General features: G+C 32.8%; 6 protein-coding genes and 1 non-coding gene across 9 annotated transcripts; 6 read left to right on the forward strand and 1 right to left on the reverse strand.

Moving 5' to 3' along the window:
* The first annotated feature begins 6,316 nt into the window (after nucleotides 1–6,316).
* LOC140815007 (proteasome subunit beta type-1) lies at nucleotides 6,317–9,454 on the forward strand. The gene is made up of 7 exons (XM_073174103.1): nucleotides 6,317–6,517; nucleotides 6,601–6,708; nucleotides 7,822–7,903; nucleotides 8,221–8,350; nucleotides 8,444–8,586; nucleotides 8,674–8,760; nucleotides 9,119–9,454. Exons 1-7 carry the CDS (start codon nucleotides 6,471–6,473, stop codon nucleotides 9,191–9,193), a joined length of 672 nt encoding a protein of 223 aa, XP_073030204.1. The 5' UTR covers nucleotides 6,317–6,470; the 3' UTR covers nucleotides 9,194–9,454.
* Nucleotides 9,455–19,161: 9,707 nt separating this feature from the next.
* LOC140814474 (methylsterol monooxygenase 1-1-like) lies at nucleotides 19,162–21,537 on the forward strand. The gene is made up of 5 exons (XM_073173479.1): nucleotides 19,162–19,621; nucleotides 19,819–20,141; nucleotides 20,343–20,490; nucleotides 20,592–20,627; nucleotides 21,231–21,537. Exons 1-5 carry the CDS (start codon nucleotides 19,292–19,294, stop codon nucleotides 21,255–21,257), a joined length of 864 nt encoding a protein of 287 aa, XP_073029580.1. The 5' UTR covers nucleotides 19,162–19,291; the 3' UTR covers nucleotides 21,258–21,537.
* A 164-nt stretch (nucleotides 21,538–21,701) lies between these two features.
* Nucleotides 21,702–21,774, forward strand: TRNAK-CUU (transfer RNA lysine (anticodon CUU)). Its single transcript has one exon. It is a non-coding gene; the product is annotated as a tRNA-Lys (tRNA).
* Nucleotides 21,775–30,438: 8,664 nt separating this feature from the next.
* LOC140815156 (pectinesterase 2-like) lies at nucleotides 30,439–33,163 on the forward strand. Its single transcript, XM_073174272.1, has 2 exons — nucleotides 30,439–31,370; nucleotides 32,230–33,163. Exons 1-2 carry the CDS (start codon nucleotides 30,509–30,511, stop codon nucleotides 32,916–32,918), a joined length of 1,551 nt encoding a protein of 516 aa, XP_073030373.1. The 5' UTR covers nucleotides 30,439–30,508; the 3' UTR covers nucleotides 32,919–33,163.
* Nucleotides 33,164–38,151: 4,988 nt separating this feature from the next.
* Nucleotides 38,152–41,949, forward strand: LOC140815053 (Golgi SNAP receptor complex member 1-2-like). Its single transcript, XM_073174156.1, has 6 exons — nucleotides 38,152–38,474; nucleotides 39,702–39,898; nucleotides 40,445–40,534; nucleotides 40,614–40,685; nucleotides 41,348–41,477; nucleotides 41,556–41,949. Exons 1-6 carry the CDS (start codon nucleotides 38,354–38,356, stop codon nucleotides 41,651–41,653), a joined length of 708 nt encoding a protein of 235 aa, XP_073030257.1. The 5' UTR covers nucleotides 38,152–38,353; the 3' UTR covers nucleotides 41,654–41,949.
* A 21,091-nt stretch (nucleotides 41,950–63,040) lies between these two features.
* Nucleotides 63,041–66,898, forward strand: LOC140814677 (axial regulator YABBY 1-like). Of its 3 annotated transcripts, none has more exons than XM_073173733.1 (7): nucleotides 63,041–63,389; nucleotides 64,130–64,282; nucleotides 64,621–64,738; nucleotides 65,677–65,725; nucleotides 66,073–66,148; nucleotides 66,323–66,397; nucleotides 66,629–66,898. In XM_073173733.1, exons 1-7 carry the CDS (start codon nucleotides 63,291–63,293, stop codon nucleotides 66,698–66,700), a joined length of 642 nt encoding a protein of 213 aa, XP_073029834.1. In that variant the 5' UTR covers nucleotides 63,041–63,290; the 3' UTR covers nucleotides 66,701–66,898. The 3 variants fall into 3 exon arrangements, with proteins under 3 accessions (XP_073029834.1, XP_073029835.1, XP_073029833.1); XM_073173734.1 differs by lacking the exon at nucleotides 63,041–63,389 and adding an exon at nucleotides 63,410–63,593; XM_073173732.1 differs by lacking the exon at nucleotides 63,041–63,389 and adding an exon at nucleotides 63,608–64,028.
* A 3,169-nt stretch (nucleotides 66,899–70,067) lies between these two features.
* On the reverse strand, nucleotides 70,068–72,006 carry LOC140814861 (protein GRAVITROPIC IN THE LIGHT 1). The gene has a single exon (XM_073173961.1). The coding sequence runs from the start codon at nucleotides 71,881–71,883 to the stop codon at nucleotides 70,444–70,446; it is 1,440 nt and encodes a 479-aa protein (XP_073030062.1). The 5' UTR covers nucleotides 71,884–72,006; the 3' UTR covers nucleotides 70,068–70,443.
* Between the last annotated feature and the right edge of the window lie 83 nt (nucleotides 72,007–72,089).

Genomic DNA, 72,089 nt, shown 5'->3' on the forward strand with positions numbered 1-72,089 from the left:
CTCCCGGGTGGTCTGGCCTTTCCTGGTCTGCTCGGGTGCTCTGGCCCGGTCTCTCGGGTGGTATGGCTTGTCCGGTGATCTGACCTGGTCTCCCGAGTGGTGTGGCTTTCCTGGTCTGTCCGGGTGATCTGGCATTTCCTGGTGGGACGACCTCGGGTCAGACAATCTGCACACATTCAACAAGATAATGTCAGCGGGGCGACAGAAGGGTTTTCGGATAGACACTTAGACGCTTAAGTCAGTACAAGGTTCACCAAGTTTTGAGAGAATTTATTGAATGCAGTAGATTGTCCTATCTCTAATGAGAAAACTTGAGTATTTATAGGAGAGAAGATGACATCAATTACAGTGCATGTATATTTTTCCTGATTAGACAGATGCTCATGCCCTTCTTCTGACGAATGCCCATGCCATGTCATCTGTGAGTAAGTATGGTGGCCCATATTGTTCGGGTTTTGTCATGGGAATTGATTGTCATTCTAATGATGCATGGTGACCCATACTGGTCGGGTGACCTAAACCCTGGTTGAGCGATAGGACTCTGACTTGACGAGAGGACCCTGGCCGAGCTGGAAGACCCTGGCCAGGCTGGAGGACCCTTGTCGGGTGAGAGGACCTTAACCAGGTGAGACGACCCTTGTCAAATTTTACACATGCTCTACTCTTTCGAGCAAATTAGAATTTGATTCGGTTAAGTTTTCTCTTTCCGCCCGATTCCAATAATGACCCGAACCTTTTCCAGGGTATTAGCCGTCGTTAACCCTTTTTTTAAATCAACAAATTAGCATTTTGATCCAACAAGGAGCACGCATGTTAAAGGCTTGAAAACGCACAAAGTTACTTGCCCTGCTTGGATTTTTTAAGAGTAAATTTTTTGTCAACCTTACATTTTTTTTTTCTACCATTAAACAAAAGGACTAAAAACCATTTGTCTCGTAATTGAAGTAGGTGTTCAATTTTAAAATAAAAGTCACCAATTCGAACGTAATTTCAAATGTTCTAGAGCATTCAAAAGCATGCAATTCCAAGAGTTAATTGTCTGAATTTGAATTGATATTGGTTTTGAACATTGACTTTAGCGACGCATATGAAGTTACACACATAACGTATGTCTGCTCAGTCGTATATATAAAGCATGACAAACATATATATACTATATTATTAATATTAATTATTTTGCGAGGCGATCGTGTAAATTTCGAAGAGTATGTCTCTTTTGAGACGGTTTTGTGAATCTTTATATGTGAGACGGGTCAACGCTACCGATATTCACAATAAAAAGTAATACTCTTATCCTGAAAAGTAATATTTTTTCATGGAGGACCCAAATAAGATATCAATCTCACAAAATACGACCCGCGAGACTGTTTTACACAAATTCTGCCAATTTTGAAATACAAAAAGTATCTATCTCAATTCTCAAATTACAAAAACACTCTTCTTTTCAACTATTTTCTAATAAAATATTTCTTTGTCTTATCTGTAATTTTGAGTTTTAAAATTATCATATCATCTATATCACAAAAAAATAGTTATAAAATTTTTAATTTTAATATAATCCCTAGATTTTTCACAAACCAATAATTTAACATATATTTTTTAATATGTAGATGTTGATTAATGGTAATTATCCAAATTGTAAGAAGATCATCGTACCAAGTTTGGAGTCATGTATTACACGTTCAATCGACGTGGGATCTTGTAGATTTCGAGATGTAAAGTGGTGATAGTCTTCTCCAAAAAAACAGAAATTAAAATTCTTAGTCTTTTTAAAAAAAAATAAAAATTGAAAATACATTTTATTCAAAATATTCATCAATTTGGCACTTGACTTGGATAGGGACATCACGTTTATGATCAAAGTGTGGGTGGATTATGGTGGCAAGATTTCGTAGGATTGACTTCTGGCGCATGGTGTCCCTCGATTAATTTTGCAAGTGGTGAATTAAAATAGTAAGTTGAATTGATTTGGAGAGATATTTCAACCATTATTTGAAATGAAAATCATCTCGAGTGAATTTCAATTTCATCGTAATTATGATTGCATCTACATATATCAACAAATGATGGATTTGAAATTCATCTAAGAAAATTTCAGTAAAACTAACAAGGCAAAAATTTGTGTGAAACGGTCTCACGAGTTGTATTTTGTGAGACGGATCTCTTACTTGGGTCATCTATGAAAAAGTATTACTTTTTATACTAAGAATATTACTTTTTATTGTGAATATCGGTAGGGTTGACCCGTCTCAAAGATAAAAATTCGTGAGACTGTCTCACATATAAAAATTCGTAAGACCGTCTCACAAGAGACATACTCAACTAACAATAGTATGTCTCTTGTGAGACAATTTCACGGTTTTTTTATCATAAAGACGGATCAGCTATGTCCATTTTTACAATATTAAGTGTACTTTGACATATAAAATAATATTTTTTTTATGAGTGATCTTAATAATAGATTTGTCTACTAAAATTGAATCGTGAGACCATCTCACAATTTCTTTAAATAATCAAATATATAGATTTGAATTTATGAATTAAAATCCTTTCATCAAGCGCAATAAGTTTCATAAAACATGGCAAAAACTTGTGTGAGACGGTTTTACAAGTCGTATTTTGTGATACAAATATCTTATTTGGGTAATCAATGAAAAAATATTACTTTTATGCTAAGAGTATTACTTTTTATTGTGAATATTAGTATGATTGACTCGTCTCACAGATAAAGATTCGTGAGACCGTTTCTCAAAAAACCTACTCTAAAACAATTTCCCTCAAGTCTTAATGTGTGTTTGGATTAAGAAATTTTAAGTCATATATTTCAAATCCACACATTTCTTAATTTATATCAACGTAATGACAGCTATGATGAGTTTGAAATGACAATCATAATCTTTTCTCAAACTACGTGTATCCTTCTTAATCAAATATTTCTATATCCAAGTCGTAATCTTAGATTATTTATTATATCAATGCCATCACCTGTAACTTAATTTTTTTCTCAACAAATTTTAATTTTTGTTTATTTTAACACAATAAAATTAAAAATTCGAATTCATATTAACGTAATTTTAAATAATTTTCCAACAAGACACGATTAAAGCGGGACAATTCTATCCTACTCTGGGAGATTTACTCACTGTCATTAAATAATATATACATGTATAGCATTTAAAAATAGCTACAATAATTTTATTAGTGTTTATAAATGGGTATAACATAGAATTTCTTATAATAATTAAATTTTAAAATATTGATTTTTTATATTTCATATGATTCTACCACAAAAATAAAAATAATAGAAATGAAAATCTCAAACCTCAAACGTAAAAGTTTTACTATCAAAAAAAATTTCACGTAATTTTTAAATATAAAATATTAAGTTTTAAATTTTGAGAATAATAATAATATAATGATATAACACATTTTATATATATTAAACGAAATTAGTTTAATGATTAGTTTAGTTGATTTTGGTTAAAGTAGTGTGAAATGTAATAATAATAATAATAAAAAGACACGCGAAAAAAAAAAAAAGTAGGATAGAATTGCCCATGAAAGCGATTGATGTTTCATCAAAGACCTAGTCAAAAGTAAGTTTCACCAATAACTAAATGACATGTGTAATGAGTTTAGTAGATATATTGTAAGATGATACCACAAATTTTTATATGTGAGATAGGTCAACTTTACGATATTCACAATAAAAAATATTCTTTTAGTATAAAAAGTAATATTTTTTCATGGATGACCCAGATAAAAGATCCGTATCACAAAATACGACCCGTGAAACCGTCTCACACAAATTTGTGTCCATGAATTTTTGATACACAGTTTATTGTAATAAAAATAAAAAACCAATATATTATTATTGATACTATTATTATATTATAGAATAAAAGTTGGAAAAAAAATGTGGGTCGCCATATTTTTTTTAAAAAGCTTGTAATTATTCGATACCCACAGTAAGTTGTGCGTTTTTCCAGTTCATCGTGATCAAGATTCAGTAATTCCCGATTTATTTCCAGTTCACCCTGTTAGATCTACGGAAAATTAGTCTTCAGTCTCCAGTCGTCGATTTTTTTAGTGTTCAGTCCTTGGGTACTTTTTTAATACCACATTTCCACATGAAGTGTACCACATTTCCACATGAAGTATACCACATTTTGTATGACATAGTATCACAATTTTGTGGATAGAGAGTGAACCCAAAGAAATATTTTGATAGAAGATTTTTCACCAACTTCCCCGAAGATCTAACAACAGCTAAAACGAAAAAAACACAATTAAAAAAAAAGACTATTTTCTTGAAACATTATCTAAATTTCTCGATCTTATAAGATTTTTTCGCGTATCGTTATATTCAAACTTCATTAAAATAATGATGTCTTCATGCCATACTGTGGCTACCCACGTGATAATTTCTCAATTGGTCGACATGGAGCTAGGCAGCTAGCTACCCACATCAAATTCATACAACTCCACTCGTCGTAACATTTCTTTATATATATACTTACACACACACACACACACACACATATATATATATATATTCTTATTTGTGTATTTTAAAATTATTCATCATTTCGAGTAAAAAAATAATTAAAAATTAATTAGTGTTAACAGAAAATGTTTTAATGTAAGTTTCTTGTAACATTTAACAAATGATTTGATAATTATCAAGTAAAAAATGACTCAAGGTTCAAAATTTTAAATCAGCAAGTTCCACGTTTTGAAACCATGTTATCAATCATCTTTTCATTTTATTATACTAATGAATAAGCACATAAAATGCGTGCAATAGTGGAGAGAATAATACATGGGAATTTTTAAAGCAAATACGAGCAGTTTTTGGTGGTTTTTATTTTGTAGGAGAACTTTCATTCTATTCTAAGAGATAAATGGAATAAACTACAAACAAGATACCCGAGGGGCGGTGACAGATCTGGTTTAGGTAAGTACTTGTGTCACACATATGTTCGATAAGGCCTGAAGCGGAAATTTTAAAATGTATTGAGTTAACAAATAAAAAATACACAAAAAACAATATATTATATAAAAAACAAGTCAATGAATTTCTTTATCAATTAACAACATAGCTAACTCATTTAGTCTATTTTGTGATATTATTTATCGAAAATAAGTGTTTATTAACTTTAATTTTAATAAACTTCTTTCTATTTATGCAATTGATAGTAGGATACTTAACAAAATCTTAAAGGTAATATAAGTATTTGAGAATAAATCATTCAATTTTATAAAACACAACATCTAAAAAAATTGTTGAAGTTCTATACAATCATTCATCAAGCTAGTTAATGACTAACTCGTTAACTTCTCCAAACTCAACAAATGCCCCAAAGTCTCTTCATATTATTTAAATTGTTTAAACCTAACTTGAAGAAAAGATCGAGGTTGATCAATTATAAACAAAATATAATCAGATTACTCTTTTTTTTATTTAAATATTGGGTCAAACAAATTTATTTCAACAAGTCATCAACTCAAAATATATATGTTGGACCCCCTCAAAAACCGAACCTTGAAGCGGTGGTCTCATTGGCCTCATAAAAGGGCTGGCCCTGTCCGCACCCAAAGTCCAACCCTCACTATTTTTTGGGCACAATTTCATGGAACAGTACAATGAAATGATTTTTTTTGTTAATTTATTATATAAGTTCAAACATACTACTACTCTAATTCTTGGATTTGTTCTGATAGGAGGCATGCACATAAGATTAGGGGTGGGTACGGTACCGTATACTGTACCGAAAATATCGATATGCAATTTTTCCATACCGATGCCGCACATTCGATATGAAAAAAGTTTATACCGTACCGACACCGAAAATTTTGTCGGTATACCGAAAATGTGTTTTCGGTATACCGAACTTAAATTTTTAAAAAAATAATAATAAAAAATTATTTTCGGTATTTAGGTATATATTGAAATACCGAAAAAAAATATTTCGTACCGATATCGATAACGAAAATTTCGGTACGGTATCATACCGTACCGAAATTTTCGGTATACCAATTTTTTCGGTAAGTTCGGTATTTTTTTCGGTATGGTTTTTCGGTATTTCGATATTTTTTCCCACCTTTACACAAGATCCGAGGAGGAAAGAATAAAAACAGTTGTTTAATTGAATAAATATATATATTTCTGCAACAAAAAAAAATTTCTTCATTAAATTGGAAATTATGCACAACCAAAATAATAATAATAAATAATATAAAGTGTCACCAATATTCTGGCAAGTGTGAGAAATTCCCAATTTAAACGCCCAAAGCCCAAAGCTTACTTGCTTTGCGAATAGTCCAGAGCAATAGGAAAATCGGTTTTCTGGAGCCCAACAACCGAGGCCCACTTACTTTTCTGGAGAAAAAAGACATTGCGGCGCCATAGCTCAAAACATCCATCTTCGCGTTCCTTTTCGCGTCTCTCTCACTATTTCGAAATCGACATGACGAAGCAGCGAGCAAATTGGTCTCCGTACGACAACAATGGAGGGTGAGTTAAATCCTTGTTCAATTTATGGAGAAACCCTTTGATTTCAATGCTAATGTTGTGTGTATCTTGACTGCTTTGTACAGGACGTGTGTTGCGATTGCCGGCGCTGATTACTGCGTGATTGCGGCCGATACTCGAATGTCCACTGGCTACAATATTCTTACACGCGATTACTCCAAAATTATCCAGCTGTGAGTATAGTTTACTGTTTATTTAATTGTTTGAGGCTTTGGTTGTTTTTACTGAGAAGTTATGATAGAAGTTCGTAGTAAAAAGATCTGATTTTTACTTTTATATAAGAATTTTGTGCTCTATTGGATCCGTTTGTTAGAAGGTTTTTTTAGTCTTGATTATGAAGCTTATTATTATTATTATTATTATTATTTGACTGCGAAGCTTATTTGGTGAAGTTAATTTTACTGAATTATTTTGTTTACAAGATGTCTTAGGCCGGGTTTGAAGATATATTAATAGCTAAACAGTAAGAAAATGTTAATTCTGTGCTACAAAGAATTCTGATGAAGCACACTGGGCACAGTCTAGTTTTTTTTTGTTTTGTTTAACTAGACTAGATACTAATTATGCACATATGCTTACTGTTTGTTCTTTTTAAAGACATGGAAAATACTCTTCGCGGGGCTTTCTATTTGTTTCCTGTATGAAACCATATTAATTAAGAGCTGAGAGCGTAATGTGGTGCAAGGGACTCAACGCAAGGTGAATGTTGCGATTTACCGAATTGATATCCCTAAGTGTGGATGATTTGCTGTAATCTAAATATTTGAAGAAAATTTTATTGAGTGAATAAATTATTTTTACCTAGCATTATGTCTCGGATTTATAATCTCAACATTTTTGATTCATTTAAATGGCGTCTGAAGCCTTAACAGCGCATCATGTAGACTGGGCTTCATGGTTGAAGCACGTGATTTATTGGAGGACCGGACCTGAGGCTCAGCCCTTTATTGATAGAGCTTGTGGGCTTTTAATGACTGTATAAACATGATGATTTAACATTCAATGTACCAACTAGGCAAGTACTAGCCATTTAATCTCTGTTTAATTCCATTATCATGGAGCCTTCACAAGGAGATTCCATGATGGAATAATTGTTCCTCACCTAAATGAGGAGAGTGTTTCTTTTACTTTATACTTTAGTAGGATATCATATATAACTTTCTCATATTTATCAATACATGGTGATGACAATGCATACATTTCGTTTTTTTTCCTCATTGATGCTCGCAAAGTTGTTTGTATTTTACTTCTCCTGTGAAGTTTTGTTTTGGTTTCTTACCATGTAGGGCAGACAAATCTTTGATGGCCTCTTCTGGCTTTCAAGCAGATGTCAGAGCTCTGCAAAAGGTCTTGGAAGCTAGACACCTGGTGAGTTATTGAATTGTTTTGTATGTTTAACATTTGAATTTATTGTTAATTCCTGGAAAACGTGTTGAGGTACATTTACGAGTAATAAACTGGGTAATGACAAAGCACGACAATCTCTGGCCATCTCCCAAAGAGGGCAAAAGTTTGTGTCTTAACTATGGGGGTATGGTGAGATGTTATGCATGGTTGGAGAAGTAAATTTGAACTTTCTTAAGATGAGTTTGATGTCATTTAACAGAATGTTTGGACAGATATCTTTGAACTAATGTTTGTTTGGATTCATTCACATAATCTGATAATCTTTATTTGACTAATAGATCTATCAGCACCAACATAACAAGCAAATGAGCTGCCCTGCAATGGCTCAGTTGCTCTCTAATACCCTGTACTACAAACGTTTCTTCCCATACTATGCTTTCAATGTCTTGGGTGGCCTTGACCATGAAGGTTAGTCTTAATCTTATTTCAATTTTGGGTCATTATCTCAATCATTATACTGGTTCAATGTCCATTTCTTCTGATCTTCCTGAAACCCTGAAGGTAAGGGCTGTGTCTTTACGTATGATGCTGTTGGATCTTACGAAAGGGTCGGATACAGTTCCCAAGGTTCTGGTTCTACCCTTATAACACCATTTCTGGACAACCAACTGAAGTCTCCCAGTCCTCTTTTGTTACCAGCAAAGGTGTGATTTTGATAACAGTCTCTTTCAGCATTCTTATGTACCTTTTTTTTCTTTATCTTCAAAATAAAAACCACATGGTTACTACAGGATGCGGTTACTCCCCTTTCAGAGTCCGAAGCCATTGACTTGGTGAAAACTTGTTTTGCATCAGCAACAGAGAGGGACATATATACGGTAGGCTTGTTTCCATTGCTCTGTCACTGGTATGCTTTGTAAATAGGATCAATGAGTGAATTTTACTGCACATTCTTTATTCATCAATAATACAAACAGTGAATCAAATTTAGACGACCCAGTAAACAAATTAATTTGTCAGGGATAGAAAGTTACTTCGATGCTTGGAAGGTGGTTGGAAGTGGCTTTTCTGTTATCATGTGAATCTATTTGCCAATTTTAGTAGGGATTATCAATTCTTTTCTGGACTATGAGCTTCATGATAAAGGATTTCCAATGTTCATTTGTTATCAACATACTACAAACGAGGATTAACATTCCCCCCCGCTCTTCTGAACTTGCTAATGTGGTGTTGCAGGGAGACAAGCTGGAAATAGTCATTTTAAATGCTGCAGGCATACGGCGTGAATATTTGGAACTCAGGAAAGATTAAGGCCAGATTTCTGTTACTGGCGTCCAACCTGAAACGGGAGGTTGAAAATGCTTGGGATGCCCTCACTTGAGGAGGGTGGTCATTGCTTACGCTTTCTTGCATTCTGTATGTTCTTCTTGCCTCAATGAATTGGGCCTTTAATGAAACTGTTGCTGTATTTGCATTAGTTTGTGGTTGAACTTTTAATCCGAGGTACATGTGATAACTGCTGATCGGCACCCACATTCTTATTGGAAATTTGTACTGAACTATTTACAACGAGTCCTGCGCAACATGATCTTGACTTATCTGTTATCCTGAAAAAATTTGGTTTGTTGATTTTATTTGCGCCATGAACTTGAAAATCCGTTTCATTTGGCTTTCGCTAGGTCACTTAGGTTCCGTTTGAACAAGTACTTCAAAAACATTTTTAATGTATTATAATTGAAAATTTTAAAGTATGTGTTTGGAAAAGATTTTTGTAAAACGTTTTTGAAAAAATATTTTTAAAAAGTGTTTTCCAAGTATATTAAAAAACAATTGAGATGTATTTTTTGATATTTTTAGAATATAAAAACGTCAGTTACACGAGATTTAAAGGATTTTTTATAGAATATTTTGTTTTTAAAAATATTTATCCAAATACATTTTCAGTTTTCAATCTAAAAACATTTTTATATAGAATAGTTTTCTAAGCTATTTATTTTAAAAAAAAAACTTTTAAAACATTTTATATTTTTTTGTAAAAAATATTTTTATGACTTACAAAGCTTGAATTTTTTTGGAAAAATAGAAAAGTTTATTGGCCAGTGATCGTGGTCCCGATTCTGGATGGAAGGGAACCCAAACATCCATTTAGAGTGACAACTTATGTGTCCATCACAAAGGGCCAATAGTTTCTATAACAATTTTATGGGAAAATCCTTATTTAATCATGTTTTGGCTTATTATAAATTTTTGATTTAGTTCCTAGTGAACTAAAATATTTTTTTTAAGATTTTTACCCAATTTAGTTCAAATTCCCATTTTGTTCATGATTTTGTTTTTTATTTATCTTTTTCAGCTCATCATATTTCCGTAAAATTAATTAAACATCATAATTTTTGACCAAAATGTCGTCAGATCGTGTTTGTCGGATTTTACAGAAAATTTCACACAGCTTAACCACGCAGTCGCAATCGACAGTTTCTGTCATATATTCCTTCAACAATATCTTGCACAATATTGTTTTGTTTCTTATCTTAAAACATAAAATAATATATTTAATTTGAAATAAGCATAACAAGAGGGCAAAAATCTGATGATTTTATTAAGATATATTAAATATAATTACATTAGTAATTTCATGCAGAAGAGGAGATAACTTGTTTAGTTACTAATTGTAGCTGAAAATACAACGTATAAACTTAAAGAAAATAATAAAATATTTATTTGAAATAAAATTGAAGACGATGATCGACGCTCTCAACTTCTTTTTGCCTTGATATTTATAGAAGTCTCTTTCAGATTTGAAATTCGGACTTAAGACTTGTAGATAATTTTTTGCATTATTGGCTGACAATATCTTGTAGTGGGCGGTCATGTCTTCCACTAGTTAGTGGTCTTGACTTTTTTGGTGGTTGAGTCAATTATCACATGTTTATTTTTTTCATTATATTTAACAAGAAAGACCCGAAACTTGACTTTGTCTATATCAGTGATACAAACTCATAATCTTCATGTTCTTTTGGTAGATATGTCATCTTCACTTAGGTTGGCAACAAAGGGTGTTTCATCTGTAAGAGGACTTTTGATAGATTTCTGAGCATTGATCTCTGGCCTCTTGAGCTTTGATAAAATAGAAAGTCTTGTGTGAGCCTTTCCCATCCGATTTTGGCGCTGCATTGAAAAAGTAGATCTATAGAATGTCTCAACTGAACAAATAGACATTACTTTGCCGATGTTTCATATACAACTTCCTAGATCCATCTTGATAGTAAAGATATTTCCAAAAAACTTGGTGATGTGGTATAAGATCGAGATAAGAGCCTCAAAGTCATACTATAGCTTTGACATATTTGGGATGATCATGAGATTTCATCCAAAGTCTTGGATATTTTCATGATACATCCACCATTCCAATAGCCAGATTAATTTTTCTATGATTTTCAACTTCTCCCAAGTTTTCCGATATATTTGAAATGGATAAATTGTAAACTTGTTAGTATCAACCTTACATTTATCCTTATCAGTTTGAGATCTGATGTTGATCTTTTCCTCTTCATTATACGAAGTGGATGATTGACTTGATGACTCGAGATAAGGATACAGAGTCTCAAATTTGTCTCAGGCCGACTCATATAAAAATGATTCCGACTTAACATTTGTGTTATGGGTACTTGAATCTCTTGCTCAAAGTATATAGCCATGTACTCTAAATTCTCCTTTTTGAGAAGCTAAATGGTTTCTTAATAGCCTGGAGAATAGAGTTTTGCAATACAGACAACAACTGAGTGTAAGCCTATAAACAACATGTAATTCGAGCAGAGACAATATTTTTATCAACCTTTTTGTAGCCTACCTGCAACTTCTTGATTTATGGCAAGCTTTTTGAACTCGTTTTGAAATATTTTAAGGTGTTCTCTAAAAATCTTAAATGCCTCTGTATTTTTATGAAGACATCAAATTAGCTCTGACCATCTCTAGTTAGAAAATTTGCAATAAATATTTTCATGAGATTTAATCATAACAACAACAAAAATATAATTTCGATATATAACTTGTCATGTTAATAATCTAGCATTCTCGATTCAATTTTATTTTTCAAAAAAACTTTAACATATGTATTATCAACTTTCAAAGTAAATTTCTTATCAAGTAAAAACAATGTATATTTTTTTTAAAAGATATTTTTTTATGCTGCAGAGCCATATAATAATGATACTGACTTAGAACTTGTGCTAGGATACTTGAATCCCTTGCTCCATATATAGAGTCATGTAGTCTAAACACTTCTTCATGAGAAGCTAATGGTTTCTCAATAGTTAGAGGAAAGACTTTTACAATGCAGACAACAACTGAGTGTAAGCCTGTAAACATCTTGTAATTCGATCAAGGCCAATATTCTTATCAACTTTTTGTAGCCTACCTTCAACTTCTGGATTTAGGGCAAATTTGTTGAACTCGTTTTGCAGTATTTTAAGGTGTTCTCTAAAAATCTTATAAACCTCGGGATTTTCATGAGGACATCATCATCGCTGCCAATCTCTTGTTAGAAAATTTGCAAGAATATTTTCATAAGATTTAATCATAACAATATCATAAATATAATTTTGATATAAAGCTTGCCATCTTAATAAGATAGCCTTATCATATTTAGATTCAATTTTATTTTTCAAGAAAGTTTTAACCCGTGAATTATCAACTTTCAAAGTTAATTTTCTTAGCAAGTAAAAATAATGGATATTTTTCAAAAGATATTTTTACAGCATATAATTCATTTTCGTTGATTTGTCATCATATGACCTCTGCGTTTGATAATAGTCCACTCCACTATCTGTGTGGTTATTCTCTTTTTGGTATGAGCTTCGTAAGAACTGATGTACACCAATGATCAATGGACTCTGTATATAATATCATATTATCTTCATCTTGAGAAATAACTATTTTTTGAAGATTTTTTCAAATATGTTTCAATTGGCTAAGTCCATGAGTGTGTTATTCTATTCACATGAATATTGCATCTTTATTCAATAATGGACTGCACACTTTTTTTGGTTTGCTAGATTTTGATGAATATTTTAGATAAGTAAACTACTCATAAGAAACTTTGAAATTGTCTTGTCTTCGAGTATTTTTTTAGAAATTCTGGACCTTTTCCCCCAACGTGTTTTTGTAAAATTATTCCCGATTAATCTATTTGTACTCCATGAAATTCATTTTTTGTTGTAGCGATGAAAGTCTTTTTTTTCACATAAGACTAGTCATCCATGTTTACAAATTTAGAGAAAATGTCTAAATGTTTAGCGTGTTCAATTATATTTTTATATGTAATTAAAATATCATCAATATAAACAAACATAAAATCAAGATAATATTTAAATAGAATATCCATCTTTCTATGAGCTATCTGGGGATGCATTAGTCAATATAATTGGTAATAATTCTCAAATGTAATGACCTTGTGGTGTGGAAAAACTATGAATTTCTTGTTTTGTTTCTTCATTGGAAGATATTATAATCTAGACTTACAATCAAAGTATGTTTGTTAATACTTCATAATCTTTTGTAAAGATCCCAAATGAATCATTATGTCAGTTTTCCTTTAAGAAAAAGACTCTTCTAGCCAACATATCTGGATTGCCGGAGATGTAATCCCTTATTAGCATTTCTCTCCAGGGATTTGGCATTTGGTGAAGAAAAGTTGCATTGTTGTGCTTTCTTTGACTCCGGAATTCTATCTATATTTAGTTAATAACATAATGTATCATCTACCAAACAAATGTCATCTAATTCAATATTATATAGAGCTTGAGTATATTTTTTTCTTCTCTATATCTTAACTGTTGAAAAAATCCACTTATAAAAATTGTGCCTTAAATAAAGTGGTCATTCTTCCGACTATCTCACGAAGATTTGTCAATATGGGACTAACTTTTTAGTTTATGTCAAAGTCATGTCCCAAGCGATTTTAACTGACCTTATAACTTCTCTTTCTAAAAGTTTAATGAATCATTTTTTATTGAGATAAATTATTCCTATTTCGATTTTCATAGCCGATCCCAATAATCTATGAGATCTTCTTTATTTTAAGTCCAGTACATAAAGGTTAATCATAACCTTATAAAGATGTATTGATTCTAAAACAATCTTTCCATAAGGTATCTGGTGCAAAAGAATTTGATTTCTTCTTGAAACATTGAGATTTCTCTTATGTTTGTGTCATGAGATCCCACAATTTCTTCTCTTGGTGGTTTTGGGGAAATGTTTTAGTCATAACTAGGGATGATCACCTCCGGTTGTGTTTATTTTCAGATCTAAAACATTGAGATTTGCAAAATATTATCCAAAGTCTTGAAGATCATTGAGACCAACCATTTCTATGGTTTTCATCAAGTTATTTATTTCATGGGACATTTTTTTTTATATATAAAAATGATAATTTTTTCTTCATTGGTTAGAATTTTTTGCTCCACATTGGATTTCTCCTTTTTGATGTAATAATGGTTTTGTACCAAAGCATGATGATAACATTTCTCCAATTTTTTTACTATAACTGGGTTGTCATAGGTTTTGGATTTTTGTTTGAATATCCTTAAATGTTTCAAGAATTTCTTCTTGTCTTTCTATGATTTTTTCAATTTTTTGTGGTACATATTATAAATTTTTTTCTTAATTTTTTATTATGTTTTATATTTTTCTAAGATCTCTTTGGAGGAATCCGGAACTATTTATAAGAATATAATATTTTGAATCATATTTTCCCTTAGTAATATGATTTGTTCCTAATTATTTATATATCTAATCTTAATTAGATCTCTTTATTTTAAATATTCCAAAACACTTGATGTGGGGACCCGGACGCTAATCATGTTCTTAATCATCATTGGGACTAATTAATCAATATAAAACATGGTCTAATTTTTTTTTTTTTTTTTAAATGTGGAAGGTAATGGAATCAAACTCCTATACATATCAGTATAAAAGTTCAAATCTGATAAAATATACAATCATACATACTCAGGTTCAACAACTACTATCAAGTGTTTAACCTTATCTCTAATCCAAGTCCGAAGCCTCCACTCTAATCATGATCTCTCTTCATCTTCTTGACCCTGATCCAGCCCCACCTGTTGTCATGCACACATACAAAGCAAGACAACAGCCGGATAACTCCGGTGAGAAATACATCCCAGTATAAACAATGTAAACATGCAATTATATAAAACCTATACAAAAGCATATATCAGTTCATGTAGCAATTCAACAAACATGAATGATATAAAACTGTAAATCAACATGTCATATCAGACTCAACTCAACCGACGCGTTATCCCAGACTCGACTCACTGACGCGTCGTCTCAGACTCGACTCATTTCTATTCTAGGGATCCCGATGTCTGAATAATGATAAATATATACTGAATCTCAGTCGCTAGGAATGAATCAATCCCTAAACGGCATCGATATAATTCATATATCCAATATCTGGGCGAATCAGCCGCAGAATTGACGAATCAGTCAAGAATTAAGCGAATCAGCTATAGTGTAGACGAATCAGTCAAGATATAGCGAATTAGCTATAATTAGGCGAATCAGCCAATAAATAGACGAATCAGTCTATAACCAAACGAATCAGCCGGTGACTAGGCGAATCAGCCTATGACTCAACGACTCAGTAGTCAATACATGCATTTCGTATCTAAGCAAATCAGTCGATGACTAGCGAATCAGCAGTCATTACATGCAGTAGCTGTAACTCAATAGACTACATATCTCAATCTTATCATATATATCAGCTATAAATCAATAGACTACAATCCTAAGTCTCATCAATTGCAAATATGAATGCAATAATTGAAAGTATGTGATTTAGGGAAACTCGAGTCAAACCTCACTCGAGTTGTGCAATCCCAACTCAACATTAATTTATACCTTTCTTTCTGATACTCTGGCTCTGTCGAAGTCTCGAACCTCAAGCCTGTCAATACTCAATCTGACAAGAACAATATCGATGAGTATAATATCAATACACCACTCGAATTAAATCTGTCCTGCTCAATACTCAATCTAATTCACTATCGATGGCATAACGGTATAATATCAATATACCCAACAATACCATATCAATCAGATATTAATTCTAATATCTCATAATCGATAACAAGTCAATTCTGATATCAAATCAACTCCGAAATTCATAACAATTTCATATGGTATCTATTTCTCAATCCGGTTTCGATTATACGATGTCTAACATGACGAGAACATCATATATGAATCATATCAGATTCTGACAATACCATGATTTCAAATCATATCAAAACGTAGTAAAACTTACGTCCAGTTGTAGCCTACGTCGTTAGGAACACAGTACCGCAGTCGGATTCAAAATCGGATAGACGGATTTCTCACAAAAGGCGTAAGGATTTTTCACTCTTTTCCAGAAACCCTTTCTCGATTTCTTTCCGTCTGAATTCTTAAAATGAATTGCATGTATATATATATATATATATATATATATATATATATATATATATATATATATATATATACCTCGCGCATGCAACAAGGCAAGTGGCACATCCTTCCTGCGACACGCCTCGCGCTCGGGCGGTAATAAATTTCCGCCCGGGCGCGAGCTCGGCGCTCGGGCGGTCTAAATCTGCCGCCCGGGCGCGGGGCGCTCTGTCTCCCTGCACTACTCGATGGCGCTCGGGCGTCCTTCCTGCGACACGCCTCGCGCTCGGGCGGTAATAAATTTCCGCCCAGGCGCGAGCTCGGCGCTCGGGCGGTCTAAATCTGCCGCCCGGGCGCGGGGCGCTCTGTCTCCCTGCACTACTCGATGGCGCTCGGGCGGTCAAAAACTACCGCCCGGGCGCCAAGCTTTCTGCCCGAAGCCTCTTTTATTGAACATTGGCGCTCGGGCGGTTAAAAACTACCGCTCGGGCGCCAATAGTTCTGTCCAATTCTTGTATAAGTCATATACTTGGCCCCGTTCGGTCTCGGCACAATGCATCTAAAATCATATCAGTTCATCATCAATAAATCATCTCAGATTACGTTAATCATCTCAGATTACGGTAACCAAATTCTTGGGCATTACACTTGAATAAAAATTTAAATCAATAAATCTCGAACATATGTTCAGATCTGATGCCCCCTAAAATGGATAAAATTTTGGTATCACCAATATCTATAATTTTGAAAAATATCTCATTCTCATACAAGTAAGTTACACAATAATAATATAATATATTGAAATATTTAGCCAAGGCTTTTATACCAGTTTTATGGTTTTTTTATATTTTTATAAAACAAGGTTATTTTGGGTATTTTTTTCAAGTTTTTTAGAGTGAAGAGCCAAATTGAGCATGATTTGAAAGAGTAAGGGCTAGATAGTGATAACATGGATCAAATTGGGGTTTGAGATAAACATTAGATATCAAATTGGAGTTTTCCCACAATTTTATCATTATTATCTTTTAATTTATCATTAAAATTCTTTTCTATGTTAAGGAAACTAGTTGGGTATGCATTAATTACATTTTTTAGTTAGAATATGTGTTTTATTACAATTGAGTTTCGAGATCTCTTCTCAAACTTATGATTTTTGTATCAGATGCGGTGTAACATAGGATATTAATCACAACATTTGTGTAATTAAATGAGTGAAAATAAAAAATTGAAAAACACATAGTCCAAGCCTAGGATAATCAATTTTTTTAATACATGATGCAACTATATTTTTGTCAAGAATCACATCAAACATCTCACCGAAACTTTTGCCATAATATTTAACCTACATTATAATAATCCGCAAACAACACACTCAATTAAGAACCCGTCATTCACTCTAACTCAACTCTCAGTTAAAAATTCTTCATCTTATAAAAACACTCTTCTTTTTAAATATTTTTCAAAATAATCTTGTATATGTTAAAGTATTTGTTTCTTTTTACTACAAATTATTTATTTGATGTTTAGAAGTAAAAAAATACAGCATACTGCAAATGTAATTTTTTTATGAGTGGTTTGTTGTGCTCAAGTACAGGGACGGATCTATGCTTGGCCCGTCCTAGGTTGTAGCATAACCCAAATTTTTTTTACAAGGAGTTATAGATATTCGAGCCAATTCTAGTTTTTTTTGGTAAATATATATATAGATTTAAACACAATCTAATTTTTTTAAAAGATATCACAGTGTAAATAACTCATAAAAGTTAATATCTAGCATACCTATTTAACTTTTACAGTGAATAAATGTAAATTTTCGATATTTCAAAGGGAGTTTGGTGTAAATAACTCATAAAAATGATAGATTTATTTTATCAATTCTTTTATTAATTTTGAAAGTACAGTTAAAATATATTAAAAATAGTTTTAAAATGTAAATTTTGAATCTAAGTAAAACTTGTCTTATATTACATAGGTTACATATTAATTTAAATAATATATAAATTTTGAAAAATAATATTGATTAATTTTTAATTTTTTAAAATTAACTCTCCTATTTCCAATACGCTAGGAATAATATGTTTATTTTTTAAAAACAATAATATTCCAAAGTCATTTTGCTAACTATTTTCAAATTAATATCTAATATTTGTATTAATATATTAACCTATTGTATTAATATCTCATATTTGAAAAATGATATTGATTAAACTTTTTTTTTGAAAATTATCTCTCCTATTTCCAATACGCTAGGAACAATATGTTTTTTTTTAAAAAAAAATATTCCAAGATCATTTTGCTAACTATTTTCATATTAATATCTCAAATATAACTCAAATAAAAGTATGATATAGACTTGGTGAAACATATTGATTTATTGTATAATTAAATTTAAAGTATGTCTCATGTGAGACGATCTCATAGATTATTCGCGAGATGAGTCAACTCGATCTATATTTGGAGCTAAAGTAATATTTTTTAACTAGAAATTAATATTTTTCATAGATCGGGTCAGATAAGATATTTGTTTCATAAAATTGACTTGTAAAACGGTCTCATAAGAGTTTTTGTATTAAATTTATATTCAAAAATAAAAAAATACTCTTAAAATAATAAATTAGTATAAATTAATTAATATTTCTATAAATTCTTAAAATTTCATAATGCCAATATTATTAATTTAGAGAGATTTTATAAAATACTTATCTTCTTAATTTCATGTAATTTGAGCCTACAATACTAAAGGCGCCTAAAAATGTATGCCATCTTTTTCTCTCCATCACCAGTCTCGGGACCGAACGATGCATAACATATTTTTCTTCATTTCTCTCCATTCCTTCTTCTTTTTCTTTCTGCAACTGCAAATACATCACCTTCTCTCCTTTTCTCTCTATATTCATATGTATAGAGAGAGCTAATACACCAAAAACAACAAAGAAATTAAACACGTAGTTAAGAACAAGAATGTTGCCATTTCAAACCCTTCAAGAAGCAGAGATTTCTCTTGGGAGAAACCTGACATTTGCGGAGACGTTATGGTTCAAATACTCTCACGAGAAATCTGATAACTTTCTGTATTGCCACAACACATTTTTCTTGTTCGTTTTCTACACGCTGCTGCCGTTGCCTTACGTAATTGTAGAGTTGGTGCGTTCGGAGAAAATCGACAGGTTCAAGATTCAGCCGAAGGTCAAGAATTCCCTGTCAGATATGTTGGATTGTTACGGAAAAGTTTTGAGGACGTTTGTCCTTGCTGTGGGGCCTCTGCAATTCTTTTCTTTCCCAGTTATCGAGGTATTTTGATTTTGGATCAGATGTGTTTCAAGCTTGGATATACACTGGTCTATTTTCTCATCTTCTTTGTCCTTCTTTGTTTTGTTTTCTGTTCTCATTCCACTATTTGTAATATAATTCAATAATGATAAAAAAAAATTCACTCTAAAATAAACGGTCTTTCTTCTAAGAATTGAGTATCATCAATGCCCTTGCAGTGGATTGGAATAAAGACTAGTTTGCCATTGCCATCCGGCACAGAGATATTCTTGCAGATTCTGGTATACTTTGTTGTTGAGGACTATGCAAACTATTGGCTGCACAGATCGCTTCACTGCAAATGGGGCTACGACAAAATCCACCGAGTGCACCACGAATACATGGCACCAATTGGATTTGCAGCACCTTATGCACATTGGGCTGAAATCATCATTCTTGGCTTAGCTTCATTTCTTGGTCCATTACTTGTTCCAGGACACATGGTCACTTTCTGGCTTTGGATGATTCTGAGGCAGATGGAAGCCATTGAGACTCACTGTGGGTATGAAAATATAAAAAAACGTACATACAATTAACATAAAATTTGATTCCATGGCAAGTTCCATGTATAATTTTCTTGTTGGGATCAGTTCATTAAAACTGCACATTACTATCAGCAATAGCAGCAGACACTCGATCCTAAGATCAGACATTAGGTACCCAATATCTCAGTGAAATGCTCGTACGTGTTCTTGTTTTTCAGGTATGATTTCCCTTGGAGCCCTTTAAAATACATTCCCTTTTATGGAGGAGCAGCTTTCCATGATTACCATCACTATGTGGGAGGGAAAAGCCAGAGCAATTTCGCATCAGTATTCACATATTGTGATCATATCTACGGAACCAACAAGGTTCGTGAGAATATTGTTTCGTCCTACGTGATTTGAGCACCATGCCAATTTTTGTTTCACATGTCTTTTTACTGATGAAGTTTTTAACTTGTAATCCACAGGGCTATCGATATATACAGAAGGAAGCTTTTCAAAAGGTATAAGCAACACGTCCATTACTAGTCGACGTTACAGATAAATAACAGTCGGCTCCGAACTTATCTTTATAAACGATTTTAATAAAAAAAAAAAAGAGCGGGTCTCATGTGAGACAGTCTCATGGATTATAATCTGTGAGACTAGTCAACCCTACCCATATTCACAATAAAAAGTAATACTCTTAACATAAAAAGTAATATTTTTTCATGGGTGACCCAAATAAGAGATCCGTCTCACAAATACGACCCGTGAGATCGTCTCACACAAGTTTTTGCCTAAAAAAATATTATATAGTTTAATTTTGAATTTTTTTTGTAAAAAAAGAAAAAAACACCGCTGAAATATTAATGTGGAGGGATTGGTAGAACCTTAACTATAATATATAAATATAAACGAACATAAACAACAGAAAACTGTCTTGAATTTTTTCTTACCGCATATAGAGTATGATGCATAGTAGTAATGTTGAATGATGCATGCAATTTTGTGATTTATCTGATCTTATTACACCAGTTAGGCAAATAAATACATCGTGTCGTGTGATTTTTCTTGCATGAAAACTCCAGAATTTTCTTCTAACAATGACCTTTGAATTTTGTCAGACAAGGGAGAAACAAAGGCAAGAATAAGCCGAAAAAGAAGAAAAAGTGATCAAAGATTGGCATTGACGCAAAGTTTTGGGGATCATAGGGCAGATAAGGAGTGTTCTGTTCAGGAGAGAAATTCTTGGAGTTTGGTTTAGTAGATTTTACTGTTGAAACAATTTGTGGTCTCTGTATTCGTCACGTGTACCTAGTTATTCTAGTCCTTTTTTTTCCTGGAGCACTTGGGTTGGAAATATCACCCCTACTAACGTTACTGTTTTAGCTATTATTATATTAAAATGATGTACTTTTTTTTTTAGATATCTCTCTATTTTTTGGACAAAAAAATCAAATGTGAAAAACTATCCATAATGCTACCTTTGTAACTTATAGGACTCGCGATATATAAAAAGGTTTTTTATAAGGGGGAAGCACGCGAAGGTTATGATTTGTTTTATGGTATATTAGTTTGAAAACGTAGAGACACTTGCCCGTCTAGCTCAGTTGGTAGAGCGCAAGGCTCTTAACCTTGTGGTCGTGGGTTCGAGCCCCACGGTGGGCGGAAGTTTTCTCATTTTGACTTTATTTTTTTCATTTCAATGCATAAATATATCGTATTGTAATCGCATTTTCATTGAATTTAGATATATATAGTTTTTATTTGAATGTTTTACCTATTAAAATACAGGGAGACGACACAAAATTGAAGCCTCGAATTTTTGCTTTTAATCTATCTTATTTTATTTAAATTCAGTCTGAATATTTAAGATATTTTATTGATAAAATATTTATAGTCCGATTCAATTATAAAATGTAGAGATTATAACTGATAAATGCATTAATTATTAGTAATAAAATAATATACCACAAAGTTTGGTGTGGAAGATGTTTAGTTTACTTAACTAGTGTAGAAGTGTTAACACTCAATACTTTCAAAATAAAGATTTATATCCCCAAATCATCTATTTTTAATATGTTAGATGTTCGACTGAATTAAATTGTTGGTAGTTGTATATATGTAATCGGACTATCTTTTCACCTTTGAACTAGCTTTTGGAGTGAATTGTAAAGCAGAAGTTCATGTATCAGAGTCAATTTCATGTTTCTAACGTGGTATCATAGCCCGGATCTACCATTTGAACTGCCTTGCATGAGGGAGTTGTCTACAATGTTAGATTATATGTTTATTTACATGAGAAGATCATGAGTAATAAAATAAGAAGAAGGTTATAGATGTAAAAAAAATGATATAGTACTATATTCTTAGAGTAGGTTTCATATTAGACGGGTTCACATATCTATATCCTTAAGAAGGGTCGACTGGTTCATACTTGCAGTAAAAGTAAAACTTTTCACATAAAAATTAATATTTTTTCTTGAGTCGGGTTGGGCTATATCTGAGATCTATCTCACAAAATTGATTTATGAGATGATTTCATTGTAGTTTTATGATATTTCTAATTTCATGTTCTTCTAAAATGTTGCATGTAAGAAAACAAATCTAAATTATATTTATATCTTAAAATAATTAAAATTTTGCGTAAGTGAAAAATATGGGACCCCAAGGAGGAAACTTTAACATAAAATTTGTTTTGGAAGGCCGATGGTTAATAACTCATATAGCACTAAGATTTCAAATTTAAAACAAAATATTGAATATATATATATATATATATATATATATATATATATAAGTTGAGCTTTTACCTAAAATAGTAGGTTTCCGCCACAATTAAATTTCTAAAAAATAGAAAGATATATAATGAATCTTGAGATAGATACATGTGATAAACGATAACTTCAATTATTGTTTGCATTGATTTTATCAATTTTTTTTATTAATTCAAATTTGAATTTAATTCATATTTATATAAATTCAAATGTAAATTATGAATTATATTTTTTATTTTTTTTATCCAAATTGAAACTAAATTCCATTGAAAATATAAATTACCTTTAAATTTTTGTATTTATTATATCAATTTATTTAATTTTGGATATGATTTTGTGTTGCTATGATATATTTAGTTGTTATTATAAATTATAAATAATTCAGATTGATTTTTTTTATCACAACAACTAATTTTTAATCATGATACGAATAAATCATTCAAAAATACATTTGACTCTTAAACTCTAATTAGTTTGTTGATATGATCTACCTGTATATTGAAACAACATAGATTTTAGTTTAAAATACATTTTTCATTATCAAGAGGTTATTTTTTTATTTACGAGTATTATTTATATTTTTTTTATTTTATAGGGTTAACACATATATGGAATAATCAATTGTCCGGTCATGGAAAGAGTGAATCACATTCTCAAGTAATGTCATATATCTATATCTATTTATCTATAAACATAGTTTTTTTTTTTTTTTTTTTTATCATATTTGAAAGTTTTCCGCAAGAAATAATATGCTATAAAATAAAAATTTATAATAATTATCAATGTATTCCACTATTGTGAATTTTTGGTATATTAATTGCCAGTAAATCTTTATTGTTATTATGTATCTTAATATAACTTTCATATATATATCTTAATATAAATATTTATAACATGTTTTCAAAAATAATTTTAGTGTTATCTCAAATAACATAAATATTTTGACATAATAATTTTTTATGATAATATTTAAACTTCAAATATATTCAATATATTATATCAATAGTTTTAAATAATTATTCAAACATAAATATTTACTAATTTTAATCATTAATTACATAAAATAACACTTCGTACATTACATGGATGAAATACTAGTACATATATATATATATATATATATATATATATATATATATATATATATATATATATATATATATATATATATAGAAAATATACAATCATTTATTGGGTTTTCGACAAAGAATCCATTTTTTGGTTTTTTAGCAAGTTTCTTATATTTGTACACATGATTTTTTAAATTCAAATCAAGTTAAATTTAATCTAGTAATTTTATTACCGGGCTACACTAAAAAACCAAAAACTTGTATTTTATAATATTTTTTAGCATGAACTAAATTATATAATTTTTTATTATAAATATAAAAAATTTAAATTAAATATATTTTATATTGAGAAAAATCGACCCCGAGCTGTAGCCCACCCCAGCTTTTGGGGGTGGCTCCGTCCCTTTATACACACACATATGTGCACATGTATATGATATATATACTACTCACTTATGTACCCATCAATAAAATGACACTAATCAATTGAGTGTGATAAAACATAATCAAATTGTACATTCAATATATGAGTGACACAAAATTAGTGGACATGTTGAGTGAAAAACATATCAAAAATATATATATAATTTTTTTCCTTCAAAATTACAGTCTTATTTCCATTTTAACCAAATTAAAAAGACTTCTTTGAAACAAATTAACATGCTTATTTACATTTTTGGTCTTATATATTTGCTTCTTCGTGATTTTATTCTTATTACAATATTAATAATGTATCTTTCAATTTTTGCAAATTTTAGTCTTTATTCACCATATTGAATCTACATTAACTTAACTTTTTTTTTTATTAAAAAAGACTAAAATACCAAAAAAAAACAACATTAATAAATTAAAACTGAAATTTAACAACATAAATGACCAAAATATCAAATAAACAAACATACATGATCAAAAAATACAATCCCTAAAAAAACACCCTTTTACACATGTGGGTCAATTTTGTTCAGGGGTTGGTCTTATGTGAGACGTCTCACAGATCTTAATCTGTGAGACGTGTCAACCCTATCCATATTCACAATAAAAAGTAATACTCTTAGCATAAAAAGTAATACTTTTTCATGGATGACCCAAATAAGAGAATTGTCTCACAAATATGACCCGTGAGACTGTCTCACACAAGTTTTTGCTTTTGTTCAGATACGTCGTGTAAATCTTCCGATAGCATAACTGATCAATAATTTACAAAATCATTCTTGCCTTGCAAGTCAATTTTTAACTCTCTCTAAATATTCAGACAACCAAAATGTGGTTTTAAAAGAAGGCCAAACCTTCAAAATTATAAGCCTCAAATTAACCCACAGATGTTACTTGGAAGCTTAGGAAGTCGTCGAAGGATAATACTAGAAAAAGACTTTTGAATATCAACTAGTAATCAGGCGTTATATATATATATATATATATATATATATATATATATATATATATATATATATACACACAATAATATTTTGTAGCAAGAATAAAGACTTTTGACTATATATTAAATATTAACTAGTATAGGCGTTATATTCGCAATATTTTGATTCGATGATAATAGTGGTTGGGAACTGTTTTATATGAAATAGTCGCACATTCATCCTTAAATAATCCACGTCTAATGACAAATATGCTTTGAGGAAATTGTAAATCCTGAGTGAGTCTCATGTGAGACCGTCTCACTGGATTGAGACGGTTCAACCCTACCCATATTCACAATAAAAAGTAATACTCTTAGCATAAAAAATAATACTTTTGTATGTGTGACCCAAATAAGAGATCCGTCTCACAAATACGACCTGTGAGACCGTCTCACACAAGTTTTTGCGAATTTCGTAAGCCTTGGACTGTTATATTATCCGATTTCACAAAATCAAACTATATTTCGTCTCTATCGAATCGGATTTCGAATAATCAAAATTGGATTCTGGCATACAATAAATCATATTTGGTTCCCTACTCGAGCTAGTATTTGATTCTGGCAGCGGTTTTAAAATGTTAAAAGACAAAAACTTGTGTCAGACGGTCTCACGGGTCGTATTTTGTGAGACATATATTTTATTTGGGTCATCCATGAAAAGTATAACTTTTTATGCTAAGAGTGTTACTTTTTATTGTGAATATCGGTAGGGTTGATCCGTCTCACAGATAAAGATTCGTGAGACCGTCTCACAAGAGACAGACTCAATGTTAAATTTTAGAACTAAATTCAATTAAACAGTCGTACAAAACCCCTCAAAGGGGACAATCAACATCTGTAATATTCCTTAATTAACATTATCTTGTTGTTCCGTATCCCAAACTTTAGTGTTCAATTTATGAGTGAAATTAGGAAAATATGGATGCTGATCATCGTTCAGCAAAGAAGGAAGGCGTGTGGTATTCACGTGTATTGGTCGTTAACTCTTAACGATGAATTAACATATGTGATAAAATCGTGACACGATTTAAAATTTGAGGGATATAATTAGTACAAACAAAACAAACTATAATTAACCGAGTTTTTAAAAACGAAAAGTAATATTCAAATGTCGTGTCATAATGCAGCCATTGGATTTTGACTTTTCGCGTCTATTTCGTAAGGCAAGAATAAACTCCAATAGAAAAATTAGACTGAGTCCATGTAATCCCAGTCGCCAAAAGCCTTTTAACTGGAGGACAGAGAAGTATTCCAATATATATGAATACCACGAATCTTAAATAAAAAATAATAATTTGTTAATCTTTAGTATTTCATTTTTGAATTTGACATATAAATACTGTTATTTTTATTTTTATTCTTTAAATAAAAGCAGAAGCAAAAGATTCACTTTGTTTGTTTTCCATTTTGAAATTACAAAATGGAATTGAACATATAACTTGATGCTTAAGAAATTGTTAGGAACAATGGAATCCGGATATCTCCACATTAATATGATATTGTCCACTTTGGGGTTAAGACCCTCATGGTTTTTGCTTTTGGAATCACCCAAAACGCCTCATACCAATGGAGATATCATTCCATCTTTATAAACCCACGATCTTTCATTAAATCTTCCAATGTGTAACTTTGGTTGCGTCCCAACAGAAACAAAGATTCTATTTATTGAGCTATATGTGACTTGTTATTTTATATATATATATGTGTGTGTGTGTGTTTTTTTTTTTTTATGTCTATTAAATTAATCATTAACATGAAACCAATATTCGGTAAATATATAATGAGACATGAAGTCAATTACAATGAAAATTAATGTCGAATCTAATAAAACGGGGGCTGAGGTTTTAAGGTCTTAAACGGAAGATCAAACCAATAATTGGCGAGAAATTTACAAGGATTATGTTAATTTATAGCTAGATATCTGTTAAGTTACATATAAGATACATATATACTTTCTAGCATATAGAATCAACAATTCAAAAATTATATTTATATATATATATATATATATATATATATATATATATATATATATATAGATATATATATATATATATATATATATATATATATATATATATATATAGAGTAGGTCTCTGTGAGACGGTCTCACAAATCTTTATCTGTTAGACGGGTCAACCATACCAGTATATTTATAATAAAAAGTAATACTATTAGCATAAAAGTAATTTTTTCATGGATGATCCAAATAAGATATCTGTCTCACAAACTATAACCGATGAGACCGTTTCACAAAAGTTTTTGCTAATAAGTTGGTCTCATTTTAATTTGATGATTCAGTCCTAGTTCATCTTTATGTTTTTTTTGTAACATGAGTTCTTACATAAATGTTGGTACCACATGATATTGCGGACACATCCGACCTCGTATTAGCGCTCCCCTCAATATCAAAATAACTAAAATAAGAAATGAAGACATCTAAAACTAAAATTTAACTACTCACAGTTGATGAATAATTTTACGATTCTCGTAATCCACAATTAAATTAGCCAAGGCCAAGGATAGATATATATTTTTAAAACCCAAGGATATAAAGAGGGCTCGACTTAGATATGTCAATGGGGTGGGTATGGAGCGGGTTTGGCTAAACCCAAGACCCTTCTCATAAAAAAACTTTGATCAATTATCCGCCCCACCCTGCTTAAATATTCTTCGAACCCACCCTACCTCGAATACGAAACAGGGTCGGGTAGACCCGTGAGACACATGGGACCCGAATTTTTTTAAAATAAAAAAGTAATTTTTCTTCTCAATGACTGAATTATAAAACAGACAAACCTCTAAATACAACATTGTGGAAAATTAATTCATGTCTTCGACCACACTTAATAATAACAAACAAAGTATTTCACGACATAAAGAATTACATAAAAAAAGAATTACTAGATCTCCGAAAAAATCTTGACATCCCCAAAAATAAGTCTTAACATAATTTAAACAGATCAATATAAAATCAGCGAGTATGCAATATTTCAGACACATTATTTGAGATCATTTTCCTCTTCATCAGGAATGGTGGGACAAGTTGACAAACTACTTGAAGAATTAATAAAAAAATTAAATAGAGAAAGTACATTGAAAAAATAAAACTGTAATTTCAAATTGTAAAAAATGTATTTTAAAGCGAGAAAGTACAATAAAAAAAATTAAAATGAAAATACAATAACAAAATAAAACCGTGATTTATTTACATTTCATATCACCCTACAACCATATTTGCGAGCACATTAATGCCTCCAAAGTCGTTGGATTAAGTCTACTAAGATAATGACCAACTATTCTTCCACTATTGCTAAAAGCATTTTCAAATGCAACAGTTGATATACGAATAGCTAAGATCATTATGGTTGACGTGAGCTACTAAAAAAAATGAAAATTAATAAAACTAAAACACTAAAATATTTATATCCACATATATGAGACGAATATGAGGCGGGTATTATAGGACTCATGACTTACCCCATGATCTATTTAATATGTCCAAACCCACCTCATATATACATATCCATTGCGGGTATGAGTTTGACCCAGACCCATTGACATGCTCGTAGCTGGACTGGTATCGCGTTATACCCTCTGCTGCCCATCTTGCTCAATTTTCTTGTCACTTTTCAAAAGAGACAAAACAATATTTTACATATGCATTCTATAAGTTATTACTTTAACTTTATAAATCAATGGAATAGCGTATTATTCACAACATTAATGGTCTTTAAAATTCAAAGGGAGCCTACTTTTTTTTTTTGTTGAAAAAAGTATGCAATATGCTGCGGAACTCACAATTAATGAGACCTAATTTTAACTTCTATTCTATGGGTTTGTTGCATAAGTCAAATTATAAAAGTCTCGAATAGGTGAGCTAATTAATTAATTCACGCACACACACAAACACACATAAAATTAGAGCTTAGCAATATAATCAAAATTTATAGGGTGAGCTAGGGATCTAGAATTAATTGAACAGTAACGGAGTGTGGGGAGTCGTTCTTCTTAAATATGTATTTAATTTTTTCCCCTTGTTTGGCATTTTTTTGGCTAACAAAGTTGTATAGGTACAAATTAAACTAATAAATAAGGTGATTCTATGTTTATGATTGTAATAAATCCATAGTCTAGCGGAGAATTTAAGAATAAATTAGTTGGGGTACGTATACAAATTGAATACCGATTCCATAAAAATTCTCCGTTTTCTTCGAAGAAATAGTTAGTTAGTGGAATATTGGTGAATATATCAATTCGAGCAATATAATATAATATATATATATATATATATATATATATATATATATATATATATATATATATATATATATATATATATATATATATATATGAATATTTCAAATGCGCGTTTCGTTCATGCATGCCTTTTCCTTGTAAATTTATTTTTTCAAGTCAACTCTAGTACAAATTATTACGCGATAACATTTTGGCTGCCCAATTGCATGATAAAATCCATGGTCTACGCAGATTAAAACAGACGAGAACAACAAGAACGACTCATGAATTAACATACTTTACACGTTGGTTTTGTACTTTGAGGAATAAGGCTCGAATATTTAGACATAAACCAAATATAATAGAATCGGTGTATTCTCATGTGAGACCATCCCACGGATCTTATTTTGTAAAACGGGTCAACTCTACTCATATTCACAATAAAAAGTAATATTCTTAGCATAAAAATAATACTTTTTCGTGGATGACCCAAATAAGAGATCCGTCTCACAAATACGACTCGTGAGATCGTCTCACACAAGTTTTTGTCTACTAATAATCGACAAGTAGCAATGTTATAAAAATTATTGTAGAAAATACTGCTGAGGATTTTTTTCCTGAATCTGGTGGGATATTTTTCGCTTTTACGTTAGTAAATATTATGACTTATTTTCATATTGTACAACTCAATATATTTTAAGAAATTTATAAATTTCTAATCATATATACCAAAATAATTAACTCGAATTAATTTGTTATTATCGTCAAAGTATGTGTTATTTACCATGTAAGAGGGAAAAAAAATCATTTATCCAATACCAACTACCCCAAAATTCTTCTATCCCTCCTCTCTATATATACCAAGCATTAATGGAACAAATAGAAAGAAAACATAGCTAGCAATGGCATCAAAAACCCTATTCTCCATTCTTCTTATCTCTATCTTCATTTCATCATCCATTTCTATCGATCCTAATTCTGTACGAAAATCTTGGTGCAGCCAAACACCATATCCGCAACCCTGTGAGTACTTCATGTCACACAACCCCAAGTACAAAACCATCAAATCCGAATCCGACTTCTTCAAACTGTCGAAAGAACTCGCCCTAGACCGCTGCTCCCTTGCGCACAACAACCTACTACCCCTCGGTCCAAAGTGCCGTAACGAGCGTGAAAAGGCTGCTTGGGCCGACTGTGTAGAACTATACGAGAGCACCATACTTAAAATCAACCAAACCGTTGATCCAAACGTGAAATGTTCTCCTGATGATTCCCGCACTTGGCTCAGCACGGCCATGACGAATCTCGAGACGTGTCGAATGGGGTTCGTAGACTTTGGTCTCGCCGATTATGTTTTTCCTATGATGTCAAACAACGTTAGCATGCTACTCAGCAACACACTAGCCTTGAACAATATCGGCGGAGGGTTTCAGAAGCCGGATTATAAAGAAGGGTTCCCGAAATGGTTGAGGACTGGTGACCGGAAGTTGCTACAGGCATCGAACCCGACGGCAAATATTGTGGTCGCTCAGGATGGTTCTGGCAACTACAAGACCGTGAGTGAGGCTATTTCTGCGGCCGGAAAACGGTCCGGAAGTGGAAGATATGTGATACATGTGAAGCAAGGTACTTACATAGAAAATGTGAATATTGGAAATAAACTGAAGAACATTATGTTGCTAGGAGATGGGATAGGGAAGACGATCATTACTGGAAGTAAGAGCGTTGGAGGAGGGAGCACCACCTTCAACTCGGCCACCGTGGGTAAGTTCAATAACTAAGTTTTCATCCCATTTAATCTAAGTTTTCATCCCATTTAATCATATGATTTTTTTTTATTGATATTAATTAATTACTAGTGAAAATTTAATTATCACCAGTATACATTTCTTGAGAAGCACTGATCTTTAATTTCTTGGTCAAGCAAAAATGGTTGAAAAAAATTGTTAATCATTTAAATTATAAGAAAGAAGAAATCTCTTTTTCATCTAGATGAACATGATAGGCACTGATCACTAAAATTTCTTCTCCTCTCCTTCATTATTTTTAAAGGAAATATAAGTAACATGACAATCTACATTTTATATTATGGAGGGAGGATTTTGAAATTTTAGAAGCCAAAGAATATTTAGTGTGTTTATGTGTGTATCGAAAAATATTTCACTTCAATTTTGGAAACTTTTTAAATTGGAAGGAAATACATGCCCAGGTTGGCTTATCCGTGGAAATGGATGGCAAATATTATATATATGATGTATATATAATAAGAATGTGATAACGTTTACACGCATTGACTTTAATTTATAGATATGGATTTAAAAGTACTGATGCAGACAGAATTTTTTAAAAAATATGACAATATCCGACTTCGGATTTGGAATCGTTAAAATGTTGACAAAAGCATTGCCCAAGTAAAAGACCAATATAAAATGCACAAGTTAACCAATATACTCAATCAATATCCATTGTTAAAACTCATTTGGGAAATCAAATTATATGAATCTTGACTTTAATATTTAATGTAAAATAATATAACTATACCTTCGAACTAGCTAGGTAATTAGATTATTAGAGTTATATTAATTGATTTAATTCTAATATTTTATGATATATTCATCTGCAGCTGTCACTGGTGATGGATTTATTGCTCGAGGAATCACCTTTAGAAACACCGCAGGAGCCGGCAACCACCAGGCGGTCGCCCTGCGTTCTGGGTCAGATCTCTCTGTATTCTATCAATGCAGTTTCGAGGGCTACCAAGACACGCTCTATGTTCATTCCGAAAGACAGTTTTATAAAGAATGCGACATATATGGCACAGTGGACTTCATATTTGGTAATGCAGCCGTGGTATTACAAAACTGCAACATATACCCAAGAAACCCCCCAAACAAGACAAATACCATAACGGCTCAAGGTCGGACCGACCCGAACCAAAACACCGGGATATCCATCCATAATTGTCGGGTCACGGCTGCTTCGGATCTTAAACCGGTTCAAGGCTCCGTAAAGACATATTTGGGACGTCCGTGGCAGAAATACTCACGCACGGTGTTCATGAAGACCTTCTTGGATAGTTTGATCAATCCGGCAGGTTGGATGCCATGGAGCGGGAACTTCGCGTTGGATACTTTGTATTATGGGGAGTATGATAATACCGGTCCTGGTTCTTCCACTGCGAATCGGGTGGCATGGAAGGGTTATCGCGTGATTACTAGTGCAACTGAGGCATCTAAATTTACCGTCGGGAATTTTATTGCCGGGAGTTCTTGGTTACCGGGGACTAATGTGCCATTCACTTCTGGTCTTTAAATATTTATCATATTTCTTTGGTTTTTGTTTGGTTTATTTGCCTCAAAATTGTTTGTGTATCTATCTAGTATATAGGGAAGAAGAAAAATAAAATAGTGTGGACACTGCATTTTATTTCTCCGATTCTTTATTTTACAGGAGTATCCAAATATATTTGACTCTTGTAAATCCTCGATTCTTTATTTTACAGGAGTTTAGTTGTGCTTGTTCGCATTTGTTTAATCACGGCATTCAAATTTTAATGACCTTATTATAATACGTTTCACACAATTAATTACATTCGATACCTAATTATTTACAACTACGCCTTTGATATATACATATAAATCTTCTAGCAAGAGTTTCGTCCATTAAAATTTTCACTTTAACCTGACTGAAAAGTGCCTAAATGAAGATTATAAAAATATGATAAATGTTGCAAACTAGATTTATTTTCTAACTGCTTCTTTAGTTTTTGTCGATTAATTTTTTAATAATTGCCATGATTAATATTTTCTGTCGATTTATTAGATCAGTTAAAAAGAACAACTGGTGTGTAGCCAAAATTAAACTAATTTTTTCATTAAAAGAAATATGAAGCGACGCAATTTATAAACAATATTAATAAGCTACATTAATAGCATTTGAGATTTGACTTAATCGATGATTATATGTGAATTTATGAACTCTGGAAAATTTAGATTAAAAGAAGAGGAAACTTGCAAAGATAGAGAAAAAAAGGAAATAAAACTCACTAGAGGGTAACAAAAAACCGTGGACGTTGTGGGAAGATCTGATTAGCAGTCCACGAGATAATGACTCCAAGTCAATTGAAAACGAAGAAACAGAATTAAGACTCATGGCATTATCCCTCTCATGCTTCTTTATCATAAAACTCCAGATTTTTATTCTCTCCGGGTGTTTGGGTATCTATCCTTTCCATGTCTTAGACCATACAACAACCATAAGTTTCAACTCCGCTCTAAACCCTGTATTTTCTTAGGATATAGTGATACACGTAAAGGCTACATTTGTTACAGTATGGATGGCTGGGTTTATGTCTATAGAGATGTTAAATTCAATGAGTTGTTGTTTCCTTACAACAATATGTTTCAATCAACTCCTAAAGATCATTCATCTTCGGACACCTCGTTACTTTACTTCCCACAACTCGCCTCTTCTAGCATATATACCTCAAAACTTATACTCCTCTCAACCCTCTCATTCTAATTCTCATTCATGTCGCTTAGTTCTTCTCCCACACTATTTCCACATCTCCATCCCCTACTTCGGAGTGCTCAAACTCTGCCTCTTCTCCCTAGAATCACCACCGATGATCCCTTGATCCAAGGCTAGAATTTTCAAGCCTAAATTTTAGTAACAAGTTGTTCCATACCTCGAGAGCCTGTGACTTTTCATGAGGCAAAAGATTCTCCGAAGTGGTGTCAGGCCTTGAATAGTGAGTATAAGGCACTGGTTCAAAATCAGACTTGGTCCTTTGTTGAAGCTCCTAACCACGCCCCTGTCATAGGATGCAAGTGTGTTTTTAAACTCAAGACTGATCCCAATGGCTCTATTGCTTGGTACGAAGCACGTCTCGTGGCAAAAGGGTACTCTCAAACTCCTGGTTTAGTTTACACTGAGACTTTTAGTCCAGTTGTCAAGCCAACCACTGTACGGCTTGTGCTCATCATTGCTATTTCTATGGACCGGAATAATCGTCAAGTTGACGTTAATAATGCTTTTTTATATGGACATTTTAGTGAGATAGTTTACATGCGCCAACCGTCTAGTTTTGAGATTGAGTAACACAATTCCCAGCTTGTTTGCAGATTGCACAAAGCCATTTATGGTTTAAAACAGGCCCTTCGTGAGCGGTTTGAGAACTCAAGCATGCTCTTAGATCAATGGGGTTCTCTGAGTCTAAGGCCGACACATCTCTCTTTGTCAAATTTGATTAAAGTTCTATTCTCTATGTTCTTATATACGTGGATGACATCTTAATTACATGAAACAATAACTCTCATGTTCAGGACTTGATCTTCCAGTTATATACTCGGTTCTCTCTAAAAGATCTTGGTGCTTTGTCAGTATTCTTAAGCATAGAAGTGTTTAAACATCCTAACCAATCTTTGATTCTTACTCAAACCAAGTACGCCCTGGATCTTCTTGCCAGAACAAAAATGGATAAGGCTAAATCTCTGCCTACTCCTATGATTACCAACATTAACTTATCTGCACATGACGGTGATATATTTGAAGATGCTACCTTGTATCGAAGCAGAGTCAGAGCTCTTCAATACCTAACAATTACAATGCCCGATATTTCCTTCAATGTGAATAAATTGTGTCAGTTCATGCAAAAACCTCTTCATACACATTGGAAGGCTGTCATGCGTATTATTCGATATCTCACAGGCACTCTTGACTTTGGTCTACATATCGCTCCGTCCTCTAATCGATATTGTTGGTTACTGTGATGCTCACTGGGGAAGTGATATTGATGATTTGTTGGTTCTTTGGGAATACCCCTGTGTCTTGGAGTTCTAAAAAGCAAGATGTGGTTTCACGTTCTAGTACCGAGGCAGAATATCGAAGTCTTGCTGATGCCACATCGGAACTCTTTTGGATTCAATCTCTACTATCTGAACTTCTCGTTCTGCCAGTAGCAACTCCTATAATATGGTGTGATAATCTCAGCACCATTGCATTAAGTGCAAATTAAGTTCTTCATGCTCACACAAAGCATCTTGAGCTTGATCTATATTTTGTACGAGAGAATGTGTTATCTAAGTCTATCTTCGTTCGCCATGTCCCAACTTCTGATCAAACAGCAGACATTCTCACTAAACCGTTGACCACTGCCTCTTTTCTCAGGTTATGTTCCAAGCTCGGATTTCTTCCTAATCCACTGCTGAACTTGAGGGAGGAAGATAAGAGAACAAAGATTCAAGGCCCAACAACAATAAAACCCATAATCAAATGATCAATGTCTGGCCCATCAAGAAGATGTGATGAATACATACTCACAGCCTAACAAACTAAATGAATCTATGCCATATTAGTTACAACAGCAAGGCCATGTGTCACTTGTTATTTGTTGTATTTGCTATAAATGCAAGGATCAGTAGTGTAAATCAGTGACAATGAATAATATGCTTAAAATTGAAAATGTCAAGTTTCTTATCTGTGAGTGCCGCTGGACAACAATCTGGAAGTGGAAGATACGTGATATATATGAAGCAGAGGACTTACAATGAAATATGAATATTCGATTTGGTTTGGAGAATATTATGTTGTATGGGAGGGGATCGGACAGCCCATCATCACCACAAGTAGGAGTGTCGGAGGAGGGAGCACCAATTTCGACTCGGCCACTTTCGGTAAGTGATATTAGATTTCATGTTTTAATAAATTTATACTCCACATATACGCAATTGACAAATTAATTTCTGATATGAAAATAAAAAATCATTTATTATATTTTTAAAAATTAGGAAGTATAACTCATATATATATATATATATATATATATATATATATATATATATATATATATATATATATATGTTCATCATGAAATATGGGTAGTGTTTCAAAATCATACATAATTACTCAATAGTCGAGTGTTTAAGTTTTCGAAATCGATATAGAAATCACAATTTTTTTAAGAAACATGTATCTTAATTTGATCAAAATTTATTTTATGATTTCTGAGTCCCTATAATGTTGAAGGGGATTATGAAAGATCGAAAAAATTAATTAATATAATTACTTATTTAAATTATATAGTTGCAAAAATTACCTCTCTTCACTTATATATTTGCATCTAGATTATAAACCTACAACCCACAACTCCTTTATTTGGTTCCAGGGGTGGCCTCCTCAATTTTTTTTAAATTTATAAAATTATTTTAATATCTTTATTAATAAAATAAAAGATCATAAATGTGAATCACAAGTTACATTGATGCTATATATATATATATATATATATATATATATATATATATATATATATATATATATATATATATATATATATATATATATATATATATATATATATATAGTAGTGTAAATTGAGGTAATGTAAATTTATTATTCCTGGATTTTTTTCCTTCATATCACAAAAAATTATTTTTCGTGTGTCCAATATAAACCTTTTTATAATTCATGGGCATCTCGATAAATTTAATTATAAAATTTATTATTTCTAGGTCGCTGGATAATTTTTTTCTCAATGTAAATTTAATTTTCTCGAGACCAATATAAAAAAAAAAAAAAAACTTTTTTGATTCCATAAATTGATTACATAGTAGTGTAATTGGACCAATATAAAAACATATTCTCGACTCATAAGGGTTTTTTAGAGAACAATTTGATTAGTATTTTTAACTCCGAAACTCTAAAACATTTTGTTTTTTAGCAATCATTATATATATATTTTTTATCTTATTACACAATTATAATATATATATACACCTCTTTTTAAAGTTAGATTCAGACATAAAAATTGTTAAGATTGGCCATGTCCCGCTGCTTCGGACCTTAAACAGGTGCAAAGCTCCGTGCAGATGTATTTGGGTCATCCCTGGCAGCAATACTCTCGTAATGTTGTTCATGGAAGATTTTCTTGGATAGTCTCATTGCCCCAGCTGGTTAGCACCCGTGGAACGGGAAGTTTACGTTGGATACTTTGTCCTACGGAGAGTATGTGAATACTGGTTACGGGATCACATGGAGGTTACCATGTGATTACTAGTCGTTTTATAAGCATTTGTCTAAAACATAGCTTAAAATGGTACACTAAATATATCTTGAAATTCTTCACAAATAGATTCAAGTAAACCATCTTTTCCGTGCCAAACAAAGAAATTAAAATTGTCATTACCCGTTATTAGGCATGCCAAACCATGCCTAAAAATAGGGATGGAACATAAAATTCTCCGATATAATTAAGTAGCAATGAAACATTCAAGATTCTATTGCTACTTTTTAACAAAATTTGACAAATATATTCATTTTGTCCCAGAGTGTACGTAAGAAACCACTCTCTGTTTATAACATACATATATATACATTAGTAATTTGGTTTAAATATAGGCTTATTTTTCTTCTATCTGTAATTAAAAATATTTTTAATTCAGAAAGTGTCAATAAAAAAATATTTTAATTCTCAAATTGAGTTCTAAAAATTAAAATAGTAAAACTAAAAGGCCCAGTTTTTTGAGCCCATAAAATTAGAACCCAAACGATTTTGAAGAGTTTCTCGAAATGAAGGAGTATGAGATTCGAGTGTTTAAAAAGCGAGTGCAGCACCGAAGCATCGGATTCTGCAAATCCAACTGTAATAACTGACGGATTCGGATCGAAATCAGGACAAGAAGTGAAGTGGAGGAGCTGTTGGAAAACGACGCGGATCCGTATAGATCCGGATTTGTGGGGATCCAATTATGGACGTGTTTCAGGAGTCGGGATGGGAAGAGCTCCGCAAAGAGGCGCGAAAAATTGAAGGCGATCTCGATGTTAAGCTCTCTTCTTACGCGAAGCTCGCATCTCGATTGACCCAAGGAGGTACTGCTTTTGTCAGCACCAGCAGTTAAATTTGGTGTGATGTTCATTTATTTATTTATTCATCGTTTATATAATTTTACTCTGTATTTCGATAGTTGCCAATGGTGACGGGGAGTTTCTTGTTGTAAAACCTGTATTTCCATTTTACATTTTGGGAAAATGTTTTATATTTTAGGTGGTAAAGCTTTGGTTGCCGTTTTAGGATCGGGTTTCGTGTAAATTTTGGATATAATTGGATGTGATTAGTGCTTTAAACAATTTTTCAGAGATACATAATTTGGAAGTTAATCGTGAAATTAGCATATACTTTGTGATTAATTCGTGAATAGGATTTCTTGTCAATTGAGCAGTGTCTTGATAGTGTTGTAAAACATGATGATCTCATAATTTGGCTTGTTAATCAACTTAGAAGCATACAGAACATGGATCAATATCTGAATAACTCCGCCTTGGTACTCTAACGGACATTTTTCATATACATGTGCTTTAACTAGTTGGATGGAAGAGATTTATTTGAAGAAGAATGTTGTGGTGAAGGCTTTGTGTTTAATTGTTGAGTTTTGTTGTTTTCCTGTATACTCCATGTATTCATCAAGATTAGGGGAGATTCTTCTGAGAAATGGCGCATGTGTATGGATCTTTGCAGTTTATTAGTGAAACTCGTTTTATCAATTAGTTTTTGGTTCCTTTGGCATGTGCCTGATTGAAGATGAAAACCAATGAGCTACACCACCTCTGTATTTCTAAAGTTGCCATGTTTGAACCAGATTATTGCATGCTTTTATATCCATAGTATGCAGTCATTCTAGAAAGCAAGTGACAGGGTATTTAACATACTTTAGCCGGCTTAGGTAAATTGGATTGAAAAAATCAGGTCTTGTAAGGAACATCATGATATTAATAATTAATATTTCTGGACAGGTCTTATAGCTTGTTGTTTCTTCGGTATCCACCACAATTTATTTTATAATAATATTTCTTTCTTTTGTGTTGCGATAATTTTGTGTTAGTTTGTAATGTATACAGTGCTTCAGGTCATGCGGTATAATTCGAAAAAACATTCCAACATTCTTCCTTCGTTCCTTCGTAATAAAATCAATTATTGATATGATTGCAAGATCTCTCTCCTGGGATAGTCCGAAAAAATTGACGATTTGATAAATCCTTTGCTTTTATTTTATGATTTTCACTTGGGTGCTCATGTATCTGAGTTGTGCTGTTTTCCAGGCTATGTCGACCCTGGTTCACCAACTCTTGGTTCTAGCAGGTCTTTGAAGTCTGTGGAAATGGAGATTCAGTCATCACTTGAGAAGCTACAGGATATAAATGATTCCATGAGTCGATGTACTGCATCTGCTACGCCTACTGCTTCAGTTACTCAAAAGCTAGCAAGACACAGAGACATACTGCAAGATTTTTCCCAGGTTATTTACTTGATTCATGATCTTTTTGCTAATATATAGTAACTTGCGCAAATGATGAAAAAGTCAGAAAATATTCTTTCTTAGTTCAATTCTATTGCCTTTTCTACCAAAACAATGAAAAACTTTAGAACAGCTCAAGCAAAATATTTGTTCGTTTTATTCATTATACATCTATAAAGGTAAAAACTGCACGACGTTTTGATGTCAATGCTAACTTCAGGTTTCGGCCACATTAACTTGCAAATCGCAACTTTCCTTTAAAATATTTATTTTGCTTGCACTTGCAGAATATATATAAACTTTTTGTTCTTCTCATCTTTAATTTACTTTATATGATGATTTGCTCTGTGTTGTTAGAAACAAAACTAATGATTGAAAAAATTGGTTTCGGAATTTCAGTTCCTTTATGGCGTTTGTTTTTGCATTATGTCTAGGGTTTTTCAAAATGCTTCCTTGTGCTTTTCTTGTATTAGTCTTTGTATCGTTGGATGTTCCATATTTTTTTATCTGTTATCGTGGTTAGGTTGATTTCTAATACTAATATAGGAATTTAGACGCATCAAGGGAAATATTAATTCAACGAGGGAACATGCAGAGCTTCTTAGTTTTGCCCACGATGATATCAGTGACTACAAGGTGAGAGCATTAAATATCAAATTATGAGTAAAAAAAATTGTTCTTGGTTCTCTTCTTGCTAAATGCTAAATCTGTGCAGGCATATGACACTGATTCTCCAAGGATGCAGTTACTTCGGGAGAGAGCTGCCATAGATGGAAGCATATCTCATGTAAGACTTATAAGCTGCTTGACTAGAATGTTTTGATAAATATTGCAGAAGAACATTTCTTCCATTATGTGTGAATTGGTGAGCGACCAAGGTTGATGCTGTAATCATTCAAATTGTACCATTGATATAAGACTATTATACCAAGTGCCAGCTATGGATTCCAATGTCTCTGCATTGGGGGAACCTGTTAGTTTACTTAACAGCTACAGACTTTCTTTATCTGGGTTCGACATTCTAGGCTTTTCTTCATTTGAAAGCCCAAGTATTTGGTTCTGATTAGTGATGAAAAGAGAGCCAGCCAGCATTACAACTTCATGAGCTGGCTGCCACCGCTCTGTTGACGTGTATTCTTGAGATTTTGTCCAAATTGTTGTCCTACTGATCAACAGAACTGTTTTTAATCAAATGCGCTGTCACGTGACGGAATTGGGCATAATAGCATTTAGTTGAGGCACACTATTTACACTGTTTTTATGTAGTTCAACATTCTTGTGTGAGTAATCATGATGCCACTCTCTTAATGTTCTTTGTTGAAGACACTGATTTTGTAAGATTGAAAATTTGACCTTGTTTTTTTTTAATGTTTTTTTGTTGTTGTAATCGCATGGTTTTATGTAAGTTTCACTGCTTCTTGTGGCTTTGCATCTTTTACCCCCTTACAGATTGATGATGTGATCAACCAAGCTCAAGCTACTAAAGCTTCATTGTCCTCTCAAAGGGCCTTGTTTGGAGATGTTCAAGGAAAACTCAAGACACTAAGTGACAAATTTCCGGTCATTCGTGGTGTACTTGGTAATTATCTACCGACGATAGTTTCTGTAGAATTTTTTAAATTTGAAAATAAATTTATGTAATTGATTATCCTCACAGGTTCAATCAGAAGGAAGCGATCAAGAGACAATCTCATCCTGTCTGCAGTCATTGCTGCCTGTACACTTTTTCTTATCATCTATTGGCTTTCTAAATGAACACACTGTCTGATGTCAAAAGTGAGGCTTTTCCAAGAAATTTTGCTAAGTTTTTCGATTCGAAACATGACTTATTTGACGTTATATTGTCCAAGATCACTAGTATACATACACCTACGATCATTTATTCAACATATATCAGGCCTCACGTGTTTGCTCGTTAGAGAACTGTCGAATCATGATATTCTCTATTGCATTTGAAAATAATCCAGATAGTCTTACGAGCCGTCTTCTACATAGTTGTCTTACTGGAATCTGTCAAACGATTAGTAACAATAGGTGCTCATGAGACTTAAATATGGTTCCCAGGTCTCAACATATAGTTTAGAAAATTCACGTATGATAACATTTTTTAAAAGTTTGTAGGAGTTTCATGTAAATTGAGTTGCTAGCAAGGAAATATATTTATGTTTGAATTTTTTAAAAATTGTTTGAATCATCTACTTATCTTGACAAATAAGTTTATATACATTTGCGGAATATTTAATCATTTCTAAATTTTTATAATTTTTTTTAGCTCTTCAAGGTCGAGCTATTTAATACAATATATGAATCACACGTGATTATATAAATGGACTACTGGGCAACACTTGGCCAAGTTTGAATATTCAAATCACGAGTGGATTTAAAATCATAATTTGATTCGTCTAAATATCTACTGAGATGTAGGGCAAAAAGAGTAAAATCTTTGGTGTGAGAGAAGTATTGGTAGGGATGGGTTGTCAAATTACAAAGACCAACAGAAACTTCTGTTGGCCTTTAAATGCTTGGTCAGTTTGACATTGTGAATGTGCTGTATCATTTAATTTATAGGTGTACGTCTTTTGCATGGGTTAAAAATTGTCGCACTAAAAATATTTGTCTGAACAGGAGAATTATATGTATTTTATTAGTTTTTTCTGTTTTCTTTTTTCCAGAAATCATAACACTTTTAGTCAATATTTCTAATATCTTGGAGCAAAAAATAAGAAAAAATTGATGACACGTATATATGGTCAAGTATCCCTTGAAGAAAATATAATGTATCAGGCAGGCGATGCAGCGCGCGCATGCAAAAGTGGAGCGGATGAGAAACTGTGTGTGTTCCACCTCTATATGACATGTCAATGCGATGATCGTGAAATGGCAGATTGCCTCATTATTTCTTGCAAATAGAATATGGGAATTCTGATAAAATCAAAACGTATGACAAGAATTGACTTAGACATATCCTGAGAACAAATAGTGGTTTATTTTCTTGTCCGATGCAGTAAGGTAAATGATATTACATATATCTGTATGTATTTTAGTCTTACTGAAGTGTGAGTGAAAAGTAAATTTTTCCATTTGTGAAAAGACCGTCTTACCTTTCATCCACCTAACTATTAAAATAATAAAAAAGATATATTTGAAAAATTTATAAAATAATAAAGACATACGTGTAAAATCAAATCAACTTTTTATTATTATGATTATATATCTACGTCTGTATGTTAGGATCGAAGATAATAGTCTAGAGAAGGTTGAATGAACTGTTATACAAACTATTTTGAAGAATGCTAACTTAAGTTGTGTTAGCGGCTAGGAAAACTGATGAGGTATGCTGAAATCAGGCTTTTGAAGAACTAGTAGTTTCTTGTGATTTATCAGCATCTTAAACTCCGATTCAGACTTTGACTTGTGAATATGATTTGTAGATCATCCTCTTATCTTCGTAACGCAAATTGAATCATTCTATTTGGATAACCGAGCTGATAAAACTGAATAAAATACCGTAATTGATCATGCTCAACAGGTCCTTTCTTATCAGCCTAACAGATAAGCCTTATTCAGCTATCGACGGACAAAGCCAGAACGTCGAATGCAAATGAAGGATGCGCCATCTCTTTATCGAATCGTTTGTGATGGTAGGAATCTTTCTATTGGCCTATTCTACCTTCTCTTACCCCAAGCCAAGACAAGGAACCCGCGATTTATTATAGAAATTTTCCGATCAATGATTAAGCTTGCATCTCTATCGGAGAGATTAGTTTGTTGACCCGCTAATTGGATGACTTGAGTTTGGCCATCCTGTCTCTGAAGAACCATTTCAACAGTATGGTGTTCATCCAACACCTAACTCGATGACACTTTGTTCAGGAACTATACCTCTACCCTGGATAAAACACCTTTGAAGCCCCCGCCTCTCTTTCCCCATCTCTTTGGTATTGCTACCGGAACCGAATTATCTCACAACGTTCTAAACCCAACACACGTACCACTTAAATCGGCAAACGAGCCTTGCTGCAATCAATTTTCCTAGTTGATATCTTATTTAGCCCAATTAATGTAAAATACGACTTGTTTCAAATTGAATTTTCTGTTAGGTCATTTGGCGGCTGGTCATTTTCATCATCAAGCTGGGAGATATCAACGAAATACTGCAGCTCGCTAGATTTTCAGTTTGGTTAAATTCAAGTTTCAACTTCCACTTTGAGTTATCAAGTTCACAATTGAGTAAATATGTTAGAATCACATAAAAAAATTTGTTATCATCAAAATCAAGATTTTTAAGTTTCTAAGCCTAGCAGAATATCTAATTGTACAAATACAAGAGTATGTGGAATAATATTTTTCTTCATAAACCTTAGGAATATGATGATTGTCCGATCATATTAAAAAAATTATCTACTTTATTTGTTTCATTTAAATATCACTTGCAACAAAAAATAAAACCTATGTTTTTAAATTTTTTTCAATGCAAATAGATAAATTGAAAAGCCGTATTTTTCTTAATAAATTAATTAATAAATTATTTCGTATTTTCAAAAAGCCAAAATATTCAAACAAAAAAACATTATTCAACCCCAAAATGATAATAGAGCAACAAAAGTAGATCTATGAAGATGATGAAGATATATATTCGGAAAAAGATATGAAAATTATTGATATCAAAAAATAACAAGCGCTAAGAAAAGCGAAGAAGAAAAAATTGTTTCATGTCATGAGAAAATAACATAAAAATTAGAAAAAAAAATAAAAATATCAAGTTATTAGGATAAGTAAAGAGGGTTAAAAATAAGTACATGTTTAAAAACATATTCGATATGTCTGATATAATAAAATTTAATGCATTAATGCACGTGTAAATTATACTTGTCATATTAACATTGTAACAAAATAAATGAAAAAACACCAGTGACATTAATTCACTTGGATAATTAATTGTCACAAAAAAACTTTTTTCGTCGTGCATTACACGTCTTTTTTCCTAGTACCTATAAAAATATAGATAGATGAATATATTTTTCAATTGTGAATTGGTCAAACTAGCCCTCTATATGTGAAACATACATTACATTTATATTTTTTGTAAATATATTTATGTGATAGATACATACATGGAAAACATCATTGCTCCTTTGTCAAACAACAAGGAATCGAGAGCAATGAAGTGAGGTAAAAATTCTGTTATGATCATTAACCGTTAACAAGTTGGTTTATATACAAAACCTACACAGAGAAGCGTAAAGCGTGTTTCAACTTATTCACAAGACAAAAGCGTAAACTAAGAGACAAAAACGTAAACGTGTAACTATATTCCTAACACTCCCCCTCAAGCTTGGAGTGGGAACACCAAGCTTGAATCGAGTTACTGCGTGCACAATGAGATTGAAGTAAAATGTAGAACTTCGTCTTTCAAGGATGATGCAGATCACAAACCCCCAGACGACCAAGCAAATAGCCATGCTGAGTTCTTCCCAAACTCTTCGTGAAAATATCCCCAAGTTGCTGGTGAGAAGGAGTGTATTGAGTGCAAATGAAACCTTCTTTTATCTTGTCACGTACCAAGTGACAGTCGATCTCTATATGTTTTGTTCTTTCATGATATACAGGGTTAGCACCAATGTGAAGAGCAGCAATATTATCACAAAATAATGTGGTAGGACTACGAATAAGAACTCCCATGTCATGCAAAAGACCGACAATCCAAATGATCTCACAAGTAGTGGTTGCCATGGCACGATATTCGGCCTCAGCAGATGATCGTGAAACCGTGTTTTGTTTCTTGGATTTCCATGATACAAGCGAAGTCCCAAGCTTGATACAATAACCAGTAACGGAGCGACAAGTCATTGGACAAGCCGCCCAATCCGAGTCACAATATGCTGTAAGCGATAGAGAATTCGAAGGCTGTAACAAAATGCCTTGACCCGGGCTCTTCTTAATATATTTGACCACACGAATGGTGGCATTCAAGTGAGATGTCTTTGGAGCATGCATAAATTGGCTCAAAGACTGGACTGCATAACAGATATCCGGCCGAGTTATAGTCAGATATATTAAACGACCAACCAAACGTTGGTATTCACCTGGATTTGCCAATAAGGTATCAGCAGAAACACCATGCCTCTGACTTTGTTCCATAACAGAATCCAGCTCATGACTTGTGAGCTTCTTGTTTTGTTCCATAGGTGTATCAAATGGTCTCGCTCCTGCCACACCTGTGTCAGCTATAAGTTCTAACGCATACTTTCGTTGATTAAGATAGATACCCTTTTTTGAACGAGCCACTTCAATTCCTAGGAAGTATTTGAGATGACCAAGATCCTTAAGCTGTAATTTGGAATGGAGAAACATTTTTAGATTTGTGATAGCTGTTGCATTGTTCCCGGTAATGACAATGTCGTCGACATATACCACAAGCAAAGTGATTGACTCACCCTCATGATTAAAGAACAGAGAATGATCATGTTGGGATTGACCATAACCTCCCTCAATCATGATACTCAAGAATTTCGTGTTCCATTGGCGAGAAGCCTGTTTTAAACCATACAATGACTTTCGTAGTTTGCAAACTTGACTTTTCTTTTGAACTTTGTAACCTTGTGGGAGGTCCATGTATATCTCCTCATCCAAGTCTCCTTGAAGAAATGCATTAGTAACATCCATTTGAAAAAGAGGCCAATTATGACTAACCGCCACATTTAGGAGACATCGAATCGTTACGATTTTCGCAGTAGGAGAAAATGTGTCATGAAAATCAATACCTGGTTGCTGCGTATATCCCTTAGCCACCAAACGTGCCTTGAACCTCTCAACACTGCCATCGGATTTGAGTTTGACTTTGTACACCCATCTACACCCAATTGGTTTGACTTGTGGTGGGAGATCCACAATGTCCCACGTATGGTTCCTTTCCAGGGCAAGAAGCTCATCATTCATGGCATCACACCATCGAGCATCAGCCACTGCCTCATGATAAAAATGAGGTTCTTTCACTGAAGACATTGTTGTTAGAAAGCTCTGATGTGATTTGGAAAAATTAGCATATGTTAGGTAGTTGGTCATGGGATAAAGGCAATTGTCAAGATCACGGTTGTGGGCTATTGAACAAGAGTAATCATTTGCCCAAACTGGAGGGACCTTCGTTCTTGTTGATCTTCTCAATGGGACATCAGAAGACACGGGGCTAGAAGTTGAAGGTTCATCCAAAGGTAGAACAGCTGCTGGTGTTTCATCATCAATGAATGAGGAATCCTCCCTAGGTGATGGATTGAAGATGAGACATGGTCGATCATCAAGAGCAAAGGGAAATATGTGCTCATGAAATACCACGTCCCTGGAAATTATTGTCTTTTGTGACTGAAGATTAAGAAGCTTGTACCCCTTCTGCACACTGGAGTATCCAATCAAGACACACGGCACAGCACGAGGTGAGAACTTGTGGTTTATTGGCAAAGCTGAAGCATAACATAAGCATCCAAAGACTCTCAAATTAGTCAATGAAGGAGCCTTCTGAAACAATATCTCAAAAGGAGATTTATTTTTCAGCAATGGTGTGGGAGCTCTATTGATTAGATACACAGCTGTCAAGACACAATCTCCCCAGTATTTGAGTGGTAAGAATGACTGAAAACGAAGTGCTCGTGCCACATCCAGGATATGTCTATGCTTTCTTTCCACCATTCCATTTTGCTGTGGTGTATATGGGCATGAGCTATTGTGTATCACCTCCAAAGAGGAAAAGAAAAGCTGACATTCACTCTTGAAGAAGTCAGGTTGCATTATCTGTTCTCACAGCTCGAATTTTCTTTGATAATTGATTGTCCAAGGGAGGTAACATCATGAAGGAAAAGACAAACTTGTTTTGTGATTATTGCAATTGGAATGGTCATACAAAGGAGTATTGTTACAAGCGAGTTGGTTATCCTCCATGGCATAAGCTATACAAAGCTCCGAATAAGGAATCAAATAAAAGACTGCCCAAGGATAATTGGAAAAGCAGAAAGATATCAGGAGACGCCAATTTTGTAGAAGAAAACAATGCTACTGATCAACTGAAGACAGTGACAGGGGCTCCACCTCTCTTTACTCCAGATCAGTATGCTGAGATTTTGAAGCTTTTGGGCAATTGCAATCACAGCATAGCAGCACGCCAGCTGTAAATATGGCAGGTACTACCCCAAACAACATAAACTCTGAATGGATCATTGATACAGGGGCTAACGAGCACATGATTGGTAATTGCTCTCTGTTAAAAACCAATTGCTCTCTGTTAAAAGGCTCCAAACCTATGGTAGATTCCACTAGGACAGTGAGACTACCAGACGGTAATAGAGCTACCGTTAATAAAGTCGGATCAGCATCTTTGACAAGCTCCATTGAACTTGAGCATGTGCTATACATACCACAATTTCAATTCAACCTTCTCTCGGTCTCGAAGCTCACAAAGAGTCATGATTGCTTTGTTACATTTTATCCTCATTTTTGCACATTTCAGGACCTCAGGACTGGGAGAGTAATGGGGATTGGTAAAGAAAGGCATGGACTCTATCACTTCACCTCAGAAATGGTGCCACAGTTAACTTCAAAGGATAGTTTTACTTTTCTTCATTCTGTGTCTAAATTTGATGGTACTTATTCATGTTCTGCTGCTGAATCTAATAAACATATCAGTGTTGATACTTGGCATAAGAGATTAGGACATATGTCTATATCTAGAATGCAAATGTTACCTTTTATACAAATAAATGACATGTTATCTCATTGCTCTGTGTGCCCCGTTTCCAAGCAAAGTAGACTAGAATTTCCAAAAGCTAGCTCTTTTAGATCCTCATCTGCATTTCAATTAGTTCATATGGACATATGGGGTCCATTTCACACATCTACCTACAATGGTGAAAAATATTTCCTTACCATTGTTGATGACTTCACAAGAGGCACGTGGGTCTACCTCATGCAATCAAAAATGGATGTGCTTCGACTTATTAAGTCATTCTTTGCTATGGTGGACAATCAATTTTCAAAGAAAATTCGAGCTGTGAGAACAGATAATGCAACTGACTTCTTCAAGAGTGAATGTCAGCTTTTCTTTTCCTCTTTGGGGGTGATACACAATAGCTCATGCCCATATACACCACAGCAAAATGGAATGGTGGAAAGAAAGCATAGACATATCCTGGATGTGGCACGAGCACTTCGTTTTCAGTCATTCTTACCACTCAAATACTGGGGAGATTGTGTCTTGACAGATGTGTATCTAATCAATAGAGCTCCCACACCATTGCTGAAAAATAAATCTCCTTTTGAGCTGTTGTTTCAGAAGGCTCCTTCATTGACTAATTTGAGAGTCTTTGGATGCTTATGTTATGCTTCAGCTTTGCCAATAAACCACAAGTTCTCACCTCGTGCTGTGCCGTGTGTCTTGATTGGATACTCCAGTGTGCAGAAGGGGTACAAGCTTCTTAATCTTCAGTCACAAAAGACAATAATTTCCAGGGACGTGGTATTTCATGAGCACATATTTCCCTTTGCTGTTGATGATCGACCATGTCTCATCTTCAATCCATCACCTAGGGAGGATTCCTCATTCATTGATGATGAAACACCAGCAGCTGTTCTACCTTTGCATGAACCTTCAACTTCTAGCCCCGTGTCTTCTGATGTCCCATTGAGAAGATCAACAAGAACGAAGGTCCCTCCAGTTTGGGCAAATGATTACTCTTGTTCAATAGCCCACAACCGTGATCTTGACAATTGCCTTTATCCCATGACCAACTACCTAACATATGCTAATTTTTCCAAATCACATCAGAGCTTTCTAACAACAATGTCTTCAGTGAAAGAACCTCATTTTTATCATGAGGCAGTGGCTGATGCTCGATGGCGTGATGCCATGAATGATGAGCTTCTTGCCCTGAAAAGGAACCATACGTGGGACATTGTGGATCTCCCACCACAAGTCAAACCAATTGGGTGTAGATGGGTGTACAAAGTCAAACTCAAATCCGATGGCAGTGTTGAGAGGTTCAAGGCACGTTTGGTGGCTAAGGGATATACGCAACAACCAGGTATTGATTTTCATGACACATTTTCTCCTACTGCGAAAATCGTAACGATTCGATGTCTCCTAAATGTGGCGGTTAGTCATAATTGGCCTCTTTTTCAAATGGATGTTACTAATGCATTTCTTCAAGGAGACTTGGATGAGGAGATATACATGGACCTCCCACAAGGTTACAAAGTTCAAAAGAAAAGTCAAGTTTGCAAACTACGAAAGTCATTGTATGGTTTAAAACAGGCTTCTCGCCAATGGAACACGAAATTCTCGAGTATCATGATTGAGGGAGGTTATGGTCAATCCCAACATGATCATTCTCTGTTCTTTAAACATGAGGGTGAGTCAATCACTTTGCTTGTGGTATATGTCGACGACATTGTCATTACCGGGAACAATGCAACAGCTATCACAAATCTAAAAATGTTTCTCCATTCCAAATTACAGCTTAAGGATCTTGGTCATCTCAAATACTTCCTAGGAATTGAAGTGGTTCGTTCAAAAAAGGGTATCTATCTTAATCAACGAAAGTATGCGTTAGAACTTATAGCTGACACAGGTGTGGCAGGAGCGAGACCATTTGATAATTTTTCGGCTTATTTTTTTAGGTATCTTTTCTATGCCAAAAGAAATGCTGATGTCTAATGAGATATTGATAATGTTATTATGAAATAGTTTAAAAAATGACACAAATGAGTCAAAAAGAAGTAAAATCAAGATATTCCCACAAATATTTCTTATTATATTGTTACCATCATTAAATTTGAAGTTATATTGGTATATTGAGATAACCAGTTGTGTAATTAATATATACAAATTTAAGAGGAAGAAAATAGTCTAAAATTACTTTTCTAAAAAAATCCAATCCGATATGGAGGTCATCTCTAATTTCAATGAATTTAGAAAATTATTAAATATAACATATATATATACTAATTATCGAGACATAAGCAACATATATACAAAAATAAATAGCGTTATATTTTACAATAACAGTAAGTAGCAAACTACGTGAAAATTTTATCTAATTTGTAAATCCAATTTTATGAAAGAAACAAAAGCTTCCAACACACACACACACACACACACACACACACACACATATATATATATATATATATATATGAGAAAATATCATGGTGGTAGCTGGTGACAGCCATAGATAATCAGTACTTAAGCCAAGAAATAAATAATGTAGGTGATGTTTTGTCAAAACTTTTTGCCACCTCTATAGAAAATTAGATTCCTTTTTCATTCTTACAAACATCAAAGCATGGAGATTCATAAATCACACATAGTGCCTAGACTTGATACAAATGTAGATTTCTTTGTAATAATTTAGAGGGAATCTGCAGTAAAACGCTTCACTAGGTGCATGGGAAATAAACCTAACACGCATTTATATATGTTACCATACACCTACGCATATATGTAGCTGCAGACTCTATGCACGCCTTCATTTTCAACCAAAAGCCTGCAGTTGCAATTCCAGCGTACTAAAATATTATTTAGAAAATATCAACTCAAAATGAGCTTGGATATATATATATTTGAAAATGTTAGTAAGAAAACAAAATGAGCTTGGATATATATATATTTGAAAATGTTAGTAAGAAAAAGTGACACGTATCAATTTATATCAGAAAAACGATAAAGATTTAAGAAACGGTGACGGTCATTGTCTACAACTTTTAACAAAGATGCGTACGCCACCTCAACTTTAGAAAATTGAGGCACCCATGCGCCTCTTCTTTTGACTCTCGGGCTCCCGATAAACTCATCGATTGTATGAGAAACACCTATAAATAGCGGTGATTGAGGTCCCTAAGCACACACACTTTATAAGAATAAAATACACCATTTACATAGAGTGATGAGTGCTTCGAAGGTTTCAATCGAATGACAACAGAAAACTTTCAAATTATTCAATGGCCGGAGATAACACTTGATTCGCTTCTGCATATTATTTATCACGTTTATAAATGTGTTAAAACATGATTTTTTAGAAAAATTCTGACAATCTTATGTTGAATACAACGTAGTATTTTTTTGAGAGAAATTCTGAAAAATATGGCATGAACTCAAACCAAGCTGAATACGAAATCAAAATCTTCGATTTTGCATTTCGAACCAAGCTTCAATGTAGCTTAATACATAAAACTCGGGCTCAAGATGGAGTTTATATAAATCATGTATACACAGTGTACATATATCCAACCCGATTCGGTTTGGCTGATTATATTTCCAGCATCCGAATCATGAACATTTTTTCAAATTCTATTCGTATGCAGAATGCATGAATTATAATACATACACAGAAAAGTCTAGTACTGTATAGATAGGCCTACTATTCAGCTTAAGATGCCAAAAAACATGTTTCAGCGTCCACAGTTCTTTTTCTGATATTAACTTTATTGATTTTCACACTCTCCAGTGTGTGTTTCTGTGAGGACTTGGTGGTGTGGATATCTAAGAAAATATGATTTTCCCTGTATAATTAATTAATATATATATATATATAGTCTTTAATTAGTCAATGTACAAGTGGCAGGCCCAGTATTAAGCTCGAAATCTTGAATAATGAGAGTACTCAAGTTTTTGTCGGAAATCAGTAATTGGTAGGCTAGTTTCATAATAAGTGAATAAAAAATATATGAAGTCACATCCCATATTCAGCTCTCAACAATGATATTATCACAAATATGGCTCTGTCCGAACTAGAATTTTAAACTCTATAATCTTTTAATATTTTAAATTGATCTAACCGGACTGATATCATATTATACCAAAATTATATAAAATTTACATACAAATTTTTTTAAAAAAAATTTGGCCACCGGGGAGTGTAGTTCCGCCCGTGGCTCCCAATAAGCACGACAATTCTTTTAAAACTATACTGTATTTTTATGAAAATAGTTAACTTATATTCATTGTAAGTTATTATAAAACATTTTAAATTTTCATTTTTAATAAACGTTGGACATTTTTATATATCACGTACAACCATGAAGCAAGACAAGAAATGTTAAAACATTTCGATCGTTGTTATGCAAATAAAAACTGAAAGGGTGAAAACTTTTAAAACTAATTAATTTACTAAATCCTTAATTTAGACAAGAAAAGTTGACCTTTATTCACGTAGCCTTTGGAAAGTCTCACCTAGATGTCGAGGTATGGCCTGTGTCAATAATGAAGTCCACTGCATGTATGTGTGTGATATATATATATATATATATATATATATATATATATATATATATATATATATATATATATATATATGTATATATATACATATATATATATATATATATATATATGTGTGTGTACTATATATATGTACGCTGTAAAAATGTATATCTGTGTGTATATCTTGTCTAAAGTCGTATCTTGTACTCTTTCAGGTCTCGATAAACATATTACATTAAATTCAAGATGTTTGCGCGAACATCTTACGACCGACTTAAGATTAGTAAGATGTCCAAAAATTATAAATTAGAAATGATACGTTGTCCAACTGGAATATTTCATGCTACCCCTGCAGGCACTGTAGGGGTGCATCCAAGTTCTGGCCCATTTTTTTTTTAATTTTCACCCTCCATGAAATGAAATCCTGGCCCTTGATATGGTATGGGGCACCAGCATCGAATCAACCCGTCCAACTCTAGGTGGACACCAATGGGAACCGTTACGTGGCAGGTGACATGGTTCCCAAATAAAGGGAGAAAAATACGGAAAATTCGACCCTACCCCTGCAGGCACTGCCTGCAGGGGTAGATCCAAGGGCCAGAAAAAATTCTGGCCCATTTTTTTTTATTTTTTATTTTCCCCCCTCCCCATGAAATGAATTTTGGGCCCTTGATAGTGCCCCCACACCCAGCGTCTACTTTACCGAAAAATACCACTCAACAACGACAAATTAATGGGTTCATCTAAGGTGGTTGTAGTATTAGTAGACATGAATGTGGGTAATTAATTCAATGTTTTCTATGACTTGGAATTCAATTAACGCGGCCACGAGGGAAGATACTTTGTTTTAGAAAAAAAAAAAGAAAACATATATACATATATATATCTTTTGGAGACCCCAAGTTTTTATGCTCATAAATATATATTGAAAGGAAATATAATTTCAATATTAAATTGATTTTTCTAATATTATCTTTTTTTACGTGAGGAATTTTTCGTGGAGATTTTTAGTGAAGAGATTTTCATAGGAGAGTTTTTCGTGAAAGTATTTTTCGTGAAGAGTTTTTGTGGAGGTGATTTACGTGAGGTGATGTTCGTGGGGACTCTTGGATCAATCATACACTCACTTTCGCACTCCGTGGAATTTCAGAGAAGTATTTCTTTAAAGGACGCGCTGCATTGAAGATTGCTGATATCAAGTGTTGCCGTAATTGTTGTAGACATTTCAGACAACACACGTGCAAGTGTTGGCTGAAGATCGGGTTTTGTTGCTCCAAACTTTTGGCATTTAGTTTTTGCTTTCTTGTTTAAGTTTTAATTTTGTTGGTTGTTTCAGAAAGCCTTTATTTTCTCAACGTGTTGAGTAAATAGATTTTTGTGAAAATCACTAGTGATAGGTTTTTTTTGTAAACGGTTACGTTTTCTAATGATTAATTTTTACCCGGAGGCACCACACAAGTATTTATACCGCACAAGTATTTATACTTGTACAAATTTAATCTTATCCATCTATTTATTTAAGTCAATTTGTGTTACAAAATATAATGTTCCGCTGCATGTTGTCCGAGATATTGTAACATTTGGCACAACATTTAATTCTGATAAAACACAAATTCACTATATTACATCATATACTGAAAGTCTTATTATTTTTAGCATCTGTCGGACAAAATAAATCTTACATATATAATGAACTAAAATTGATATTTGATGCTTGAAATTTAAAATTTAAAATTTAAAAAAAAAATAGGAACTTTTTTCAAAAAAAAAATTTATATTGACATGTTTTTATTCCTTATCTATTACTTCTGTTTGCTCAATTGATATTTCCAGTACTTGGGTTTAGACAACCCTCGTACTTAACTATATGTGTGTGTTTAATATCTATGGCTAGTTAAACCACCTATTTCTTTAAGATTTGTGGAGTTTTTTTGCAAAAATATGCTCTGTATATAGATTCCTTAAAAGTTTATATGCATCAGAAACTGGAAGAACCACGGTCTTAAAAGAATTTTAATATCTACAATTTCTTTTCTGCAATATGTAGATCTCCTCAATAGAGGAACCATCTGAGTTTACTTTATTGCATATTTAAATTCCTATATTCGTGGTTTTCCTTTTATAGGGAACCATCGCTGTTTTTAAGTTGCTTTATTGTTAGAATAATTTTTCTGGTGTTAATTTCTTGTTCCTGTATGGTAATATATATATATATATATATATATATATATAAAATTCATTATGTCATAAATGATTGATTCATACTCGCTTTCTTTCAATTACATTTACTATATATTGTTGTTGTGACACATACATATGTTTTCCATTCTTATATAAACTACCTACATCATATTTTATCATATTTTATATATAACGAGTAGGTCTCTGTTGAGACGATCTCACGAATCTTTATCTATGATACGGATCAACCCTACCGATATTCACAATAGAATAATACTCTTACTATAAAAAGTAATATTTTTTTCATGGATGAACCAAATAAGATAGCAGTCTCACAAAATACGACATGTGAGACTGTCTCACATAAGTTTTTGTCATACATAACCATCATTTGAGAAAGACGTTTTGTGAATTTGTATTTTTTTTTTTGGAAAATAATTTGATGTTCCTTATAAATTATTTTAAAATATTAGCATTTGAAAAATTTCTAAGAAAAAAAGTGCCACGAGATTTTAATTACAGGGTTATATGTAGTCACAATTCGTGAATAGATTCAACAGTCTCCCTCGTACATATACTAACTGCACCAAACACAGTAACGAAGAGGATAAGCTTCTGTTCACAGACAAAAAAAACCTAATAAAATACATAATATAATTTCCTAATAATAATAATAATACATCCTATCGATGTCTTATTCAATAGAATTCAGCTGTGCGTACCAAGGAAAAAAGCTTGTCCATCCTCATAAATTTATGAGACTTCTAAATCCCATGCACTCGTTTTTATTTATACACAAGATTAATATAGAGTAGATGTAGATCATTATATATATAGCAAAAATAAAAATAAAAAATCATCGCTATAGTGTTATTTGTCGACAAAGATGAATTGAATGATTCCATAATGTCTATTTTGTCATATTACGAAAGTGCACGTCTAGGATCGATTAACCAAATTAATGTACCAAGTGCCATAATTCAGTACAATTCATACACAATATGGACATATTGTGTAAGGATGTAAATTATCCAAACCAAGTCGAACAGTATTAGGCTTGAGCTTGGCTCGTTTAAGATTAATCCAAGCTCAAGCTCGAGCTTGATTCGAGCTTTATCATCTGGCTTGAGTTTGGCTCGTTTAAGATTGATAGAGCTCGAGCTTTTTATTCGAGCTTTTATCATCATGCTAGAATTCGACTTGTCTTGAAATTACTAAGCTTGTGAAAAGCTCGAACTCGACTCTTTAAAAGCTCGTTTACATTTTAATCAATCCGGGCTCGAGCTTGGTTTATTAATAGCTCGTTTATTATATTTAACAAGCGTGACTTGAGCTCGGCTCGTTTTCGAGCTCGTAAAATATACAATTGAGCTCGAATTTGAGCTTGATTCGAGCTTGTTAAAATTAAATATATTTATGAACTAATTTTATATTAGACATACAAGTTTAAATTTTATTAGTACTAATATTTTTATTTGTCAACTCAACAAATGAGTCAAGCTCGAGTTTACGAGCCACCTAAACGAGCCGAGTTCGAGCTCGCGAGCCTATTAACGAACATGTTTCCGAGCTCACGAGCCGCATACGCTTAGGCTTGAGCTTGGTTTGATTAAGTTGTCGACCTCAAAATCGAGCTTGAGCTTGGTTTGATATGATTAACAAACGAACTCAAACAAACTTTTTATCGAGCCGAGCTCCGAATAGCTCGCGAACGGTTTGGTTTGTTTACATCCCTATGTATTTGTATAGTTGGTTTTTTATGAGTAATTATTGTTGAAGTTAAATTAAAGTTAAATTAATATTTAGATCACGAACAATTTGTATGGAAAAATATTTATCATTATTTTGTTGTAATTCGTAAAATGTGTTACTTTATACAAAAAAAAATTATGGCATAATTATAAAAATAGTATAATTTGTTTAGATTGTGTGTAAATTAGTAATTTCTCTCTGGGATTATATTATTGTTATTGAAATATGTTTAATGAGATAAAGTTAATATATAAAACTAATTTTTGGTGTCGTGGTATGTTTTAATAATTATATATATTAATAAAGTGTTAAAACTTTAATAAAAGTCACATGTAGCTTAGCGGATAGATATTAATAAATTGTTAAACTTTAATAAAATTCGCATGTAACTTAGCGAATAGAACATTTGTTTCATAAGCATCAAGTTTGTAATTCAATTTCTACTTTGGTTTTTTTTCTGTTTTTTTTCTTTTTATTTTTTAAAGTCATATATTAAAATTACAGTTTAATCTCTCATTGTTTCTTTAACTACATTTTGATCATCATTTATATATAAATCAAATGAATTATAAAAAAATATTGTACAAGTGCGTCGATGCACTAGCATTAGGGGTGGGCGTCGGTCGGTTCGATCCGATTTTTCTCTATAATGGTTCGGTTTTTCGGTTTTCGACCTGTTTGAATATATCTGGTCCAAAACCAAACCATTGTATTACAGTTCGGTCCGATTTTTTGTAATACGGTTCGGTTATATGTCGGTTATATACGGTTATATAATATTTTGTTAAGAAATAAAATTGTACATCACTTTATGGTTGATGGATGCAACACATATAAAAGAAACAATGATAGTAGATGAGTAGAACATATATGATTACAATACACTTATGACTTAACAATCTAAGCTTCAATAACAATTTGAAATACAATTTCAAACAATAGCTCTTCAATAAAAAGATACACAATTATTAAATTCCAATTCTCAGACTTCAAAATGCGCATAGATTTTGTATCACAAATCTCAAAACATTTAACAATACGAGCTTCAATAACAATTTGAGCTTCCAATTGTCAATATTAGACTTGTCACATGACTAAGGCTCATTTATTAGCTCATTATACAAAAGATACTATAGTTAAATATAATATGGTCGGTTCGGTTATTTTGATTTTCTGAGGATCAAAACTGTAAACCGAATCAAAAAACCAAATTTCTTTAATTTTGAAACCGTAACCGGCCGAAAAACCGAACCATATAAACAGAATTTTTCAGTCCGGTCGGTTATTTTGATTTTAACCAAACTATGCTCACCCCTAACTAGTATATACATATATATACACATATATATACATATATAGAGAATTGGGTAATTAATGAAACCCTCGTGACACCACTAACCTACTTGTCATGACACCGCAATGGATTTATATTTAATGAACTAGAATTGGACCACAAAAACCATGTGTATACAGTCAAGGGTCTACGCTCGGTTTTTTTTTTTTTTTTTTTAATGCAATTGTCCAGTCGACAGACACTGGCATAAAAAAATTAAATTCACGAGTTAATTGGGTTCTTTTTTTTTTTTTGGAAACGTATATTACTGTTTTTATTAGTGCATCGTAAACTTTCATTTGCACAAATAATTTTTAGACATTCAATCAATTTTCAGAGAGTTATTTTGAGTGATTCTAAATACTAAAACAATTTAACAAAACGTGCTTAGTTTGAGTAATAGAATTTCATGAACAGAAGTGAAGAAAAATATAATTTTCGTATTAAATTTATTTTTCAAGATTAATTTTTTCTTATTGATATTATTTTGAATATTTAAATATTGTTTTATCTTTCTAAGTAATGTGAGAATTATGTGGTTTTTGTTATATGGTATCTTTGTTTAAAAATAGTTTATTTTTAACAAAACTCTTACTTTCTATATTGTGTAGACTTCTTTGTTGATAAACCCTAGGGCTATAAATAATAGGATTAATCTCATGCAAATTTGCACGCCATAAACTTTAAAGAAAATAATCTACAAGGTTGATGCTGATCAAAGAGTGCTGAATCCACTTGTTGTCGTGATTGTTGGAGACATCTGAAGACAACAATTGTGAAGAAGTTGACTGAAGATTTGTTTTTGTTGCTCCAGTTTTGGCATCGTGTTTTGCTTCCTTATATATTGTTTTAATGTGGTTCTTTGTTTTAGTAAACATTTGATTTTCTCAACGTGTTGAGAAAATCGGTTTTTGATTAAAATTACTAGTGATAGTTTTTATGTAAACTCGTTGGTTTTCTGGCGATTATTTTTACCCTGAGGGGTATGCAAAATTTATTTTGTTCCATCATATTTACTTAAAGTCAATTTTTGTTACAAACTCATATATTCTGCTGCATGTTGTCTGAAATGTTATAACATTTAACGTAACACTTAATTCTGATAAACACAAATTTACGGTCACATACGATCTTACTTGTTTGCTGTTAAAAAAAATACATCTCATGCCTTACAAGTGGTATCAGAGCCTACTCTTAATATACTAAGTGTTGATCTGAATATTTTGTTTAACAAATTTGCTTATTATGATGGACGTGTCACTTGCAAATGCAGCACTGCGACAACCAGTGTTAGATGGTTCTAACTACATCCTATGGAAGGTCAAAATCATATTATATATAAATTCCATAGATGAAAGGGCGTGGCAGCGTGTTATCAGTCGTTGGACTCCATCGAAGAGGATAGACGAAGATGGTGAGAGCTTGATAAAATAGAAAAGTGGTTGGACTACCGATGAAGTATAGGTTTCGAATTACAACTCAAAGGCGTTGAATGCAATCTTTTCTTCAGTCGACTTGAATATTTTCAGTTTAATTACAAACTGTATATCAGCCAAGGATGCTTGGGAAATCCTTCAGAAGCATTGTGAAGGTTCTGAAAGTGCGAGGAGAACAAAGTTGAGAATACTTACATCAAAATTTGAGAATGGAAGAAACCAAGACAATCATTGATTAAGATCGACATCTCAGGGAGATAGCCAATGAAGCATTCGGTTTGGGTTATCCTATCTCAAATGAACGTCTGGTAAGCAAAGTTCTTATACTTGCCCGAAAGGTTCAACATAACAATATGCGCAATTTATGAGACTAAGAATACAACTCAGATAGCCTTTGAGGATTTGATAAATTCACTTCGTACCTTCGAATTTAACATGGACATGCAGAAAAAGGATAAGAGAAAAACTATTGCATTCCAAGTTTCTAATGACTCATACAATGATCTTCTTCAACTACTATCCCAAGTCTTATGTCCCTTCTAGTATTGTGCCTACACAGCAAGAATCTGATGATGAATCCGACGGTGAAATGATGCAAGAATTTGAGGACAACCATCCCGAGGGTCCTGCTACGGATGATATCCCTTGAAGTACTCACGGTACTACCGGATCTACGGGATATGTAATGCTCTCAACGACTGTCATCCAAGCCTAGATTGACCATGCTCTGGCCAAGATAATTCAGGCCAGAGCTGATCTGGTCTACTACGAGAACTTAGTTTCTGACTATCGACTGGGTGTGGAGGTAGCTGTCCATTCTGGACAAAAAAAAAGAAGGATATGCAACTCAAACTCAAATCCAAGTTGATGCTGGGTTTATTTCATTTTCATCCATTAATACATAAACATGTATGATATTTATTCTTTAAAAAAATTGAAACATTATTTTTTGGGTTCACTTATTTAACTTATCAAATTTTGGGTCTTAATCTATTTAATTTGTCAAATTTTAGTTTTATTACACTAAATTTTAATTAACCAGATATTTTGATGTGTAGGATACGAAAGCAATTTTCAACGCCACATCAATAATTTCTAATGTCATGTAATGTCAACAATTTTAATGTCGTATAATTATTTTCGGTGTTATTTCAATACTTAACAAAATGAGACTAAATTTAAAAATAAACCAAAATTATTGCACTATAATCGAGTTTTGAGTCCTTAATGGACTAAAAATTATTTTATGATGCCTTCCATAGTGTAAAATAATCATTTAATGTGAGGCGGCAAGTTAATATCATATACTATATATAGATAAAATTAACAATAATAATTATGGAGAAAGTGGCATCAATTATTTAATTTAATTTGGAAGATAATAGGACAAAGGGGAGTTGCAGAAAATAATGCAACGCCAAAGGGCAAACTACATATATAATAAATAAATGTAGAAAAGATAGAAGACGTCTGTCTTCTTTTATATTTCACTGATGAGACAGTAACGTATCTGTGTGTGTGTTTCGTTTGTGTGGGAGAGAAAGCTGAGCGAACCGTCAAATCACAAAAATTTTGTAAAACCTTTCTTGGTTTTTGTTGTATTTTGCTTGTATGTATATATGTACTTTATTTCTATTTTCACTCTTACAGGGTATAGTTTATCATTCTAATCGATATATATATATATCGTTTTTAATTGACTGGTAGAATATAATCGGGGAAAATACATAAAATAGATCATTTATATCAGCAAAAAACAAAAACAAAATAGTTTATCATTCTACGCGATATATATATATATATATATATATATATATATATATAGCACATAATCCAAAATGCTATTTAAGTATATAAGTCTTCATGATTCTCTCCTCCTTGATGTGAGTGTAAAAAGTTCCTTTTGGAACATAGATATGGACGCACCATTAACATAAGCAGCATGCAGATCAACATCATTTCTTAAATATTTAACGTTAACCCTTATTAAATCTTGTAAATTGTAGTTGTTCTTGGACACAAATCAGCAAACAAAACAATCAGTTTATTAATTCAAAAAATTACTCTTGTATTTGATTTATTAAAGAATATATATTAAAACATATATAGATGTTACTATCCATACTACCGATTAAATGGCTTAAACTTTCGATCGCACGAAAAAAGATGGAATCAAATCTGATGTGTTTGCGGGTTGTTTCTGATGAATGAGCTAGCGGACTAAACTTCAAAATCAAAGGGTAATAATAGTAAGTGCAGAGGATAGGTGCCCGCCATTTAAGGCTTTATTAAACCCTACACTTATGGTTAAAATACATATATACATCGCGTATACATGTGAGTTATAAAATCGGAAAACGAGTAATTTAAATATATATATATTTATATATATTATAAAAGTTATATTTCAATTTTGTGTGTCTGTGTTAGAAGAAGAAATAAGTGTGAAAAGAACAGGTGAATGTGTAAGGGGCATGCACACGTCCCTATCGGAGTGCCTCTCCCCCACCTCTGCCGCCTCTGTCCATCGGGAATGCCAACCATACATCTCGCCATTCTACGGCCCCATATATGTATGTATACATCCACAAGTTGTACGTATCGATCTAGAATACTGTAGGGAATGCTTCATGTGTAATATATACGAATGTAGTGTTAGTTTAATTTTTCTTGAGTTGAAGAACGTAATTTCCTTTTAATTTAGTGTGGAATCTATATTAAAATAAAAAATTGTTGTTCAAATATCGATACTCATTGGTACGTAGTTTATGTAACTGAAATCTGGAGCATAATTATTATAATACATTTGATATAATCAGTTAATATAAAAAATTTATGGAAAAAAGACAGATGATAAATGTAAGAATAAGTATGTTAAAATTTCTACGTTATAAGCTAAAGTTCAATTTTTTTTATGTAAATATTTCATCAGTTATTTCAGTCATTCCTACTGAAATGTCCCATATTAGAAAAGTGTGGCTAGAAAGAAAGACCGTGACAATCTGAGTATAATAGGTAGGAATAAAAAGGAAATACTCCTATACTTATAGTCCTAATTAAAAATAAAAGATTACTTTAAAATATATAATTTTATATGTATAATATGAGGATGGATATTTAAAAAAAACACAGATTTTGTAGTTGTTTCAAATCATCCACTATATTAGTGGGCACCCCCTGTTTTCAAACACACCTCATTCTTGATTCTCTCAGCTTCTTGTCTACTATAACTCATCCCCAACAAAAGTTTAAATAAAAAAAAAGAGAAAGAAAAACATTCAGAAGATCAGATCCAAGGTGGTTAATCTGTCAATCACAAACCCCCATATATACATACCTCGATCAGTCAACCTATCAATCAATCAAATCAATCTGAGAGAATCATCAATCCAAAAAAAAAAAAACATCCTCAGAAAATTTTAAAAAACCCCAAAAAATAATTAGAAAATGTCCTCTTCATCTGCTTTTGCACCGGACCACCACCACCTCTCTCCTTCGGAGCAGCTCTGTTACGTCCATTGCAACTATTGTGATACTGTCCTCGCGGTATTATCATCACTTGTTCATGGAACAAGACTATACACTAATGAGAATAGAGTTCATCACATTCTTTTTTCATATAGATATATATGTGTTGTGTTTTTGTTTTGTTTAATCTTTTCCCAGTTCATTTCTTCTTCTTTGTGTTGATTTCAAGTCTTCTTGCTAAGGGAATGAACCCTTTCGATCTTTATTTTCTTAAGTTTTCTGGTAAAAATAATTCCTTTTTTGGAAGCATGTTTTTGTTCTTGTTGTTTGAGTGAAATCATTCTCTATTTTCCTTGATATTATTGCAAATTTTGCTTGATAAATTTTTTGAGAGCTTTAGTGTATATTGTTTTGAGTGAAAACCCTTTCGTGTTTTGCTAGATAATCTTAAAAATTGCTTCCTTTTTGTAAAGGTTTTGAGCATTCATAGTTCAATTGAAAACCCTTTAACCTTCTCCTCATTTTTGCAGAAAAATTCTTATTTTTTTATGAAAAGATTCAATATTTATGGTTCGAAGAAAAAAACCCTTTAATCTTTGCGTAACTACTCTAAAAAAAATGCTTCGTTTTGGTGAAAAGCTTCAAGTACATATGTCTGATTTGTATGACAGTCCTTTCAATCTTTACCTCACTTTTCTTGAAGATGGCTTCCTTTTTGTAAGAACTTTTGGAACATAAATTTTGAATGAAAACCCTTCATCTTTTTTCTCATTTTATCCTTGAAGGTATTGATTATATACAATTCTTGAATTATTTAGGTGAGTGTTCCTTGCACAAGTTTGTTCAAGACTGTGACTGTTAGATGTGGCCACTGCACCAATCTTTTGTCCGTGAACATGCGCGGATTGCGTCTCCCTGCGGCCAATCAGCTTCATCTTGGCCATTCATTTTTCTCTCCTCAGAATCTTCTGGTATACATACATACAAAGCCAGATGATCGATTAGGGTTTCTCTCAATTAATGTTTTTTAAAGCTTAAAAAAAATATCTACTTAATTCATTCTTTTTCTCTCATCCAAAATCCATCTTGTATGATATAAACAACAACATAAAAATCTGGATTTCATGCGGTGGATTTGTGTATTTGGTAAAAAAAAATTTGATTTTGAGTATAATTTTATTGAAAAATCTGTTTATATAATATAGAAAGCCATATTTCTTTTGTTTTGACCAGTTTTGAGTTCCTGGTTATATTTGTTAACATTTTTTCAGAAAGTCCTGGCTGATAACTCTACTTTTTTTATATGCAGGAGGAGATTCGTAACTCGCCATCGAATATGTTGAACACTCAGCCAAATCCAAATGAATCCTTTATCGTACCCGTTCGAGGAATCGATGAGCTTCCTAAGCCACCAGTTGCTAACCGACGTAAGATCCTTCACAGTTTTATTTTGTGTCGAATTATTTTTACCAACTATAAAATTATTATTCCTTCTTTAATTACATTTATCATAAGTACTAAACAAATATTTGAAAATCCTCTATGATTTTAAAAAAAAAGGTTCTTGCTTTCACCCTTATTCTTTGTGTGTGTAGAATGTTTTGAATCACCGTCAGCTCTAAACTTTATGTTGTACAGTATTTTCTTAACTAAATAAGATCCAAAAACTTCACTATAATGTGTTATTTAAAAAAGAATAAAAGAACAAGAAAATGCTTTTTGAGAGTTTACTCTTAAACAGTGATTATACTTTATTTAAACCATCTGTAATCAAATGATTTTCCTTCTCCTTCTCCTTCAATAAATACTTCTATAAATATCTTTTACTTCCATAATTTCTGGGGTCTAACATTATTTGCAAATTTTATGGTTTGCGTCACGTCATTTTAGACTAATTAAGTATCATAAACGAGTGAAAAATCTCAACACCATACCCTCAAATTCGTCAAAGTTTTGAGTTTTCTATGCAAAATGTTGAGATCTTGTATTTTCAAATGCATTTCAAACCCTAACTTTGTTTTCCTTATGTTTTTCACCATAATTAAGATGAACATGTTTTTAGCCATTATTGCCAGTTTTTTTAAAAAAAAAAATAAAAAATAAAATCAAAGCAAGAAGTTTATTAATTTATGTCCCCCCGGAAACCAAGAAAGTGTGTGAAACAGCAAAATCTCAGAAGAAAAAAATACTGAAAAGCAAAATCATTAGATAATGATGAAGCAGTGATGAGGAGAAAAGGAGAGGGCACATATATGACAGACAAGATATTGAATGCAGAAATATAAATAAAGTCAGCAAAGCTATTTATTAATTAATGTGTCACTTTTTGTTTTATTGTTTGTTTGTTATTTATGTTTATTTTCAGCTCCAGAAAAAAGACAGAGAGTGCCATCTGCTTACAATCGGTTCATCAAGTAAGTGGTTGTAAAATTAAATAATTTATACACGCATTCTTCTTTTTTTTCTTTTTCTTTTTTGGGTCCTATGGGAATCATGTATATTTGTGTCACGAGTATATAGATATAGATCCCCTGTGGCCCTATCTCTGTCTAGCTAACCCATGTTTATATACATGGAAGTTCTTGCAGCTTTATTATTAATATATTACTGCTTTTAACAGCTTCTCTTTAGTAAGCGTATAAATTCTTTTGAAGCTAATTCGGACTCCTAAGATTATTATATGTACTATATAAATATTATATACTACTAGAATTTAACAAAGGAACTCAATTAATATCACTTTTATCACATAATTTTGCAGGGATGAGATCCAACGTATCAAAGCTGGAAACCCTGATATTAGTCACAGGGAAGCCTTTAGTGCTGCCGCAAAAAACGTAAGATCGATCCAAGAAAAAAGAACACGAAAATATCATAATCAACCAAAATTTTCTGAAAAATTCTATAGTTTTGATGTGTCTTATTAGTGAAATTTGAAACATGTTTGAGTAAGGCTACGCATACTCGTTATAATTATGGTGATTTTGATTAGTAGTTTTTCTTGTTTTTAGTGGGCACATTTTCCTCACATTCACTTTGGACTTATGCCTGATCAACCTGTGAAGAAACCGTCTGTCTGCCAACAGGTATATTTATACAGCTCAAAATTAACCCTACATCTTAATTGAGACAATATCTGCCGGACGTACATTCTCGATTTTATGTTATTTCACATGACTTTTACACAAAACCGTGGCAAGCATTTAAAAAAAATAACCAAACATTTGTTGAAGGCGTCTATTATAATATTTTGATCATCTTAAACTCATGATCAATCTTTGCTGCATATTTAACTAATTTAGTCGTTGAACTCGTAGGAAGGAGACGATGTCGTCCTGATGAAAGATGGCTTTCTTGCTCCAGCAAATGTGGGTGTTTCTCCCTATTAAGAAAGTCGCAGCTGGTTAATTTAATTATGTTCCTATGTTATGCGATTAGGGCTTTTAAATTTGGCTTGTATTTTAATGAAAAAGACTTGAAGGTTGTGGTGGGAGATGATTTTGCATGCAGTGGGAATGTTAACTACTAATCACTCTGAAAACCCATCTTAAAAATTATTACCGAAGATCGTTTACTGTTTATATTTAGTTATATGTAAATATATATATAGTTTTGATATGCCGCCAACATGCGGGCATCTGTGTTGTAAGATGGGCAGCCAATACTTATTTTATCGTGGTTTAATCCATCATCGCAGATACATTAAACAAAGATTTTGCTTTCATAACATATTTTTCTTAATCCAGCAACGTTCGTAGTGTGGAATTCTGGCTAGACTGCATGCAGTCACACCTCTACAAATCTAATAATTGCGATACAAATCTTATGGCCAAACATACCATTTTCACTCGAGAATATATATGCAAATTTGATAGTTGCGATATGATATTTATCCAATAATATCCTATCTGGCTTTGTCAAAGTTCTCTAACCCGCATGTAAATCAGCTATCCGCAATGTTCATTGCACATTGCACAACTAAAAAATGTTGAATGTCATAGGTATTTGACAACGCACCTAACACGCAATAGACAGCACGCAATGAATGCAGCGAAAAAGGAAATCAACATCATCCAATGCACGATGGGGAAAAAATTAATAGCACCCAACGCACGCCGGCGCAAAAACATTATTGACCAATGCTCTCTTTCTATCGGGAAATTCCTGGACATAAGCTGGAGCACAGGGGTTTGGGCTCCCCCGCGCTGCCATTGCTGGCTAAAATTTCCAGACAGTACTTGGGATACTCTCTTTTGGACGTCTCAGCGCCTCCCTGGTAGATTTTGAAAAAGCGTACCTAGGACCGATATCATGAATAGATTTTGCAGCAAACTGTATGCCAGCGACTGTTTTCAGTGGTATGCCACCAAGTAAAGCTGATGCCTCTCTTAAGTTTGGAGTAGCTATATCATCCAATGGAAGAATTCCCTCACTATCTATCTGTTAATTGTCTCACATCGATTGGATAAATAACTTGGGAGTTGTATATATGGGCTTGGACAATCCTCCCCCTTGAGCTAGCTTTTAAGGTTGAGTTAGGTTCAAGTTCCAATCTTAACACTATCATTGAGAAAATTTTCAGCCCACGTACCCATTTTCAATCTCGCTACCTTTTCACCTGAAAATCATTTTAATCAATGATTCCTTTTAACTAAGCTATGATGCAACACAAAGATTTAAAAAATTTCCGTACGAAATCACACAAATCTGTTGAATCAATTTCTTCCATTCACAATATTCAAATGAAGGGTAGATGATGAAGAACAACATATATGATAAGAGGAGAAGAACAACATATATGATAAGAGGAAACCGGATCATTTTACTCTTAAAACAGGCTTCAAAAATCTGATCTTTAAAAAAAAAAAGGCAACTTAATTTGACTCCAAACCATACGCAAAGTTGATAAAAATAACTTTTTCAACAAACATAGAAGAGAGAATAAATCTTAACATGAATGCTCAAAATTAAAACGAGTAGGTCTCTTGTGCGACGGTTTCACGAATCTTTATCTGTGAGACGAGTCAACCCTATCGATATTCATAATAAAAGTAATACTCTTAGCATTAAAAGTAATATTTTTCATGGATTATCTAAATAAGATATCAGTCTCACAAAATAGATCTGTGAACCGTCTCACACAAGTTTTTGTCATTTATAATTATGATTACTGGTTTGAAATTTTGTATGTTATCCATTGACCAATATTGACACTATATGATATATGTATCTTATACTATTATAAGATTATATAAGATAAATATTTTCTATTACAAATAATATTATTTTAATATATTATATGAATGATTAAATCTAAAACCCAAATTTAATCCAAAAAACGACAAATATAACGTTATTTTCATAATTATAATAGCTAGAAACATACCATGAATAGCTGATTATATAAATTGAAAATATAATTTATTGCCTAATTTGTGATACAGATTTCACACAAATTTTATACCTAGAAGAAAATAGTTGTGTCATCCAAGAAATTGAAGAAAATTAAACAAAAAAGAACATTTTTATGCCTTGAAGAAGAACGACGACGCTCAATCGGAAAGCGTAACAACCGACAGGATCTCTCGGGATTCAAGCTTGGCTAGAAAATATGTGCGCAAGCGCGATTCAAGCTTCCCACGGCCTTATTTTGCTGTTTACGACGAGGTGAACTAACAACGACATCTGAAGGAGCGCCGCGCAAATGGAAGGCGGGCGTGTTCTCGTTGAGAGGTGATTTTTTCCTTGCGAAATGGGTACCAAAATGAAGCTTATGTTGAGAGCTACTTGAATTTATGACCGATTTTATGTTTCTTCTGCTAGCTGCTCCAAACTATGATATATTTTAATGAAACAAACATTGTTTGCAAAAATTATTAAAAAGTAAATTCACTAAATATGGTACATAAAGAAAATAAATAAATCACATACAAAACATTCGACTCAGCTATTTTTTTATAAAAACTTGTATGAGATGGTCTCACGGGTCGTATTTGTGAGACAGATCTCTTATTTAGATCATCAATGAAAAAGTATTACTTTTTTATGCTAAGAGTATTACTTTTTATTGTGAATATGGGTAGGGTTGACCCGTATCACGAATTAAGATCCGTGAGACGGTCTCACATGAGACTCACTCCTATTTTTTTTAATTAAAAAATATCATTATATTGTTTTAATCATTTAAAGTGTTCGGGATACAATTTATTGTCGATTTTTAAAAAAAATAGATGAATCGAATATTTATAGGTAATAGGAGCCAAGTTATTGATGTGAGGTAAATCCAGAAAAAGGCAGGTTTTAGTTATAATCCAGAAACAATTCGTACATGTGATTTATTCTATTTTCTTCATGAATGATATTTAGCGCATTTACTTTTTAATACAAAAATTCAAACGAGACTTAATTCAACAAAATATAGCTCGGTTTGAAACACCAAGTGTATTAGAAAATTCCGTGTCCCTATTAATTATCTGCCTCAACTATAGGTAAAAGATTTCACAAATAATTGATAGAATTTTGCTTCCGAGAGAAATTAATGCGGTCCTTGGAATAAAAATACATACGTCGGCCTTGAGAAGTTAGGCATGTTTTTGAGTAGAAGTAGGTTGCAGTTGGCCCAAGAAAATGATTTGGCGCACCCCAAATTGAAATTCTGATATAGTAGTGCAGTAAGATATTCTTGTTTGAGAAGAGAATTTTTCATGGGCGACAAATCATGCGACACTATAATTTTTAAATATATACTATAGAACAGTCACCCAACACGGGAAATGCTTAGATTTGTACTCTATTTACAAAAACAACTAATTCAAATTGTTCGAAGAATCGGTCTACAGAACCAGTTCTTCTTGGAAGTGGAAGTGTGAACAATGACACTCCGCTTTATACAAGATTCAAGAAATCCTAGAGAAATGGATAAAGTAACAAATCTATTTTCTAAATTCAGCAAACACCACAATCCTATGCATAAGTATTGACAGTGTAATTAGAGATCAAATTTAGAAGGCGCACCGCACCGGTTCTTCCTTCACCTTCGAATAGCGCAAGACCGAGGAGACCACTTTTCATATATGCATCGTTTTCTTTATCTTTCCTATCAACTATCAATCATCATCTAGAACATGAGATTTCACAAGCCATTGCACTTTTGGCTCATCAAATAAACCTGCGACTGAATGACCGTCTTACCAACTTTGAATCCGGGAACAACAGTAAACCCGACAAGAGGCATGGTTTTCCCAGGAAAACTAGATTTGCCCAAAATATCTTCCATATAAACTATTGAAAACTCGGCCCCTCTCTCAACCTGAAATATTTCAACCGTGGGACTGAAAGAATATGCCAACTTCTGAAGTAGCCATATCGAGCTTGCCATCCTAACAAAGGACTCATAAAATATGCTCAATGATTTCCATGAATCCAACACCTTCTCTTTCCCATCCAATTTACTAAAAATAGAGCACTCCATTTTTGGATGAATAAGTTCCTCATACTTCATCTCACAAAACTGTGAAAACTCACATTTTGGATTCTTAACCAAGATTTCCCTCGGATTACTTGAAACATGCTCGATTAGCTGCTTCAAATAAGAACTATTTTCACTATCACTTACACCGCTACCACTGTATTTGATGCCATTCTCATTACGCATAGGTTCAATATCACATAATCCAAAATCACTCTTATCGAAATTTTGAAACATTCCCAAACAAATATAGGACAGAAACACATACCGGAAATGCTCTGTTTTCGAGTAATCCAAACCCGAGTAAACCGAATTGGCCGCCATCTCCAAATCCCACCCAGCTCTCTTCATCAAATCAATCAACTGCTTAGAAAAGAAACGAACCAGCTTCAAAGAATCACTCAGCATTGCTTCAAAAACTCGTACGGTCAACAAAACCTCAATCCCTGAGCTCATTTTCCCCTCTTTAAGCCCTAATTTTCGAGATAAATCATCATTGAGTACCCTTAATTTTTCCAATTTTTTCTTCAAAACCTTTACTTCATCATCCTTGACATCGATTTGGGATTGCAAAGAGTTCACCATAATCTCCAATGCCCTGAGCTTGCTCTGATTCTCCTGTACCTGAAATTCCAAAAACGACCCTGCTGGAAACTCGAAATCGCAACTCAACCCACGAATCTTCCTTGCGTAAAAACCCCTCATCTCCGACAGTTTCTGGAGGATGGCAACAAGTGATCTATCAGCAACCTCAAGAGCCTTCTCTTCAATCTCTGGAACGTGGGCAGTTTGAAACTGCAAATAGGAGGCTTCAAAGGAAGAGAGAGTGGCGAATAGGGAAGGAATCAAACTTCGAAGCAAAAGGGTCGGTGAAGAATTTGGGCCTGAACTCGGGTCGGGTTTGATAACGACTACTTTTAGATCGGGGATAGATTCCTCAGCAGAATCAAGGAGAGTAAAAAGATCGGCGTCTGCGGCGGCGGAGGACGATTCTTCGGCGAATAGTTCGTATGTTTTGGACTTGAAAGCGAGGGCGAATTTCTGGAACATGTCGGACAATTGAAGCGGCGGATTAGATGATGGGCCTCCTTCGATTTCCGCCATTTCTCGGAATTGGTGGGTGAATTGTGAGCTTGGCTATGGGGTAGTAGTTTGGATGGCTTGGAAGCAAGGCATGCGTTTTTTAAATGTGAAAACTGAAATAAACACAATACGGAAGGAACCGTGGGATAGTTAGCCTGCTCTTTTTTTCTGTCCTTTTCAAGCTACGGTATTTAGAAAATAATAATAATTAACCTAATTCAAAATTA

Source organism: Primulina eburnea, chromosome 15 (genome assembly GCF_022965805.1).
Source record: "Primulina eburnea isolate SZY01 chromosome 15, ASM2296580v1, whole genome shotgun sequence".
NCBI lineage: Eukaryota > Viridiplantae > Streptophyta > Magnoliopsida > Lamiales > Gesneriaceae > Primulina > Primulina eburnea.

Coding starts and splice junctions, on each gene's coding strand:
- LOC140814861 (XM_073173961.1), bottom strand. CDS start 71,883: ATGGCGGAAATCGAAGGAGGCCCATCATCTAATCCGCCGCTTCAATTG.
- LOC140814474 (XM_073173479.1), top strand. CDS start 19,292: ATGTTGCCATTTCAAACCCTTCAAGAAGCAGAGATTTCTCTTGGGAGA. Junction 20,142..20,342: donor GCCATTGAGACTCACTGTGG/GTATGAAAATAT, acceptor CTTGTTTTTCAG/GTATGATTTCCCTTGGAGCC. Junction 20,628..21,230: donor AGAAGGAAGCTTTTCAAAAG/GTATAAGCAACA, acceptor GAATTTTGTCAG/ACAAGGGAGAAACAAAGGCA.
- LOC140814677 (XM_073173732.1), top strand. CDS start 63,879: ATGGTTCGAAGAAAAAAACCCTTTAATCTTTGCGTAACTACTCTAAAA. Junction 64,029..64,129: donor TTGAAGATGGCTTCCTTTTT/GTAAGAACTTTT, acceptor TGAATTATTTAG/GTGAGTGTTCCTTGCACAAG. Junction 66,149..66,322: donor TTAGTGCTGCCGCAAAAAAC/GTAAGATCGATC, acceptor TCTTGTTTTTAG/TGGGCACATTTTCCTCACAT.
- LOC140815053 (XM_073174156.1), top strand. CDS start 38,354: ATGGACGTGTTTCAGGAGTCGGGATGGGAAGAGCTCCGCAAAGAGGCG. Junction 40,535..40,613: donor ATGATATCAGTGACTACAAG/GTGAGAGCATTA, acceptor AAATCTGTGCAG/GCATATGACACTGATTCTCC. Junction 41,478..41,555: donor GGTCATTCGTGGTGTACTTG/GTAATTATCTAC, acceptor TTATCCTCACAG/GTTCAATCAGAAGGAAGCGA.
- LOC140815007 (XM_073174103.1), top strand. CDS start 6,471: ATGACGAAGCAGCGAGCAAATTGGTCTCCGTACGACAACAATGGAGG. Junction 7,904..8,220: donor TCTTGGAAGCTAGACACCTG/GTGAGTTATTGA, acceptor TTTGACTAATAG/ATCTATCAGCACCAACATAA. Junction 8,761..9,118: donor CAGAGAGGGACATATATACG/GTAGGCTTGTTT, acceptor GTGGTGTTGCAG/GGAGACAAGCTGGAAATAGT.
- LOC140815156 (XM_073174272.1), top strand. CDS start 30,509: ATGGCATCAAAAACCCTATTCTCCATTCTTCTTATCTCTATCTTCATT. Junction 31,371..32,229: donor CTTCAACTCGGCCACCGTGG/GTAAGTTCAATA, acceptor ATTCATCTGCAG/CTGTCACTGGTGATGGATTT.